Below are 71,653 nucleotides of genomic sequence, written 5' to 3' on the forward strand. Positions count from 1 at the left end.
TCGACCAACATCAATCCACATTTTTCCTTTCAGTTTAGTGAACTTCACTTATAGGTTTTCAAACCCTCATCTGAACATGGGTGTACCACCTGTAGAGGTTTAATATCTGTCCATAGCATGTTAATCCCACAAGTCACAGTAAAAAAAGTCAGGGAGAAAATCATCATGAAAAACTCATGAAAAACACAGAAAGCATTGTTTCATGTTACATTGTTTCATGTTAAACCTGGAATCCCTCCTCTTGACGCATGGACACTCCCATGAGTCAACTCATCAGAACTAGGCTCCTTTCTCAAAGAAAAAGGTCAGCTAGATCATTGCCAATGCAACATCAGGGCATCCCCTCCGGAGTAGCTCTGTAACCCTGGAATAAAAGATGTCAGTGTGTTTTGCATATTAAATTTGCTTAACACCTGGCTCCGCTAGGAGCCTGCATACACACAACAAGATCTGGAAGGTTAATCAAACTTCACACTTGCAAACAATTGTAGATCATAAAAGTAATGAAGTATTCAGCATCAAAGACAAGTATCCTGTGCAGGTTTTCTCAAATCATTCAACCACAATTATTGCCATAATTTGCCCCAGACATGGATCATCCCATGTGTTTCTTCAACATTACTGTAACCAGTGACTTTCCTTAAGCAATGTCACTCACACTGTTTATCACTATGAGCTCAACAGTAATCAGATAATGAGCCCAACACTAAAAATGTCACACAATCACTGCACTTCTACTCTAACATCACTTGTCTGTCTGTGCTGAATCCTTCACAAGCACTCTTAGAGAGAAACAAACATTAGCAAAACATATGAAGCATCCTGGAAATTCTTCCTGGATCAACAGATTCAGAGGTGCTGCAAAGATCATAAAGTTAACACTCTGCTGTAAAAGAGATAATACTGGTTTCAAACACAGTATGTTTGACACTGTATTCACATTTTCTCCAACATTTTCTCAACAACATAGTATAATTGCATAACCAACATATAACCTGTAATCACAGTCGCCTTCACACGTAAACCCAGTAATTCTGTGAGAAAAAAAATATAAAAAATAACCTGTGGTATGTCCTATAAATCACAGAATCAGATCACATGATTAACCCTCTGCTGTAGAAAAGAGAATGTAAATGTTGGCGCTGCGAGGTGTATACACACTTTCTCAAAGTGACGTCTGCATTTGGCAATACTAGGTCATAAATAACACTCTGCTGGTAAATTCACAGACACAGAAAGTGGCATTTAAAAGGTTAAATCAGCACGCAAAAACAAGCAAACAAAAACACACACATCCACCCTTTTTTCACTGTTTGGGTGGATTAGGTATTAGAAGTGACTAATCCTAAAATACTTCCCATCTTCTCAATTTCAAGTCAGTCACATTTAGTCCACATCATCAGTCCAGCCATAGTCCTCTGCATTTGCATTTATACCAATCACATGCATTCATAACGATCATTGCTGACAGTGGAAAACCGCGCACAAATATAAATATCCACTGACAGCAATATTTCGTCATTCAAAAAACAAAAACAATTCTTATTGCTTTTGAAATGGATTGAATCGCTACAATCCTTTTAAACACAGGACTTACCAACTAATATGGTCAGCGTCCTAGGTAGGTGAATTTTCTCAGAAGCCAGTTGTAATCTAGAGAAGCTCACCTTATATTTGCTCTCAATTAAAGTATTTTATAGCGCTTTTGCTCCCAATCTTGCAGGCCTGCTTTTAAATCATCAACACACAAAACATCACCCCCAGAGGGATGATACCTGGCAGGTTTTTTCCTAAGTGCACTGTTACAAAAAAACCCCAAAACAACAACAACCCCAAAACACATATTAGGCCCGGTTCCGGGCATGTCTAAGCGTAAATAAACAAAAAAACAGTCTTTCTCTTAGAAAAAGAAAAACAACCCAAACCTAACTGGCAGAATCAGCCTGGTACTAAAACAAAAACCCCAAAATCTACCGGAAAAATCACAGGAAAAGTTTTGCCTTCAAGTGAAATAACAGGCGGTAGGGGTTGGAACCTGCCATGCAGTGCTGCAGTCACTGCTTCTGGCTTTAATTAACAACTGATGCTTACATGGTCTGAAATCAGGCTTAAGAGTCACTACCTTTGTTAATTTCCCCACATCATATTTACTGGTTGCCCACAAGTGCTCCAGAATATCACACAATTCTGGAAAGTCTGGGGCCAACCAACATAGTTCCACCTGCTAAATACACAGACAACTGTCCATCCTTTTTTATTAGCAGCTGCACAGTTCACACAACACTAATGCTCACCATTAAAAGCCACTTTATATCAATATTTTATCACTGGAATGTGAATTTCTTCCCCAGGTCTGTGCTTTTTTTTTTTTTTTTTTAACTTATTTTTCATTTTCACAGACCTAATTTTATTTACCTTTTCTATCCCCCCCCCCACACACACACACATAAAATGTGTAACATGTTGCCATGTATTTCACAAAACAAGTTTGTTCTCATGTAATCAGAGTGTATATCTGAATTCAAGCTTCACCCATACATCAGAAACAGGAAACTCATTTCAACCCTCTGCTACATCTTATTCACTTGTTTTATAATCCGGTCATCCTTCCTGATCTAGTAACAATCAACTAATTTGCATATCAGCTATTAACCCACTAAGTTGACAGGACAACAGAAATGCATGTTCAAAATATTATCACAAAGAGAATTTCCTTCATACAGTAAATTACTTGTGCTGCACCAATTAAGCAGAAAGCATCTAATTTTACAATTTACTATATTAACAACTAAATTTATTGTCTGATCACTGGTTGGTCAAACCAGAATCTCTCTTTTTGTTTCTCTTTCACAAAAGTTAAAATGTTGTCCTGCAACCTAGAGAGTTAATTGTCAGCAGTGGATACACTCAACATTTGATAACAAGTGTCTGTTAAATTTACACAATTTTAACACTGATGACAGATAACAAGCTGATCTTCATTGCATGTGTATGTGTTAGTAGGCAGGTTTAATACATGTGTGTGCAGTGGAGCTGCAGATTCAGCAGGGCATGTCCTTAGAACTGCCTTTCCTTCACATTTCTCTGTTTATGTGTGTGTTTGTGTGCGTTTAGTTTTACCTTTGTTGCAATCCTCACGGACTCTTTATCAACCTCCACAAGACACCTGGCCACAGTTTTCCAATTTTCATGTGTTCTCACATTAACAACAACAGACTTCATTTTAACTCCATGCTCTCTTCTCCCCACTTCTCACAGCTTCTGTCTCTCTCCTGCATCTGCAGCAGTTCACAGTTGTGGCGTGTCAGGGGCCCAGTGGGCTGTTCTTCTTCAGCTTTGTCTTTTGTCTTTCACTCTTTTCAGTCTCTTCCTTTGCCATTTCAGCTCCCAGTATGGCAAATGTGAAACTCAGACAGTCTTCTCAAGTCCATTCACACACAGTGATGACGCTGGGGCGCATACTTCCATCCATCCATGGTATTTGTACATGCTGCTGAACCCTTTAAGGTTCAGGGCAGTGTTGCTGTGTGTTCACATTGTCGAGTCTTGAAGTCGGACGCCGTTGCTCTCGAACTGCATTTTGTCTTCAGGGAGAGATCGATCGCCCTCGAAGCTTGTTCTTCAGTGTAAGGTGTACATGGGTGAAGCTGTGTAATATTCAGCCAAAACACGGCTGGGTGTGGTTCCAATTATGTTAATCTATCATTTTGCTCCGGCCGCTGTGCTTGTGGAGGGCGTTGATCCAGTTCCGTAGCCACCTGTACAAAAACACTAAAACATCTATTTAATATCATTTTCATCACTGCTCATTAACACTTTCCCTCTCTTATTCTTCTATCCACATTTTAACACCTCTCTTTCCATCACTCTCGGATATACACACACACACACACACACACTTCTCTTTACTGTATTCCTCAGTTTCTACACACTTCATACTGCACATACTCTTTCTCATATTTCTGAAAGAGAAAAAAAAATCATGCAATCAAAACCTGGATTTGCCCGGACCACCCAGAGGAGGCCGTACTGCTGACCTCAGCTTTGTGGACAAGCGCATTCGCCGTCCAGCCTTTTCCTTGTGGTTCAAAAGTGTTAAACACCATAAACTAAGGACAGAGTCCTTCCCACAACAGTTCTGAAATCAGGCATCGTATTCCTGAAGTTTCCCTCCCAGTGGTCCATCCAAAACAAAAAACAAAAAACAACAACAAAAGCAACAACAACAAAAAAAAACTACAAACCAAAAAAACAAACTCTTATCCCTGTCAATATCTTTCTCTTACACAACACATACTTCACCCATTTGGAGTTTTCACCCAGACCACCTCCAGGGACACAACCTCCCCACGGCTCCTGTAGCCGCTTTGCTGAGCTCAGCACCCAATTGCAGCCGGGCGTCCCCTCTGCAGCCATTGCTTCGGTACAAAGTGCTAAAAACCATAAACCCAAGGACAGAAGAGTCCTTCCCAAGGACAGAAAGGTCCTTCCCACGACAATCCATAATTTAGGCGTCGCTTTTTTGAGGTTTTCCCTTTTTGTGGTCCGCTTGAAAACTCCCCCCAAATCAAAACAGCTCACCGTTGCAGATTCTTTTTCCATTTCTTTCCTCATAGTTCGTTAAATTCCTGCATGTGTGAGTCGCTGAAGGCCTCTAGCGGTTCCCCCCTTTTTTTTTTGAAAAGAACGGTGGGACTGGGGCAATTTTCCCCCAGGATGGCCAGTCACCGCGTACCTGCGATTCAGCGAAACCCACGTGAGGAATCCTGTTCGTGACGCCAAATTGTTATGGAAATTTTAACAATAACCTGCAACACACCCAGTGAGCTTGATTTGAAGTGGGTTTAATAAACACATTGCAATGTGGAGAGTATCCCAGTGAAACACCAGGACCATCTCTGCCTTGTGGCCACCGCCCTTACATCTTATATACAGACACACAGACAAAGAACATTGCACAAACTCTAACATGTTGGCCCCTCTCACGGGGCTATACCTCCTCCGCACAGAGAGAATTATGACCTTGTTTTCTGCTTAGCCTTCACCTAAGGTTTACATCCCTGATAAGCAGAAGAAGTCTCACTATCTGTTTAATGTCTCCCATTACAATGGCCTCACTGTGTTAACTTTCCACATGCATGTAAAGTAGTGGCAGGAGTGCTCTTACTATGGTAAATTGAGAAAGTGATATTACTACAACTAATGTGATATAATTAAATATGTGATTAATATATGGAAAAAGAAATCTGCCACCACAGTAGACATTAATTTACTTGCATAAATAAACACAGTAAACACACTACAATGTGTCCATGTTTGATTTTATTTATTCATTAAAAACACAATCACAAGCCTGGACAGAGCCCTTTTGTCCACTTGTGACAAGTAAAGCAAAGTGCTTCTCCTGTCATTTACTTAAGTTTTATTATAGGGAATCTAATAAATTATGTTTGCATAAAATGAAACAAAATCATTACATGTTTCTAAATATTAGGAGGACCGCGGTTCTTTAGAAAATGCAAATATATCATTATTTTGAGTTTAATGTAATGTTTCAATGATTTGGTGTTCTCCTATTGGGGAAATGAGCTATTCTGCATCTGAATCACACATTATATTTGTGGTCTTTTACTCTATAGAAAGATAAAAACACACAAGCAACTACTACAGTCATTGGTCCTGATTGTGGTTTAAAACAGATGATTTGAACTAGACTTTGATTTGTGCTTATAATGCATCGGAAATAGTGGCGATGTCCAGGGAATGCATTTATGTATGAATATTTCCACTATGGAAAATAAAGCTATTACATAGCTACATTTTATCTAGCTTACTTCATCCATATCTGGTCGTTTTCCCATTTTTAATCAATTCTGTCCTGAGTCACACTCAGTAAGGGTTGTATCACTAACCCCACGCCACACTGACCCACTTTTCAATAATTTCCTGCTAGTTTGCCTGCCATGTGTATTTTTTCTATTGTACCTGCTTTGCTTTGCAAATTTTATCCAAGCACCTGCCCAACTACTGCTTGCCTGTAGCGATTAAGTCACTTGTGATCTACCGGTCGTTTTTATGGTATACCATGGTTGGCTGTGTCTTATTTGTTCATAATACACTAAAATTGTTCAGTGCTCTTATTCTTTGATATTTTTATTAAAATTGTTGGCTGTTGTTGATTCAGTTTGTGCATATTCTTATTTTAAAATCACAACAAAAACATAATTTTACTTGCATTAATATTACCAACAACCCCACCAGTAAAAGTTCCTTGGCAACATGTTAGCAATGACTAATGTATAATGTAATGTGTCAACCTTTAAACTCAGATAAGGGTGGAACTCCAGATTTCAACATAACTATGCCACAAGCCCTCTTTTTCCCCATATTCAGCACTGTGGTTTTAGTGCGAACAGACAACCACTATGATTACTCAGTGTCACCAGATAAGACACAGATAAGATTTGTCTTTTATCTTATCTGACTAAAGAGCAGTCAGAAAAGATAAAAGACTTATCTGATTGTTTTTTAGTAAAAAAAAAAAAAAAGCTAAAAGAAAAGTCTTTATCTTTAAATTTCTTAGATTACAGGGAATTCATGGGCTAACAGAAGCCCAGTAGTGAGAGATGAGTCTATCTGCTTCTCTCCACCCAGTGAGAATTGCTCCATGGACGGTGGAGTAAAAGCAAGGATGGGTTGCCTCTCCGGCAAACAACACCTGCAGGGGCTGAAACACACAAGCAGTAAAAGTGAGAAACATTTTTCAAGGTTATATTTTGTCACTTTCTGTCTAACTATAAAGTAACAGTACTTCCCTGGGCAATATGACTCACTTGATTTACTAATAGTTCATATGCTGCACACCATGCCAAGATATGTCACGTTTTCTAGTAGCAATTCTTATCAAACTGTGTTATCACTAGCATTTCTTATAGATTGAATAATCAAATGTGAACAAATGATGCTTTTTTTTCAACAGGCTGCTAAGCGCTAAAGGATACCATTTAAAATGGGTTTTAATGGACAAAACACTCCTTTGAAAATGGTCAGGTACCAGGACTGGATTGAACATTTTAAAGAAATTCAAAAAGCCCAGAGAACTCTTACTCAAGACCACTTTAGAAAAATGACATGAAAGTCTGGCTCCGTAGAAGCAAAATATTAGCAAAAATTAAGAGGTGGCTCAAGGCGTTCTGTACCTGTGACAGAGTTTCCTGTGAAGGCAGAGGTTCCATCATGTTCTTCAGGTCCTTGGCTGTACAGCCTATGGCTGGGTGACAGTAGGAACCGTATGTCCAGGGATCAGTGAACCACCGGGAACACAGGATTCTCTTTGGTGTGATGGTACCGTTTCCTACACACAAATATGAAATAACCAAGGCTCAACCACTTCAGGAAATATAAAAAAAAAAACCCAGATATAAATACATTACTTTTACTACATATTAAAGCCTTCCCTCTATGTATGACAGCTTTTTGGGACTTGAATACTGTATATCAGTAACTATTTGCTAGCTCATTTCAGCAGGCAGTACCTTATACAGCCTGCCCCTCCAATCTATCCCCTGTGACAGCCAGTGGGGTGGCCTTGTGTTCTTGTTTTCTTGTTGCCTATTTCTTGCAGGTAGGTGGAGCTGGCCCAGTTATAGATGCAGCACACCTGAGAAGGCCAGTCCTAGTATATAAAGACACCTTGACTGAACCATGGCTGTCTCTCTTTGTCTGGCACTCATTATGTTCATTTTGTTCTTCAGTTATGGCTGTTGTATTATTTAACTTGTGGTTAAGTTTCTTTACCTTATTTCATTAAAAATATCTTACAGCCTTTAAAAGCCTGTGTGTGGTCTCCCACTTGCTTGTCACGTCTTTTGAGCCGGGTTGTGACACGACAAACATTCTGGTTTATTAAAAAGCAGCAGCTGGATCAATTATGGATCAATTACCTGAGAAGAATATTTCTTGCAGAAAAGCCTTAAGCTACTTTTAGATGCTCCCCTTTCCAAGGTGGTGTTGCCACATCAGGCAGCTCTGTATATTTGATTTGACAGATTATTATGGGTGCCCTTCTTGATGTAGTGTCCAGGTGATTTGTGTCTTCACTTGGGCACAAACCAGGTAGCTTCTACTTTAATGGTGCCCATTCAATACCTATTCAATACTCGGTCTAACATGTACATTTCTGCACTAGAAGGTTTCAATCAAGTAAAATAGCTGCATAGTTTTCTACAATCAATTGTCATCTGCACAGTGGCCTGTTTCAGGCATGTCAACATCAGAGGATAAACTCTGCAATCTGACCTGGTTTCATAAATCTATACTGAACTATTTTCCCAATATTAATATGTTATATATAAGTAAGAGTGTGATGACTATCAGCTTTTTAAAATATAAATACAATTTGTGCCAATATTATATTAGCAGTTTCAACCACAAACTCAGTCTTATTGCTGTAAGACATAAAGATATTTAGGTAATAGTCATACACGTTTGCTGCTCGATTTAATGCCATTATATCTGCATACATACTCTTTATTACCTGAACTTGTTTTATTCTGTGGAAAAGAGGAAATTGCTTTATTGCTACAATATATTAGATAGCATATTAATCAGCATTAATATTATCTCGTATAGCTTTAAGCTGGCTAGGTGACAGTTAATACACGGACACCATAGTAATCATTTAACACACTGACACCATATTAATCCTTAGTACAGGTGCAGCATAATCACTTTCAGTATTATTATGTCTTTATACACACATTGCAGTCCTGTGCTCATAAGGAGTTGAAGCTTTCCCAGGTAATTAAAGGTCTCAAGCTTCATTCAGCGTGACTGTCTGGGTGACACATTGGTTAAGAAGCCGGGAGCTTAAGAAAGATTGCACACATGCTTACAAAACACATATATATCACATATAACCTAGAACCAGATTTAAGCACAGGCCTTAAGATATTGAGCAAACATGTTGCACTGGAGCTTTCTTGACAACAGGTGGCGTGGAGGACCAGCCCTGGAGACTGCAGAGGCCCGACTCCATTGCCTTTTTGGAAGAAGATGCCAAGAAAAGGAACCTCTATGTTGCATTTATGCTTAAAATACATGAATGTTCTGTACATGCAAATTATGTGCTTATGGCGCTAGAAGGGGCGTCATAATACCCTGATGCTATAAAAGCAGTCTGAAGTATAATTTTGGTGAAGACCCTTGCTGACGTGTGCAGTGACTGTCTTCCCGCGCGTGTACTTCAATAAAAGATCGCTTTGACCCAAATCTTCTGGACTGTCTTGCCTTTCTATTCTCCACCAATTCCGAACCCTTAACAATTCCTATAACAATGAGATGTTTTATAGATTTCTAACAAAAAATTGAACTGTTGTGATGCTTGTGCATACAGAGAAGTTTTCTTAGGTATAACAACTATCTTTTTTTAATCATTAGTCTCTTTGATATTTATTTTTTATCTTTAATTATACTATAGAGGAAAGAGCTACAAGGTTTAGATCAGATATAAAACTTACCTGTGAATGTACGGACGAGCTTTGTGATTGATTCTCTCACTTCCTCCTCAGGAAGTGTCTCCATATACTCTGCCTCATGGCCACAAATCCAGCCGCAGAGAACATGGCTACCCCTGAGAGTTTGTGTTAATCAACAAGAGAAGTCAGAATGCTGGTTTGATTTGCAAAGGAAAGCTTATAGGAGGGAAAAATCATTAATGGTCCCTCAGATTAACATGTCACTTACTTTTCAGAAGGTTTATGCACAGTGAATGTCACCAACTTCCTTATCCAGGATTTACTCACATCTGACACTTGGTCTGACACAGTCTCCTGAAAACACAAAAGGGTTTATGTCCTCTCTGATCTCTGGCTCTAAAGCACAAGTTCACACAATGTCTCTATTGTTACTAGGCAGCATTTCTGAGAGAACTTATTTTATTGCATCATATATATAAAAACAAAGAAACAGGTTCATATCTTTAAATTTGTGCAAGAACGTTTAAAAATATCTGTCAACCTGTTATTAAGACACAGGTTCTGTACATACTTATGAAACCATTCTGGCCGCTGAACTACAAACCTCGTCTTCCCACACGAGGTAGATGATTTCACAATCAGCATCCCACCACGGCGATTCAAACTCCACAAATATTTTGTCACATGTTCCAAATCCTAGTGTCTCGATTGACTTCAGCTTGTGGGCCGGGAGAGGAGGGTGGAACAGAGTGGAGTGGTGCTTCTTCAGATATCCTGACAAAACGAAAACGTATTAAAAATTGCATAAACTGCAGCAGAGGGTTAAATTTAACTTGGTCTGTGCTCCATTGTTAAAATAACGCTACCAAACCCCCCCCGTTAAGATTAAGCTCTGACATTGGTCATAACAAGTAATTTACAATTACTCAATTCCATACAGAGAGACGAAAAACAGGATAAAGTATATGAAAAGAAGTTTACCTAAGGGCACAGTGACAATAACGTGATCAGCAGCAATCCTCTCCCCATTCTCACACTCAACCGTCACAGGACTTAAGCCACCCTCTGTGTTGCTCCAGTGGACACAGCGCACAGGGCAATTGTAGGTCACCAAATCAGAGGGGAGTTCAGACATCAAGTTCTCGATTAGGCGCTCAAATCCTCTGCAAGATAAGATAAACTAAGATGACCATGATGCAGCATCTGTAGTACATTTGTATTTTATATTAGATGTGATAATCATAGCTGTTGATAATGACAAAGTGATGATGAGTGTCCATGAAGTGTCCAAAATTTGATTCACTGCTTACTATTGAGGTTCATTAGATTAGGGCGCCAAAGAATAGAATAGTGTGACCTTTGCATATATATTATTTTATCTATATTCCAAACACTTAAAGTGAAACCTAATCACACAGTCTAACAATTTCAGATGCTGGATTTCTGATTTTCATGGCCTATACGTCATAATCATCAAAATTAAAATGAAAAAGGCTTGAAATCTAAAATTTTTTATACTATCTAAAGTCAGATTTACATCCTCTCAAAAACGTCTTGTTTGTGAACCCAGAGAAAAACAACAAAAATAGTATACAACCTTAAAGTTGTTTAAGCATGTGTTCCTGGTTATTTCATAGTCTTTCAAGACTTAGTCGTGGTTAGTGATTCTCTAAATGAATTAAGGTGCAGCGAATGGAAATCAGACCCATGACTTTTAATATGGCAGAGTGCAAAAAATGTCTCAAAGTTAGCTCAAGGACATGTCCATGAATCCTGTTTGGCTACTTCAAATATAATCTGTAGTGAATAAATAACAAATTATAGAGATTAACTGGGTGAAACTAGAGCAGTCAAGAGCATTTTATATTTATTTAGTACGTACTTACAGACATCAAGGCACCTGTGTTTCATTGTCTTAGTCTTTATTGTGGATAAATTAGCTTTGTTCTTGTAAAACCAGACAATAAATAAATAAATAGCTAATCGCTATAATGAAAACCACAGAAGGTTCTCATACAGGCTGATCAGAGGATTAAACAAAAGAAACAATCTAAAGGACTAAGGATCTAAATCACTGCCACTTTAATAACTCAGTATTAATCAATGCAGCTTTACTCATTGACAGCACTTGGTGGTGAGGGCATAAACTTAAATTGCTACAGGTGAGCAAACGACGAGTAAATGAATGGCATTTATGTTAACACCCTTCATGCATACAATGATGCACAAACCTTGGAAGCGTGCAGTCCACGCCACGTAGGCTCTTAAACATAGAAAACCCTGCCAGGTCTATGTCATCCATGCTATGAGTGGCACTTCCACAGCACTCAAACTTCAGCATAGTACTGAAGGCAGAGAGAAGCAGCTGCCTGGTGGTTTCATCCTTATCTTTCCACCTTCCTGCTGCTTGGTTCTGCGCCTGCACAAAATTTCAACAAACAGGTTTTTTTTTTGGTTTTTTTGTACAGGTTTTGATATCATCAGCAACAAGCATAATTCAAAACAATGCACCTTTGTTCGCATGAAATGTCCTACACTCTTCCAGGATGTGTTTTTGGGATTTTGAAATTTTGAAGTGTTATCCAAAATCTCAGAAAACAGCTCCTCAGCTGGTTCCATGCTTTCTGCACTCAGCCTCTGACCTTTGGGACAGAATTTAAAGTTGTAATAACAATCACAGCTTACCATGCACGCTATTATTATATACGATGATGTGATGTGCTGAAGTACACTTGTGCTACTATCTCTGGTGACCTGAACTGCTGAACCAGTTGGGGACCAAGGGAGGATCTTCATCCACGTCTACAGCCTGGTTCTCTGGATTGAGGGCTTCTGGAGGCAAGAGGCCATAGTCACGAGCCAGACAAAACAATGGGTTCTTCTCAGATGGGCCATGAATGTAAGCTGCACCAATCTCTGTAATGGTGTTACCTGTCAAAGAAAAACAAGTCTTTGTGTACATTTACTTGCACAATGACAGTAAACTGACCAAAGATTAAGTTGACAGCATAATTATCTTGATGATGGGAGGCCATTGTACTAGTAGATCAGGTTTCACAGAACTCTTTGTAATTCTGAGAAAAACTAAACACACCCCATGAGTCAACAGCTGGAAGAACCACCTGTAGCAGCAATAACTTGAAGTTATTCTTTTCTGCATGACTGCATGACTTTAGTAGTCTCTCACGTCTTTGTAGAGGAACTTTGGCCAACTCTTCTTTACAATGTTGCTTCAGTTTATTGAGGTTGGTGGGCATTCATTAAAGCACAGCTCTGTTAAGGTCCCACATTTAATCGTGTTGAGGTCTGGAAGTTGACTGAGACATTGCAGCACCTCGATTCTTTCTCTTTTCAGCTATTCTGCTTTAGATTTGCTGCTGTGCTTGGGATCACGGTCCTGTTGTCTGACCTACTTTGGGCCAAGCTTTAGCTTGTCAGAGAGACAGACTCACATTTGACTTTAGAATACGTTGGCATACAGAGATCGACTCAACCACTGCAAGGTGCCCAGGTCACACCTGGATCCTACAGCAGACTGCCAAAACCTTTTTTTCAAATTTTTTTTTAGTGAGGTTCATCCAGACTTTCATTGCACCTGGTTGCTAAGATGCACTTAGTTTTTCACGGTACTGCATAATGTCCTGTAAAAATTTTAATGTGAGGTGTCTGTATGCACTGGCATAATTTTTGTGTTGTTTCACCATTCGGAAAACATCAGAAAGTTGCACAACAGTCCAAACACTGAAAGTGAAAGAAGTACAACAGAAGATGCTGACAGCAGCAGGTGATTAAAAGAGACAAGAACATGTTGGATTGCTTATCCTCCTAGATTGTCTGCAAAAGATGCTCACACTTAGGAATTAATGTTGTTCTTACTAAGGATTTACAGTTTTTCTCAGTTGCTTTGGTGCATTTCTCACAACAGAATTGATCTCTGCACCACTACTAAGGCTCTTCTCAAAACAATTAGTGCAAACTGCAAAACATGGTGGATAACTTGCAAAAGTGAGTCACTTCATCAAAAAGAAAAGTCAGTTGTTCAAAAGCAAGTCAGTTGCTCAAAATAAGTAGTCAATGCTTCAAAAGCAAGTCCCTTAATCAAAACAGATAATATATTCATCAAAAGCAAGTACTTATATCAATCAAAGTGTCTGGGCTGTCACAATTACAAGTCAGTACACCAGCACCTTTGGTCACAAAATCAAATGGTTTGAACATGTTCTCATTGTGACGGATTTCTTTGTAGGTGCTTCCCAATGACATGTCAAGTCTGGACAGCATGCATGGCATGTTGAAAACCATAAATTGTAAAGGAAACTCAAGACACTTCATATGCACTCTTGATAATATTTAATTGAAACTGTGCACAGCATTGTGCAACTGGGGAAATACAGGAAATCAAACATTTTACAGCAAACATAAACTCACTTAGACAGTAAATCTTACTGCAGTAGTTATGAAACAAAAAAACCCCTGAAAAACAGACACTGCTGCATATCAATCATTGATATCTAGACGCTCCCGTCTGTCTGCCCACATATTTGCATCAACATCACAGCGAATGTCAGCTCTATCGATGCATCGGGGAAAGTATCTTCTGGAGTGTCGAATCCACCCTCTGCAGGACTCTGCTGTGATGTCATCACAAGCTTTTGTAGATTCAGTATGCACCTCATGCCAATCCTGTCTGTTGGTTTACATTATATATATACACTTGTAGAGTAGGGGATACTGTAACGCGATTCACCTATGACTGGGTAGAAGAGGCTTTTCACTGGTTGCAAGTAAGAGTAACACACACCAATTTTCATTAGTGTGAGATAAGGTTCACCTGAGAAAAGTAATTTATGGAGATTTTCATGGAAACTCCTTAAAAATAGGGTTTTCAAAATGGGTGTACAAATTGTTTGACAAGATGTTCAACAATTTTGAGTGCACTGACACAAGCAATGAAATGAAGACTATTAGTTGTATGGACAATGACTATTCAGCCGGTACAAGTATAAACAATTGTGACATTCATGATAGAAGCAAGGAGATAGTGATGAATAGCAAGTCAAAAGTGACCATTCTTTAGATATTTGTACTTACTCAACTGCTTCATGTCCAAAGGCATTTGCCTTTGGACGAAATGAACATGAAACCGCCACAAGGTTGTGCCAATACATGTTGTGGAGGTTGAACTAACTATTGTGCAAAGTTTAATTCTGTTGTGAGAAATGCACCAAAGCAACTGAGAAAAACTGTAATTTAGTTGGTTTCTGATATTCTGACAGTGTAAAGTAGAAACCGACTAAAACAGAAACTACATATAAACTTACCCAGAGCTGCCGTTTTTATTCGTCCCCCGCTTCTTCCAGTCGCCTCAAGTATCCGCACATGACGATATCCAGCTTTGACAAGCCGGTGAGCCGCTGCTATACCCGATACTCCACATCCTATTATAACTATCTCTGGGTCCTTACTCGTCGACATCCTTGGTTCGCATGAAATTGTAAGACTGTCGCTCTCACAGCTTTATCTCAAGTTCACCTCTGGGCGTGTATGAAATAAGCTACAGTGTGACTCGAGCATACAGTGGGGTGTGACTTATATATCGGTGTACATTATACAGTAGTGGTAACGCGTTGGCAGTCCGTGGACGACACGTCTACCTGCAGAGAGCGTCTGTTGTCGATGGAGGCAGTGCCGAAAATAGGTGGCAGGCTACAGGTGAGTGGGCTACTCAGCCAGCCGTGGACAACACTGAAGTTACAGAATACAAAGAGCTGAAGTCAAACAGAGTGTTAAAGGAAATGAAAAGCGTCCTCTACAGCCGCTGTCTGTGCCTCTCTTGCTGTGTTCATTATTATTTTTTTTAGCTCGTCTCTTGCTCCTGGTGGAAGTCATCTGTCCTTTCCTTCCCTGTTTCGGCCCACCTCTCAACCAATCACCGTTTGACCGACGCACAACGTCATCCACGTCATCCACCACTAGGAACGTGCAGTTGGGATTTTGGAGCACTACTTGTCCGTAGGAAAAGGCAATACACAAAAGGAAACAATTACCGGACCATAAACGCATCATCAGGAAGCATCATTGCACTTTGGCTGTGTCCGAATTCAGGGGAAGGATGCTCATAAGGACACTAACTACCTACGTCACAAGGTAGTGTCCTTAGACGGAAGGGTAGTCAGGAAGTGAGCCGGCTTGGACAGCCCCCTTTTTTTCTCCATAGAAACTTTATTGAACAAACAATGAGTATCCAACATAACAGATGGGCTGTGGACAGCCTCCTAGCCTTCAACTCCGCCCTTACTTGCGTGTTTTTCCCGATCGCTAGCGCCACAGCGCGAAAACTTTAAAATGGACCCAGAAATGTTGCTCCGTTGTTTGGACAATTTTATTTCTCGAGGAGGTAGAAAAACCTTATCGTCGCCGCCCGCACGTTTTGTACCTTAGGCTCATCAGAGACAATCATATCCAGGTAAAATAATTTCCTTTAATCTACACGCATTTAGGAATTACTTAGCTAATTACACGGATAATTGAAATATTGCCGGCGTTGTGCCAAAAAAGTGTTCGCCTGCCAAAACTGATTTCAATGTTTCCGAGTGTAATATGTGTAATATCTTTATGTATGTTGGTAAATAGACTTCAGTGAACATGGTTTACTAAGGGGTTTTATATATACAATAATTACCTGTTGTTCAAGTATCTTTATAACTCTGGTTATAATGTAGGTACAATTAATATATTTGTTGCGCTGTCTGCTGTCCTCTTGGCCAGATTACTCTTAAAAATAAATTTCTAATGTCAATAAGATTTTTTTTTTTAACTGGATGAATAAAGGATATATAAAGGTCACTGCCAAAAACTGATTGCAGCTTCTACCTTGTTACAGGAATGTTGCTGGTGGCTCAGAGTGACGTGATATCACTAATGAGGGACACATTTGACATGTTTCACGTATTATAGACCAACAAGTTATTCATAGCAGGTTAAATATGAGCAATCAGTTTAGGGCAAAACCGAAATCAGTTTTTGGCAGGCGATCATTTTTGCCACAACATCGGTCATTCTCACACATGTACTGTATCATATAAAATATATAAACTAAATATCTTTGAAACGTATAGAATCTAATCTTTTGTTTGTTTGTTTTTACATAGCACTTTATCAAACTGTTGTCTGCTACAGAGTTACAAGTATTATACTAATAATATAGCATCCACCATCTCCTGCTTGCATATCTCTGTAAACATCTTAGTGGTGTGGCAGCCATGAGTGAGCCCTGCAAACCCTGTGGATGGACGATGCAGTGGACAGTGGGAGGAAGCATCCTGAAGCTCTCTTTGCAGACCACCCTGTGTGATTCTCCACTCGCCGACCAGAAAAGACAAACCGCAGGTCTCAGTTGCAGCAGCCCATCCATCCATGTCTGATCTTGCTTGGGCAGCTTCAGCAACACTGCCAGAGATTTCCTGTAATCTATTACAGTTGTTAAAGAAACGGTCCAGGAACAGGTCACTCAGGTTAATCCTGTGTGAACAACTGAAAATATTGTTTTTCCATCTTTACATACTGTGTATTTGAAATATTCTTGTTTAATTGTTATTGTTATTTACTTTATTGCTATCAAATAAATATCCAAGTAATATTGTTCAAAGTTAGCGTCATGTTCATACGTGTTACAAATGCCTGTAAATCAAATTGAGTTCAGTGACAATTACTGTTTGTTTGACTCAATTTATTAATAACATAAAACCTTTAAACTAATGCAACACATATAACAATGTAACAAATTTATTCAAATAAATAAATTTCTCAATACATAACTCATTTGGGAACTAATCTTTCTAGAAGTGAAAACAGTCTGTCCGTCCTCTCCCTGCTCTCCTCTCCTCAGCCTCTCTTTGCTGCCTGGTCGTCTGATGAGGTCTAGCAGCTCATCATCCCTGTCTCTTTTCCTCTTTCTCCCTGTCGTAGGTGGCTGAGCTGCCCGTCATCGCTGTCGTTTGGTCACCCACAGCTGCGCTTGGCCCTGGAGTGTCCTCAGGGAGAGAGGAAGTGGGACAGGAGGCGTAATGGAAGGCATCTGTCCTATCACCTCATCCATGAGGGCAAACCAGGCCCAAGTAGCAGCAGTGGGCTTCCCACTGACCCCCTCTCCTGAGCCTGGATACTTGCAATCCTAAAGGCAGAGGAAATCAAAAATGACAGCAGGCAAATAAAAACACCACAACAACTCTTAGTAGTTGCACATTTATTAACTTGTGTTCTTGAGAATTATCTTCTTGATAACACACATACATACTTTGTATTCTTTAAAGTTATCTCATGTCTTCTGGCCTGCAAGGGGTGACTTTCCCCTGCAGGCCCATCTTCTCAGAATTGTCCTGATCACACACAACAAATAAGAAGAAAGGACACCATGGCAACTATGTTAATCCCTAAGCCCAAATGTTTTCACAGCAGAACACCAGAGGAACACCGTCTGGACATCACAGGTTCTGTACAGCAGCGGTCCGTGAGTCGTTTGGTACGGGCCACAGAGTTAAGGCTCGGTGTGAAATTTATGGTTTTCAGGGGTTTTGTCGTTAACTCGGTTTCCTGAGTCTTTCCCTTGTTGTAGTTGTGTGTCTTATTTTGAAAGAAATATTTACACGTTACCATAGCGACCAGAGAGCATTAAGCGGCAGAGAGGAGGATGTTACTGTCAATATTGGCGCATTTTCAGGAGGACACTGCTAATAAAGTTACACAGTTACACAGTACATTCACGTTTATTATTATATTTACAAAATACCACAGTTTTTGTCTTGGTCGGATCATTTTATGTGGTTGTATTTATCCGCGATACCTTAAAGGCTCCGTGTCTGACATAAACCGGTCTGTGGCGCAAAAAAGGTCGGGGACCGCAGCTGTACAGCATGGGGGTTAATAGGACCGCACTCATATGAATATGATGTGTAAATTGATTTATTCTTGTACATCCACGCCGTAGCGGCCCAATTCTTCACCCCAGTGAAGAGGTGATCGTTTTCTCCTCGTTTTAATAAATTAAGCCATTTGGTCTTTGTTCCCCACAACATATCACCAATTCGAAAAAATCAAAATTAGCTGGTTGTAAGAGGCAATACATGAATAATCGCGGGACCACCGATACAAGCTGGTTTATGGTTATTTTAAAGAAAAGAAACATGTCTATGCAGATGCCCAAAGCTTAACAAAACGACCGCTATAACAATTTAACTTTTGTACAACCAGATTTTCATATACTTACATTTGAAAGTGTTTTCCTCTCCTGCTTGACCACCATCGTTATCAGAAACAAATCTCCTCTATGACCCCAATGAATCCTGGGATATAGTAGGACATGAAGGATACATCAGACCATCCTTAGAATTCAGGGCAAAGTAGGACGCATTTGTCGCCACATTTTGAGTACTCTTTGAATTCGGACACCCTTCGTCGCATCGCCGTGACGTCATTGCCTCCAAATATGGCATCGAAGCATCCTTCCTCTGAATTCGGACACAGCTAAGCCTCAAATTCGCAGAAAAGTAGGACACATTTGTCGCCACATTTTGAGTGCTCTTTGAATTCGGACAGTCCTCGTCGTGTAGCTGTGACGTCATTGCATCCAAATATGGCATTTTAAGCATCCTTCCCCTGAATTCGGACACAGCCCTAGTCCTAACTTGTATATATAAGCAGTGACCACAGACACGTGACATGATTTCTCTGACATCAAACTGGAAAAATGACCATAAAAGGAGAAATATAAAAATGAGAAATACAGTTTTGAAATGATATACAGACACATCTGCCCCAACAGCAATTTGGTGATTTTTAAAACTTTTAAAGCTCTTTTGTTAAATGTTAATGTTCTTCTGAGATCGTCTCCCAACCAAGCTGCAACTAATGCAAAATGAAACCAGTGCTGAAGTGCCAAAAGTCCCAGTTTCTCCAGTGGCCTCTTGATAGATTTAGCTACCAGTTCCTAATTTGAAAAGTTGGAAGTGCCTTAAAACTCCATTCTTTTAACTGGTCAGCAGGCTGCTGTTGGGATGGACTCTAAGCAAAAATTCACAGGGGACCCCTCCAACCAGCGTTCATCTCTATTATTTTATAATCTCACACCCCTAATAGTACCAACAGTCCTATAAAATCCAGGTGTTTATTACTCCAGAAATGCCAGTGACCACATTGTTTTTTTCCTCTTCTTTTTTTTCTTTTGCACTCCTAGAAAAATAATTCATAATTTTCCTGGCATGATTCTGTCCCCTTTGAGTCGGATGGAACCTCCTTAGAGAGGTTAGGTCTCTCTAACTGTCACTGCCAACTTTGCACATTGTAAGATAAGATAAGATAAACTTTTATTAGTCCCACACGTGGGAAATTTTTTACTGCTGTACTTTTAAATTTTCAGTCCTCCTTGCCCCCCACTTGACCTGTGACCTCAGTAAACTTTTTTTTCAGATTATTTGTATGATACTAAATGGAATAAAAGCTCATTTTGTAAATTATGGTTCTGATTAGAGCTCACTAAGCCTGTTTACATTGCCTATCGACTTGTCAATCAAACTGTGAGCCAGTGAGTGTGTAGTTTACCCAGTTTCCCGGTTAATTTAATCGATAGACAAGATGAAAAGACGGTTTCATTGGTTTGGGTCTTGCAATTTTGTCATTTCTGCACCGGTGTAATTTTTTTCACACAGATGGTTCTGCTTAGGTTGTCCCTACAGAAATTGTTTTGTGCATCAGTATTTCAATGGCCACTAGAGGCTGCTATTACAGTATAAAAAATGCTTTAACAAATGGCCTGTGTTTGTTATTTACACACATGAAAAAAACAGCAATTACAATAAGTGTTTCTAAATGGCATTTAACTTATATGCAGAACATTGTATTTAATATTGATTTTCTCCCTTTAATTTTAAGATGATATTAAAATATGATAAAAAGTTTTGTTTTGGGGTTCAGAGATGGGATTGTAAGTAAATTTACAACAACAGGAACACCACTTGATAAAACAGTCATAATGTCAAGGTCCACACAGTAGCTCTTTGGTGAATGCAAATCTTTACAATTGTTTTTATTTTTGGTTTACTGCTAATCAGTTGCCAGTCTCTCTAACCTATCAGCTAGGGTGCAAAGGCCAGGTTTTCACAGCTTCCTATGTAGCAGTTTTATCTGGATCACGGATATGTGGTTCAAGACCTGTTTTGTGAATCAGTCATTGTTTATAGATGCAAATGATATATCTTTAAAAGCTTAACCATCTTCAGACAATAGCTGATGTTTTTGAAATTACTTTTCAGAAATGTAATCCTTTAAAAAAAAAAAAAAAAAAAAAAGTAAAATTAACATGCATGCAACAAGTTCAGTTGCAATGATCAATAAAACTTGCTTTTATTGACCACAATCAGAAACCAGAAATGTTCAGCTATATAAATCCAATGTCTGCTTATAGTTTCTACTAACTTCCATGCATAAATATTTAGTTAGTTTAATATATAGGGTCTCTAAGAGCTAATAATGGACACTCGTCATTAATCACTAAGTAGACTAAATTGCAGCAAGTCTCAAGAAGGAGCAGAAGACACTTGGGCCTTCGCTCAGACCTGTCCCTAGATTTATGTGTATTGTAAGCATGCATGCAATTAACCTTCTATGTTCTCATCTTCCCTCAACATGTATCACCTGGACACTCTCACCAGTGAAGCTTAAAACCCTCTTGGATGGAACATCAACTCTAAACAAGCACAGATATGCAATGTGTATAAAATGAACTCTACCTGTGAATAGAATGAATGTGATGACAAACATATTCAATGCAATATGAACCCTGTAAGAAATATTACTAATCAAATAATGCTGTAAAACATGTTATTAATGCAATTATAATAATGCAGGTTATATGGCAGCAATAAACGAATTTCTGAATCTCCACACAATGCAACAGGATATCTTATCCATTTGCAGGAAAGGCAGACTCTGGTGCTTATCAGGAATTTTGTATGAGCATATGTTTTTCATACTGAAAATTAAACCAGTATTCAAAGGCTCAAAAGAAATTACTGCAGCAAACATGACTATACTTGGAGTTTTTCCATTTCTGCAGGGTTTGAGAAGTTCATAAGATACAGCTTTCCTTAGCTGGACACAGTTAACCTTTAGCAATATTCCCTTAAGTAGTGAATAAATGTGACCAATCTTCCTCTTGGCCAATATTTCAAACTAAGTAAGTAAGAGCTCAAGTAAGAACATGAGCTCTGTGAATATATGAGAGATTAATGGTTGGGAGTAGGGAGCATTATTGAATTACTGCTATGATCTGATAAAACAATAATAGTGAGTGATTGTAGGTCAGTGTTTAAAGTCAAGGTTGATCCACAAAATATTACAAAAGTCTTGCCGTTTGTGAATCTGTGGGAAAAAGGAACAGCCATACTCTCTCAGGATACCTCTATTGTGTAATGCAAAAAGGTTCAGGGTTCACACACACGTACACAGACACACCTCATGGGAAGTAGCTGGCAAAGAGGGCTGCTTAGAAGAACAATGCTAATGTGTGCTCAGTCTGTGGAAACACAGGAAATAATAAATATGGCTTTGTGTGTGTGTGTGTGTGTGTGTGTGTGTGTGTGTGTGTGTGTGTGTGTGTGTGTGTGTGTGTGTGTGTGTAAGCCCAAGCTGAGTTTCATGGTTATTAGACATCAAGCAGTATTTTTGAAGGACAACACTAAAGCTGATTTATTAGAGAAAAAGGTCCAAGTCAGAGAAAACATTACCAAAACGCTTCAGTATAAATATTCATATGTGCAGTAAAGATTTTCATACAAAATGTGAATATATTAATAGAAGATATCAAAACAGTGATGCACTTGGTTGTAAAAATATTGACAGAATAGATGATACAAAGTTGAGACTCACTTTTTCTCCTTTACCTCTACATTCACTAAAGTATCTGGAACTATTCCCATACTAAAACAACAATCATTAGTGTTGCACCCACCCATTCCCCTTACACATCAGTACACGCCTATAGAAACAATCATGCTCTGTCGTCGGTGTGAGCTCTGTCTTCAAGCTGATGTAGTATCATAGATTTCAGGGCACTGTACCTGCAGAGGTGGGGGAAAAAAAACACTTGAATAAAGGCTTTGTGTTGCATGTCTACACTTACACCCAAATACATATTTATTTATTACTGATGGGTGGTATTATTTTAATGAAAAGACTGAACAAAGAACGTGTTATGAATGACTTATTTGGCAGGTTGTCAGTGGAGCTTAGCTACTTAGAACACAAATCTTAAAAAAGAATACAGGTTGAGACAATTTGCTGCAAGTTAACTGTAACCATGAAAGGAACAGTTGTGATTCCATCACTGACTTGTAATAATTCCTGGAAACTTTATCCCAACCTTAAACCTGATCTTAACATTGCAATGAAATATTTTTCTTATGATGATGTGCTTTTTGTCTCCAGAAGAGAAGCAAGTCCCTACCACAGAACTGTGTAAACAGAGTCTTAAAAGTACATACAATGTCAGGGTTAGTAGGCTGAAATCTCAGTCATATGAGGTGAAAGATTACATAAGCTTGCAAACAATAAGCCGTGACACTGTCCTTAACTGAAGAGTGACTGCCTTGTTTTGATTCAGTAATACTGACAGGAAACATGCATATTGGCTCCACATAACGAAATAAATCAGTCGAGATTTACAGCAGTTATGAAAGGAGAGACTCTTGACTTACTTTTTGGTCAGTTTGATTATTTCACGTTCCTCTTCCTCTTTCAGTTTTTCTACAAAGCTGTCTAAAACGGGAATCTCAAACTTTATGTACTGGGCAACCTGGAAAAAGACAAATTCAGACATATCATTTTGAGTGAGAACTATCCACAAACAAATGTTACACAAAACAGAAAGCTTTTTTCCTTTCCTCTGGTTTAGCACTAAAAATGGGACACTGTAGCGACTACTGTTATTTATTGTATTCTTGTATTCTTCAGTGGAACTGGTATGTAGTTTGCTTTTATGGAATGGTCTGCGTTGTGTGTGAGAGTGAATATTGTGACTGGAATCTGTTGCGATTGTGGCCCATATACACAGCCATATGGAAGATCATCTGTAACTTCTGTTGTACACTTTGTGTTTACACCTGGAGGAGTAAATGGGATATCTGCAGCCAATTTTTTTTGTTTTTTCTTAACTACTTGAGATGTATAGATATAGTATACATAATATAGATACATAGATATTTGTTTACCTGTTATTTTTGACTCTAATCGACTCTAATTTATACTCTTTAAAAAAAAAATTAATAAATATGACATTTACTGTTTATTATTAAATTGTTTTTGTGTCTGGTGGGAGCTGGGATAATTGATATTTATCATGTTGTTTTTCATTTCCCCAGACATGGCATAACATAAATTGGGGGCTAGTCCAGGATTTGCCCACAGTCTCTTTTATGCAGAAAGTGATAATCAAACTGCTAAACCAAACGCACACTCTTAACACATAACACAAACAAAATAAAATATACTTTAAACTACAAATACTTAAATCAACACAAATATTTATTCCAAGAAAAAAAACCTCAACTTTATTTGAAATAATCAATTGAACATGTAATGAACTGTTTTTCAGTTGTCCTAACACAGATAGTCAAAAGTCACTTCTGTGGTTTACCCAGAGAAAATTGGAAATAAATATTACTTTGACATTTTGTTTAAAACTAATCTTTTAAAAACTATAAGATGACACAACAATAATAAAAGGATATGTCAAACTGAATTAAAACTATGACAATGAACCGAAATCAGACAAGGGAGATTTGGCTTTTAGTTATTATTTTAAATAAGGTAAAACTTTTGTTTACTTGTGCAAAAATAGTGTTGCGTTTCTTAATTTAGAGTGATTCAAATGATAGACTATTTAGGGAATGTACCCAGCAGCAACCTTATTTATATTACACAGTGTTGTCACATTACAGATTTAGTCATGTTAGCCATTGTTACATCAGTCCCTAAACAGGAAATCTTTTCTCAGCTTGCTAATTATAACCCAACTGTCTATCATTGCGCCATTGTTTTGATGTGTGTCTACAGAAAAAAAAGAGAAAAAAATAAAAAAGAAGTCACGCGCACAAGATAAAAGAAGAGTAGTGGCACAAAGCCCATACTCACATCATATGTGACTTCCTCTCCCAGGTCCGCCTCTGTGATAAAGATCTTGGAAATTTTCTCACAGGGTCCATAAAGCACACGTGTCACCAGTGGGTATTCACCATCCCTCAGTCGTGTCCTTTCTGCAAGGTCATAAGCAAAGCAAAACACTGTTTATTTACTTATACACACACATACTATTTGTAGTACCCCCCACACACACACACACACACACCACAAAAAACAAAACACATATTGAAGGGTCTCACTTACCACCAGACTCATGCACCATGTAAAGAACAAACTCCTCAGCTTTATTCTCCACCTTAAAAGACAGAAGTATTAAGGCGCGCATAGAAAGCTTTTAGTTCAAAAACAATGTTGCTGTTATGCCAGCAGGTTAGCAGGATTGGTTTCCTTGAGTATGTTGCCTATGAAACTGTAGCCATCTCCAGGCTAGCACTGCGCGTTTGTCAGTGGCAAGATGCAGTTTACCACTGATTTATGGAAATGATCACCCATGATAATAACTGCTTACTTCATTCACATTTTCAAGTATACAAAATTTTAAAAAAATGAATATATTAATAAGGTAAATTCTTGATTTTAATCAACTTGAGGTGAGACCAGTATCTTTATTGCTCACCCTAAACTTGTGTAGCAGCAGGTTCAGGACTTGTCCAGTTGTCATGGTGCTGTTTACTCTTACGTTAGTGACCGAACCATAGGCTGGAGTAAAAACAGATGTCTGGAGGCAAAAACACAATAATGGAAAAATTCACAACAGATAATGCCTATGTAGAAGACAGAGTACTAGTAGAGGTGCTTTGCTTCATCGACACTTCAGTATGGATTCCTAAGCTTGAGCGCCCTGGACATTTTCCACAGGAAGTCTAAAACAGAAAGGAAATCTCTCAGTCTGTACCTGGACTCTGTTCAAAAACAACATGCACTTATTGTATCTGAGAGACTGATGCAGGAACACAGTGTAACCCCTTTTTTTCCTCCCTGTGGCACATTAATGAAATGAGATCACAGCTGGCTATTGTAAAACTCAGCAAAAGCACAGGCACACCCACACAGGAAAGCACTGCCCCTCTGCACCTGGAGATGTGTCAACAACCAGATACATTAACGGGTGTACTGTTATGCGTGTTCTGTTTATTGTACCTTATGGTTGTAGAAGTGGCCGTTGATTGAGAACCTGTGTGTGCGCAAGCGCTGCAGGTCTCTGGCAGTGTGAGTCTTTGACCTCCTCTGAACACGCATGAAGGAAGCATCACTCCTGGTCCTGAGTAGCTGAGGTGAGTCGTCCTCATCCTGACCACCCACGTCACCACCTCATTGAGGGAGACATGTAAAGAAAAAACACAACTGTTTTAACACATATATCAGATAGTTCTGTTCAATCATTACTTTATATGTTTCATTGTTTTCATACCAACCATCCACTTTATTAGGTACACTGGTTCAACTGCAAATACCTAATCACCAAATAAGGTAGGAGCAGCTCCTGATTAGGCATATAGGAATAGTCTAGAGAGCCTTATTAAGTTCAAACCAACCACAACACTTAAGTGACTTTGAACGTGACATCGTTGTTGGTCCCAGAGGAGACGGTCTGCGTATTTCAGAAACTGCTGATCTACTGGGATTTTCCCATTTAACAATCTCTAGGGTTTACAGAGAACAGTCCATAAAAGAGAAATATCCAGTAAGCAGCAGTTCTCTGGGTGAAAATGCCTTGTTGATGTCAGAGGTCAGAGGAGATTTGGCAGACTGCTTTGAACTGAAAGGAAGGCAATAGTAACTCAAATAACCACTTGTTACAACCAAGGCATGCAGGACATGTTGAATCTCGAAGCAGATGGGCTACAGCAGAGGACAAAAACAGGTGCCATTCCGGTGAGCTAAGAACGGGAAACTGAGGCTACAGTTCACACAAGCTGACCAAAATTCGACAACAGAAGACTGGAAAAATGTTGCCTGGTCTGATGAGTCTCAGTTTTTGCTGCAAGATTCAGATAATATAGCAAGAATTTGGTGTAAATGACATTAAAGTATGAACCAATCCTGCCCTGTATTAACCTTTCAGGCTGCTGGTGGTGGATTGTTAGTGTGGATATTTCTTTGGTGTGCTTTGGGCCCCTTAGTGGCAACTGAGCATGCGACATTTAAACCTCAGTCTTGTTGATAATCATGTCTGTCTTTTTATGACAACAGTGTACCCATCTTGTGATAGTACGTTATCCTGGTGGAAGCAACTATGTCACGAAGCCTAAATCATGTCAGACTGGTGTCTTGAACATATCAGTGAGTTCACTGCACTCTCTGCAATCACCAGATCTCAATCCAATAGAGCACTTTTGGGATGTGGTAGGCAGGAGAGTTGTGGATGTACAGCCAACAAACCTGCAACAACTGTGTGATGCTATCATGTCAGTATGGACCAAAATCTGGACCAAAGAATGGACCAAAGAATTGTCTCTAGCGCCCTTCTGGATAAAGAATTAAAGCCGTTCTGAAGGCAAAAGGGGGTCTAATCCAGTAATGGTTATAATGGGTTAGACCTCCTTTTGGGATAATAAAGTGGACAGTGAGTGTATATTCAATAGCCTGTACTTCATACTGACATTAAATGTAACATTAAAATATGTCTGAGCAATCATTTTGGGGTTAGGGGAAAACATATTTTATACATTTATATCCAGTAAAAACTATTCATCTGCTGGCACATTCTTTTTACATAAGCAGCAGCAACCTAGTTTTCACCCTGTGGTATTTTTTTTTTTTTTTCAATTACGAGACAATTATTAGCATCACTAAGTAAAATGATTTCTTGATTTATTATCAGCACCCTTGTTCAGTTAATTTTTTTAAAAGCAATTTCTATAGTTTTCCAATAATCAATCATAAATCAAACAGCTATTAATATGGTGTTAAAGTCAGACAAATCTTGCTCCTCATAGCTAGCTCTGACGAATGAGTGTTACACTACAAGTTGACAAGAGTTTTCCAAATTAGTTTTTGAGACTCATCAGTACACTGCAACTCTACAATCACAATCTAACTAAACTAATAACAGTAAAAGTAGATCATATTAGTATTAGTTGTGAATATTCATTTTTTCTTCCATATATTTTTTTAATTTTGTCATTTAATGGTGACCACATCACCACTGTATGACAAAAAGTTAAATCACTGATTCGGATTGGCAAAGGTGAGGACATGTAAAAACAATTTCACAAATTTGCTGCGTTGTTTACCTTTGGTCATAAGTTGCCCCCGTGAGAAAACAGATGCTATCAAAACCACTTAGTGATGGCTTTGATAGAGGCCTTTCTAACAAGCCTAACGCTGGTTATTTACAGAGCTGGTGATCTGATTTCAGTGGCATCTCATGATCATATGTGCCCAACATGTGAGCCTACCTTTCCACTGTGCTTAATGAAGCACTTGTGGGGCCATAATCTCCTTCAGTAGGTGTGTAATCTGAACTAATCCAGCAAGTGTGTGTGTGTGTGTGTGTGTGTGTGTGTGTGTGTGTGTGTGTGTGTGTGTGTGTGTGTGTGTGTGTGTGTGTGTGTGTGTGTGTGTGAGAGAGAGAGAGAGAGAGAGAGAGAGAGAGAGAGAGAGAGAGAGAGAGAGAGAATAGCCGCACGTGTTTCAAACTCACCTGCTGGTCCAGTTTCTCGGTCAAGTGAGTTATTATTAGACTCTGCTGACACCTGCTTCGCCACGGTAAATCTGATGTTTTTGTAGAAGACAAACGAGGAAAAAAAGTTTTTAAACCTCGAACACCAAGCCTATCATATTTGATACATGAGTTTTTACGTTATATCTACATTATCAGTGTGATTTTAGCAGTGTGCAATTAAATTGCACAATATATTTTTAAGCCATACATTGGACAAAAATGTAGCAATTTTTAAACTGTAGTATGATACAAATATGATAGAAATTACAAGTCAAATATACAAATTGATAGTTACTTTACTTTACTACTTTACTAAAATGTTAGATGTTTCCATAAAGATTCCAGTTTTAAAAATGAGAATTTTCTCACAGTTTTCACACACTTTCTTTCTTTTTGCCTAAAACATGAAAAACCATGAGGTAAGCCTAAACCATGAAATGGTTTAAACCATGAAATGGTTTAGGCTTAGGCAAGGTTAATGTATCTTTACGTTTTATGTGAAGTTAATGTCTTTAGTTTGTTCTGAACTGGTGAGATGTGATTGAAAGCCTTAAGCAATGGATTTACATTTTTGCAGACAGCTAGATGAGCAGATTAGTATCTATCAGATAAATATGATGCAACAGCAAAAAGAGGATTACCTTGGCTTAGCTCAAAGCTAGAATAATAATTTTAATTATTCTGAGTATTGATGAAACTGCCAATCATTCTCTTCTGAAACATATTATTGGCTTTTGGCTTCAAAGTGCTCAGAGATGGACTGAAATTAGAAGCTGGCGTCTAAATTGGGCCGTTATACCTGCTGAAACGAAATCTTTCATTGTCATCGTACATCTGAAGTCTTATTGGTCGGCATAGACCCCAGTAGATGTTCAGCAGCCCTTCAAGAACAAGCTCTCCATCCTCCTGCATACACACACAAACACACGTATGACAATGATTATCAGCAGTCATTGTCAGAGGGGATATCCTGCTGGCCTGCAGCCACCATGGTTCAATATCAGGTGTACGTGCTGGGACATTCGCTCACAGCTGCAGGGTGAGCTCTGTCATCTCTCAGAAATGGTGGAAAAAAGGGCGTGTCACATGATCCTTTTTACAAGAATGAATCACGTCTGGGAGGGCCGAAATGGAACAAAGTCTTAATAACTGCTGTGGGTCACGTACACGCAGGCGGGGGGGAGTTTGTTGTTTTTGTTGAGAAAAAAAAAAGTGCAACTCTAAAATTAGAATAAATTGGAAACTATGCCGTACGTGCTTTGGATGCAGAAAACAAAACTGTTTGCTTTTACAGCTAAATGCAAAACACAAAAGGCAGAACTAAAGCAGAAATCGAGGGCCTTCGGCATGTTAGCGTGAAAAATAAATCCAGAGGTTCAACAACAAGTCAAGGTTTATGTGTTTTTAGTATTAAAGCTAGATCAGTAATAAATCAGATACCACGCATCTGTGACTGTGATAACAGCCATCTACCACACTTTTAGGACGTCCGCTTCCCTTGCCTGAAACAACTTGTTATATCATCACTATAACTAATTCATTCCCCTGAAATACAATAAATATCCTTTAACAGATTTTGCTGAGGGGAAAAGCTGATGAATCAAATCATTATAGCAATTTCAACAGCAAAGTAACACAGATAAGAAATGGAAGAAATGATTTCTAATTCTCAGAAGTCCAACTGCTCAGCTGACATGCTACCAGCTAAAACCAACAAGTATCGATTTTTAAAACATAGTTTTTAAGTAATAAAAAGTAAAAAGTAAAATCACTGGAAAGGGCTGAATACACCTGGAATTCATAATTTATAAAAAATTTTAAATGTACGCAAGTGTTGACATTTCAATTTACGTACTTTCCAATAAGATTGAATCATTTCCACTAAAATGTAATAAATTGTAATGGATTATAGGCTTTATTTAATACAAGAAAAGCATTATTAGGCCAATTCTTCTAATTAGGGAGGTGTTACATACAAACATTTGGTTTCACTGAGCTCAAACAGATCAATTATTAATTAAACAAGAACAAAACAATTCATAGTAGAGGGCAGATATTTTATGTACTTTTTGAGCAGCTTGCATGTGATGCATCCTCGTGTATGCTCTGCTTTCATACATTTCACTTGTGTGCATGAGACTGATTGTTGAAGTAACCACATGATGTGTAGGAGTTTTTATGTAAACAATTTTTACATTGAAAATGTTTGAAGGCGTCTGAGCCGTTACAGACATAATCCTCGTGTTTTTTTAACTTTTAATGGGTTGATTTGCATTGAAAATTGTGTGTTTGTGTATTTTTTTCTGTTGGTTTTATAACAAGGGATCAGGAGGAGGCATTATGGTTGGAATTGACTGAAAGTAATTATGCTTGTTTTCATTTTCACAATGATAACAATCATAAATGTTAAAGAATGGAGAGAAGAGGCAGAAAGTGGATTTCTGGAGGTGCTCACGGGGCTTCATTGTTTTGGAAATCTAAACATTCAGTGCAGCTGCACCACTGAACCTCGCTGACCCACCACTCCTGAGTTTCCTGAACAGGCATGAACACACCCTCAAGTGCACGCACACAAATTCACACAGATGCGAGTTAGGTCAGCTGAGCTATTTTTGGATCTAGCGGTTAATCACTCTGCTGCAGCGTGCCTCTATAAAGGCTGGATACACACTCCAGTCCACTCAGACTCAACTGCAAAGACTGGACATCACTTCTATTTCTCTCTGCATGTCAAACCTACAACACAAGCATCAAAGGTGAGAATGATTCTTCTTTTACTTCTTCATTATTAGCTGGACTACAAATGAATTATCCCCACAAGTTGTTTTTAGAGAAATCCTAGCAGTGTATTCAACATTAACTAAAGAGTTATAAGATTAAGTTAATGATTTGGAAGTAATTGTTTCCAGGAAACAATACAGAATAAGGAAAAGAGGAAACATCTTTCAGTTTAGCTCCTGTTTAACAAAAAAAAAAAAAAAAAAAAAAAGGTAATGAGAGCAATTAGAGATGTTTAGAGATTATGTCAGATGTTTTAGCAGCATAGTTATATGTTCTCAAATATTAGAGCTACAATCTGTATTTATTTTTATTTTTTCTTGAAAAGAAAAAAACCCCCCAGAGTCTAATTATTTTATTGTTCCTCTCCGCTGCAGCATGAAACGCAGACAGTTGTTGCTGTCTCTGCCTCACTTGCCAACCATTACCGAGACACTTGAGGACTTGCCGGTCAATCCTTCATCCTCCCAGTCTGCCCAGAGCTCCCAGTCTCTAGAGGACTACATGACCAGCATCCAGGCTCTTGCCCGACCTGTTGAGGCCCCAAGCTACGGCCCTGTCAGACTCCAAAGGTCCCCCAGGCTGCGGCAGTTCTCAAAGGCACAGATGAAGCTCTCCGTTTCTGCCTCAGCACCTCGCGGGTCTCCGCGCACACTAAGGACTTCCAGACCTTCCAGTCTGAATCTAAACAGCAGCACAGAGGATTTTTCTCTCAGGATGAGCAGAGAACGTGACTGCAAGGGAAAGGACCCAGTAGACTGGCTGTTTGGACAGATAAGGACTTGAAGAGAGGTTTGGTTGTTGTTGTGGGAAACCCTGGAGGTACTTTGGAGTATCCAAACAAGGAACCACAGGAGGAAGTGAACTGCTGGTATTTGCTCAGTGATAAAATCTCTATGTGACTCATGAGCAAAACGAAGACTTATTTATTTTCCTGCACTTCTACACGTTTACATAATGGAATATTTTGTTAAGATGTAAAGGCTATAGTTTGTAATAAAATACTAAAATAATCAACAGAATCTGAATTAGCATGTTTTTGTCTCCGAGATTAATCCACAAAGAAGAAGATGATAAAAAAAACCCCTCTTTTTTGTGTGTTAAGTCACACTCTCTAAAAACCAAACCAAACTCTTTAAACATCTGAGATCTTTTGATAGACATTTTTTTGGTTTTCTATCATATTAAACCCTACTTACAAAAAAGGTAGATGATCCTAGTCTACTGACAATAACGACAGGTGTTATTGCAACCATAGTGTGAGAGGTTGTGTCCACATATTTTAGTCAAACCCTGTTACAGTTTTACTCTATACTTCATCCACACTATATAACAGAGGTAAACATTTTACAACAACACTTGAATGTGTAAATTATATATATAGCTGTTTTAATAATCAAACCCCTGAACTCAGTCTTATGGCAGACCAACTCGCCTGGTAAAATAAACAGACACTCATGCGATCATCTGATCAACAATTGCACACCCACTGATGACATCTGGAAAGTAATGGAGTGAAAAAAGGGAAGGAGTGACATTTTTCACACTCTATGGGCAAATATACACTACTAATCTTTACATAATAAAAGAAATCAAATAGTACATTAGATCTGTTTTTTTTTTAAAGTATTGCTAGTTATGATATATAAAAATATCAAAGTCAGCATTCTGCAGGACCATATATTTAATGCTGATACTTTCACTTATACCAACTGAATATTTCTATTTTATTTATTGTTTACTTGTGTGAAATATTGTGCAGTATCATACCAAAGCTACAGCTGTAGTTAAAATGAAATCCTTTGACCTACTATAAGAAAAATTATAGTAACAACATTTAGAGTGGAATTCTTACATATTAAAGCATCACTGGTGATGAATAAAGAATATAACATGTAATTATATGTAAAGATAAGTAACTATTTTATAGAAGTTCCAAAAAGTTGATTTGGTTCATCTGGACGTAGAGTTTTCAGTTGGAAAAACGTTTCGTCCAGATGAACAGAATCCACTTTTTGGGATTTCCTTACCCGGATGCTTGAACATGGATTAACATATTCTCTAGTCTTAGTCTCTTAGTCTCATCGTGCTAGTGACATCCAGCGGTGAGAAATGTGGGTGCATTTCAAAACTTGGATTCGGCCACTAGAGTGCGCTATATACTCACTGATGGACACCGGAGGTTAATTGAGCATACCAACCAACGCACATAGTAAAACACAGGAGTGGCTGCAGTGAGCCCAGTGTTTACTTAGATCAGGCTGAAACCTTTGCACCATACCACAGTGTGGTAGCCTATATAGTCTGAAAAGTACAACCGTACAGTAACCACCGTTTACGTTTAAGACAAACCCAGATGCTGAAGTGCTCTTTAGCATGTTTTGGAACTTAGCTCTGCAATCTGAGCAGTGAAAGGAAAAATTCAACACCTACGGCAGTCTACACCTGCAATATTACAGCTATTGCAGTGATACTCTTTAAAAGTGTACAGGTTAGAATTTGTTTTCTTCTCACAGGTCCCGGGGTTGTTTATTCTGGATGGTACTAAGCTTCCAACTCAAAGCACCTGACATCTCCTCCTCCTCCAGTATGACTAATACACATCACCTGACTACACCTTTACAATTTGATCATGAGTGATTCTTAAAAACAACGCATATCTCTGCAGCCTCCAACCGCCACTTCACATACGTCTTTCCAAAGACAACCTGAATGATTCTGCAAGTCTGGCTTTGTCTAATTACAGACACATATTTTTCTAGTAATTCACAGGAGGAATTTTCTACTTTTATCTTATAATCAAGGAGTGCCAGCGCTGTGCAATATTTGTGAGCCGTATCTACAAAATATCTACTGTTCAGTGGATGAAGATCAGCATGACCCTGTGGTCAGATTGTTCTTGATAACAGTTGACAAAACAAAGAAGCTACTTTCAGCTGCTCCCTTATTCACAGGGGGTCATCACAGCGGGTAGCTTGGCGTATTTCATTTTGCAGGGTTTTCTTTTTTCTTTCTGACACAACTCCAAGAGGATTTGTGTTTCCTCCCAGAATCGAATAAGGGGTCTTTCACTCCCAATGTGAAACTATGTGGAATTCACTTTCATTTTCCAACAAAACCTCCACCAAGACAGCTCACTCTCTGGGCAGTATTTACTTTTAAGGGAACAGTATTGTATTTTGTATATATTAAAAGGTTTTTGATCACAAGTTTTTTTTGTTTGCCAAAAAAATGATTCTTATTTGGGATTATTGTACATGCATTGAAATTGTTATGTGGTACTGGTTAAACAGCTTTACCTGTTACTGTGATATTTCTTTGGTATATCAATATAGGCTGTTAATGTAAACAATGACAATAAGCATTATTATCACTTGAAGGAGAGGTCAGAGGTCAAATGTGGCATGATATTTTTTTTATTTCTATACAGTACTTTGTATATGTTGACAATACATACCACATTTATACAGTTTCTAAGTTCTAATGCTTTTTGGTAGCACTTCCACCAATAAATCATTAGGCTGACCTTGAAGACCTTGATGGATGTGAGCCCAACTTCAATGGGCTGTTAACACAAACCCACTCGTCACCCCTACAAAGTTTTATCAGAATTCATTCAAAGGTTTTCGAGCTATCACGTTTATAAACAGAATCGCACACACACATGCAAACACTACCAAAAATCTCACTGGTAGAGGCAACTATGTTTTTAATCTAAAAAGTGCTTGATGATTTCTTTCTCTTATGACTTATTTCTGTGTTGCCTGTAGTACGACCTTTATTAAAAGACTGAATTCTTGGCACTGTTCAGTCTTTCCGTACACACCTTGTAAGGCGGAGTGATTAAGAATAGTTGAAGAAAGCCTGAAACTCAGACAAGCAGTAAAACAACAAAAGGTAACGCTTTGAATGTGTGTTACACTGTACTTACTCTATGATAACAGAGACAGACTTGACAACAACCATGCAGAAGCACATTAAAGCTTCTCCTAGCAGAACTGTTTTAAGGAATGGGAGTTTTCACAGTATAGTCTAAACAGTGGGACAAACAGTGGGAGCGTGAGAATTGAGCAGATAGTGGTATGAAGAATTCACAGCAAGTGGCTGGGCTTTGTGTCCTGCCCCCTGCACACTTGACCCAAGCAGCTCCTTATCCCTAAACTAAATGGAGTACATCCAGCTGTGAAAACAGGAACTTTTTCTTGTTCTACATGCCCACTATGTTTGTCATTGTCCAGCATTTGAGTGCAAACAGCTTTAGCTAATCGGATTGAGTAGCTTGTTTGCAAGCAAAGTTAGCATTTAGGATTCACTGATGCACCCTAACCCTGTCAACTGTTCTCATGCAGCTAAACATAGACATAATTCATTTTTATTTATCCTTGCATCAACATTATTGCTAAGCAATGTTTCTCTACTAAAAGTGCATTACCAGTTAAAATGAGAATGAGCATTTCATTTCACCACTACAATAAAGCAGATATTTAATTATCAAGAAAGCAAATACATTGTTCTTGATAAAAACAAGTAAGAGTTGGTGGTGTGTGACCTGTAATGTTAGCTTATCCGTGTGAGTCACTGTCACTGTGAATGCGTCATCGTCTTGTTATGCCTGTGACACAGATTCTCTCTGGGTCTGCTGCTGCTGTTGTTGTTAACTGGAATATTGAGTAATAACCAAAGTCAAAATAACATATGTCTGTAGCCACTGTGACATCATCCATGGGTTTGGGGCTCCACTCTTTGATGTGTTGAATTTTCGGATGCTGCCATGTTGGTTTCTTGGAACTAGAAGTGACCACATGCTGACAAGAGGGTGGAGTTCTAAGTTATCAGCTAACACTAATAAACCTGGGTAGAAAGCTGCAATTTGTAAACTGTATGGGTGCAATGCACAAACACATTTACCTATAGTTAATGCATGGTAAAAAGCTCCTTTATCACAAGTAAAAGACTAATAAAATACTGGAATTTCCCTCACTGAAACTGAAGCACAAACTTCTGTAGTCTGTACAACACAACAGGCCATATTATTAGTTAAACAAGTCAATTAAAAATCTCCAAATAGGCACCAACAGCACACTCACACTGAAGAGGCCCAGTTTAATCACTTAAAGTAGTGGAGGTGAGGCACTGCTGACGTTATGAACGGGCCTCGGGGGTCCACACCCACCCAATAAAGTCACTGTGCCCCCTCAGCTGAATTCTACTGCTATACTTTAACTATAAGTTACACTAATTCATACAATATGGTAATGAAAAACTTAAAACACCCATATCACTGTGAAGTTATTGCAGTGATTTGGTTCACAGTAGTTTAGTGCTTCTGGAGCAATCATAACCAGCATGACTGAGGAGGATACTGATAATGTGGGCTTATGTGTGTCAGACTTTGGGAAGTACTGCTCATGTATTGTTGAAGCTAAAAAGAGGTCATTTGTCTGCTTGTACAACTTGTTTCAAAGCATGACCCCACTGGAAAATTGCAAAACAAATGAAAATGTGTTGAGGAACTTGTGTGCTGCTGGTTTAAAAGGTCTTGCTTTGCTTTGCTTCTGTAAATAGAGCCTTCAGCTTTCAGGTCCCTCTTCTGGGGAACCAGCTCCCAATTTGGATTTGAGAGACGGACACCTTTGCTACTTTTAAGATTCAGCTTGAAATTGTACTTTTTGATAAAGCTTATAGTTAGGCCTGGATCACGGGACCCTGAATCTTTTCTTTGTTATGCTGCAATAGGTCGATGCTGCTGGGGATTTCCCATGATGCACTGAGTGTTTCTTTTTCAGTGTATAAACACCACTCTAATAATTACTAATGATAAAATTCAATCTCTGGCTCTCGTCCACAGCATGTCTTTGTCCTGCTTTCCTCTCCTCGGCCCCAGTGGGTCATGGCAGATGGCCACTTCCTGAGCCTGATTTTGCTGGGGGGTTTCTTCCTGTAAAGAAAAGGAGTTTTTCCTTTCCACTGCCACCCAAGTGCTTGCTCACAGGGAGTCATCTGATTGTTGGGGTTTTCACCGCCTTTACCTTACAATATAAAGCACCTAGAGGCAACTGTTGTTGTGATTTGGCACTATACAAATAAACCTGAATTGAACTGAAATATGTTTCTTTTTTTTCTGGGGGGAGAACAGCAAAGTAATGTGAGCTGAAGGCCCCCCAGTCAAAGTTACCCGTTTATACGTTCTGCTGACTGTGATGGTGACGCCTAGCAGACATCTGTTAATTAAACTCAGAATGGCTCTATATCCACTATCCCCAGGACTTCAGTATACAGATAGGTGTATAAGAGTCATTGATTCACCCACTCAAAGTGATAATAATATAGAAATCACACACATAGCCCACCTGTGGTGGACTTCAGTGGGGTCTTTTTTCCCCAATAAATCCATATTCAGTTTACTTAAACATAAATTTTAATTTCATTTTTCATGTTCAGCAGAGCTGGAGAAAAAAATTCAGCTCTGACATACTGTTACAAACTTACAGTGTTTCTTTCCACCACTGTAACGTGTACAAAGTCATTCTTTATGGAAATTAGAAGGAAAAATGTTTTATTTAATCTCTTCTTATCACACATTAAGGCTTTTCCTTTTTACAAGTTTCAACCACTTTGTATTTTAATATTATAGTTAATGTTGTAAGAGCACTGGTCCCTCTGTATCCATGCTGGGTCTGTGGCTGTGGGGGATTTTCCCAAAATCCTTCAAGTGACAATGTAGTGAGTCTCACTGCAGGGGCACAACAAGAGGGACAGATCTTGACCACCTTGCCCTGCCCTCTCTCTCTCTCTCTCACACACACACACACACACACACACACACACACACACACACACACACACACACACACACACACACACACACACACACACACACACACACACACACACACACACACACACACACACACACACACACACACACACACACACACACACACACACACACACACACACACACACACACACACACACACACACTCAAGAAAGGACACATTGCTTCCTCCTTTAAAAAACCACTGGTAAACGCAAAGGGAAACTCCCAACCAGAAAACCTAAAGAATGAATATCTAACAAATAACTAAAACTCTTGCAAACAGCTTTACACCCACAACAGCAACATTTTGCAGAAAAAAAAATGTGGTGCTAAGCAGACTTTGATGAAGAAATTTTGAAACTCTTGTCTCTCCTTATATTTTTATTTTGAGGGAAACAGGGGCTTTTTGTGGTTTGCCGACTGCTTGTCCCATAGGAAAAGAACACAGCACTCTCAGGTCTGTGTTTAGAGCCGTCTCTACATTGGAAACCAGTTTGGTCTTGGGACTTTTTTTCCCTCATCATTTGGCTGAAAACCAGAGCGCAGCAACTGGTTCCAGTTTTGTTATGTGCGTGAGCCATTTTATGTAGCGTGTCCTGCATTCCAGCAAGGCAATTTTCAAAACTGCTCTGGTCAACCCCACCCCCCAACCCCAGCACTGTCTCTTGCTAGGTGGTCCATGCGCCACTCGCTTTTCCTACCTCACGAGTCCTCAGCTGGAAGTTTTTCCCTTCATGGTAACAGTTGTACGTCTTCAGCAGTAACAAGATATCAGACCTGAGTATGAACACACAAAAGGATAAATCAGTTCTAAAAGTGAGCGCACTGATGAAATTTAATGAATGTGAATTTCTACTGTAATGTAAAAACTGTCCAGTGATGGAGCAAGGAGCACTTACTTTGATATGAGTTTCTCTTCACTGAGCTTCACGTAGGTCTGATGCGCACTCATTCTGACTAGAGTGCAGCTGTGGCAGAAAAACATCAGACACAAACATTAAAATATGCATGTGATGCTAATGTACTAATAATTTTGACTGTGGGAAAGTCTGTGTGGATTTAAGCAGTGAACGGAAACGCAGAAATACATTTAAAGCATATATGAATAGTGCAACTTAGTGTTATTTGTTATTATACTTTTTTTTCCAAAGTTGGAGAACTTTGGGATGTTTTTTCCTCTTGTAATAAAAAGGATTTGAAATATTTGCTCCGGTGTTAAGGGCAAGGACAGTGGTTTAGGAGAAATCACATGATATTGGCATGGAGCCATCATGTTGTATCATGTTGCAATGGAGCATAGAGCAGCGCAAATGGCAGAAAACAACATCTTAATCTAATTAAAGGGTTAATGGCCGCTTCAGTGATCATCTTATATATGATTATATGTAAAACAAGCTGACAAGAAAAAAAAGACAGCAATCCCTGTATCATTTATGTATCACTTGTGTCTTCTTCTTTTTTGTTTAAAATCTAGTGGACAGCAAAGGGAAACCTATTAATCAGTGGATGCTTTTTTTTCCCCTGGGAAAAGCAGGAGAGATGTCCCTGATCCTCGTCCAGATTCCTGTATCCTGATACTGTGGAGGGAAGGTGGCACGGGGAAATTCCTCACTGGGAAAACACACCACGTGGGGGAGGAGCATGAGTATAAAGGAGCCAACATGTGGCTCTGGGCTCAGTGTCAACGTCCTTCAGCATGAAGCTTTATCCTCAGTCCGTCTGTGCGTTCGCTATCCTGAGCCTTTGCTGTGTACTGATCACAGGTAAGAGTCTTTTCACTTATCCATGCTTACAACTACAACTCACTCTTTTTCAGGGTTTGCAGTAAGTTAACCTGGGCTTTTGGTTGGACTGAACTGACTTTTGATCTTATTACAATTTCTGTGCAGTGAAAGAGTCAAACAGCACGTTTGTCCCGGGGAGATGTGCTTGTCCAAAAACACAACAGGGTGTCAGAGGTCAACTGAAGGCGCTCATAGTGTTACCACAAAGCTCCACTTGTCACAGCGTCACAGTCATGTGAGTACCAGATACTGCAGACACACTTTCACCTTTTCAGACATGTGTGCACAGAGGTGATTGTAAACTAAAAGTGTTGTTTCGTGTGTTTTTCAGAGTCACCCTGCAAAGAAACAATAAATCACTGTGCCTGAATCCAGAAGCGCCGATGGCCAAACAGCTGATTCGCTGCTGGAATAGGTGAGATTTATCTGTTTGTCACTGGTCAGTAAACTAATAAACACAGAGGGGATACACCCGTCTTCAAAGTTCCTGTAAATTGCAAGCAACAGTGTCTTATAAGTCGCCCAGCCGGTTTTTGTAACAAAGCACGTGGTTGTACTGCTACTTAATCTTTCCTACTGCTTTACTGCTTGAGAATCAGTATGAAATTTCAGTGGCAGGTGAATTTATTGCACAACTAATGAATAAAAATTTCTATTGGAACAAGAAAAAGGGTCTGATATTAAGTACTGATACTTATTGCTGGAGTTTCTATGCTCATCTTTTTCTTAACTGTGCTCCTTTATGTTTTTTTTCCCCTCCAGAGTTAAGCAGTTGGGTCGTGATGTAAAATTGTGTCTACAAAGGAGTAAAATGAGAGGGGGTCAACGCCAGCAGACTCGACAGAGGAGAAAAGGCCAAAACAGGAAAGTCTCATCCTGAGACTCTCAGTAGCTAGTCAGAGTAAGGAAGGGAAAAAAATGACACCAAGTATGTACAAAGGAGAAGTGTGTACAGGGAAGAAACTACTGTAAGGCCACTTGTGTCTTTTCTCCCTCTCTATGTCATTGCAGACATTAAGCTTCTTTAAATTGTCTAAGCTCTACATCAAAGTCTCCTTATTATTTCATTCTAAATGAGTAATGTATTGAAACAAAGCCCTGGAGGCTCATAAATGAAAAAAAAAAAAAGTCATTGGTTCTGTATATGCAGCTGGGAAGGCCAACTCAAGATTGTGTAGTTTATATTTATATGACTGCTTGATGTTTTATACTTTTTTTTTTTTAAATAAACATATCTGAACAATTCTGTGACTGTGTTATTTTGGCTTAAGCCTTTGATATTCTTAATAATTAAAGGAAGCAAAGGGATTATTTCCTTGGCAGGATATGTGAGGTCACCGAGCAGACAGCCTCAGCTTAAGCTAATAAACTAAAGGATTCAAATCAGCTTCAGGAATAAAGCAAGTTGTTTTCACTTGAACTTTGTATCCTAAATTTATAACAGGAACTGACCACATGTTGTTTTGATAATTTGGATGCGTGACATCCTTTTCCATGGCTCTTACCTACGATCAGCAGAGAGAATCCCTAATGTAAAAGCAAAGGAGAAACTGATCACCATTATGGTGCATATCAGGGGTTATTGTGTATGCTGAATTTTATGACTATTGGTGGTGTTGCACAATAGATGCCGAAACATCTAGGTGATCAGGGTGTGGATTTTGTAGTGTTTTATGATAGCTAGTTAAGCTCAAGATCTGTTTGAGATTTCGTGTAAATCATGTGACACCCTAGTGGAGTCAAAGCAGAATATACAGACACAAACAGAGGAAGAAACTTAAGCAATAAACACTTTTTCTTGCACTGCATGAACTGAATAAGTGAGGCATGCATTGACCTGTACCATTTCCCCCTCCTAGTGTTTAAAAAAAAAAAAAAAGAAAAACCAGTAGAAGTATGTGAGCTAATATGGAAAGTGAAAGTCCTCAATAATAGCACCTTTGTCAAAGGACAAGAGTTATATTAGGGACTTTTCTTATCTGTTGTGGGAAAGTGGCAGTTCCTTTGGAGCCAGGTATTTATTAGGTAAGACCGGATCCTTGTAGATGATGCAACAGGATAACATTATTGGTACGGACCTATAGAAGTACTCAGTATGTTTATAGTTTAATTATCTTTACCATATTGCATGCACTAAAATAGAAATCATATTGAAAGTGACAACTAAAGGGTTTTTATGAGAGGCAAGTAAAGGCCAAGGTGTAAAGGTGCCCCCCCGAAAAAAGTAGCCAACAATACAAGTCTATATTTCAAAAAATATAATGTAATATCTACATTTCACCAACAGCTAATGAAGAGGAAAGAAGTGCAATACTAGGGAAAGGGAAAACAAAAAATATAGTGATTGAAACCCCCCCCCCGAAAATGAATTGTTGTTCTAAACTTCAATGCTAACTACTTAAAAAAGAAAAATCTTGATAGTAATCTTGGCCCTTTATACAAACCGCTTAACACATTTAAGACTTGTGGTTTTTTCCCCCTCACCTGATAACATACTACTTTTATCTGATCATAAAATTATATTATAAGTAAAGAGAAAAAACATCTCTTATCTTCACCAAGAACATGTTTATGCAACACACAGATTAGTCACCCATGACGTAGCTGATGCTATGGTGCCATCTAGTGGCTATTGCAAGATAGAACTTAGGAAATCTTAAAGCAGTGTGGTTCCCGCTTTATGTGCCTCTATTACACACTCAATTTATTATGTACACCTGCCCAACAGTTCGTTATGCAAATAATCATATTACAGCAACTAAATACATTTAAGCATATAGATATGGTCAAGGTGACCTAGTGAAGCTCAAAGCTTTGAATGTTGCATGGTTGTTGACGCTAGACAGGCGGTCTGAACATTTCAGAAACTGCTGATCTATTGGGGTTTACAGAGAATTATCTGAAAAGGAGAGAAGTGGCATTTCTCTGGGGGGAAATGTCTTACTGATTCCAGAGATCAGAAGAGAATGGGCAGATTGCTTTTAGTTGATAGGAAGTAACTCAAATAAAGACTTGACACAAAGAAGGTATATTGGTACCTTGAAAAAGGTGGGATCCAGTAGCAGATACCAGAGTGGGTGCAGCCAAGGATAGAAAACTAAGGCTACAATTCACACAGGCTGATCAAAACTGGAAAATAGAAGATTAGAAAAATGTCACCTGGTCTGATGACCCTCTATTTCTGCTGCAAAATTCAGATGGTTTGCGCAAACGAGATTTAAGCATGGATCCGACCTGCCTTGTATCAGCGGTTCAGTCTGGTGGTAGTGGCTGCTTCCAGCAGGATAACACACCCTGTCACAAAACTCAGATTTTTTCAAACTGGCTTCTTGAACACGTCAGTGACTTCACTGTACTCAAATGGCCTCCACAGATCTTAATCTAATAGGGCACCTTTGGAATGTGGTGGAACGGGAGATTTTCATCATGGATGTGGTGCTGCAGCAACTTTGTGATGTTATCCTGTTAACATGGACCAAACCCTCTGAGGAATGTTTCCAGCATATTTTTGAATCTATGGCACGAAGAATTAATGAAGTTCTGAAGGCAAAAGGATGTCCAACACAGCACTAGCAAGGTGATAAAGTCTTTCACACAAACACCAGCAGGAGACAAAGGCAGCTTTGTGTGCAGCATTAGTGCAGATTTTACTTTATAAAATAAATGGCTGAGCTGTTTTTTGGTCTCAGTACTTCCTGAGATTTTGTCACATGACAAAAAAGGGAAGTTAATCAGTTAAAGTAATGCTGTGTGACTTATTTAGAATAAGTACTGTTCCACTTTGATACAGTTCATTTCATCTGGAACTGGCCCATTCATGATGACTTTAATATGAGTCATTAAATCTTTTATTCTCAGAATCAAGGAAGGCAGATCTTTCTGAAACCCCCCCCTCAGTCATACAGGAAAGGATTTTTTTTTCCAGTTCTTTAAGCAAAAACAGAACTTTGTCCGATAGAAAAAAAAAACAGAAGAAAAAATGCTTGCATGAGCAGTGTTAGCCACCACAGAAATCAGGAAACAGACTGCCCCATACTGTCTGACTGGGAAGTGATCTCTGGGAGGTGATTCAACCAATTCAGCCGAATAATAGAAATAAAAAAAAAACTAAACGAAATAGAGAGAAGTTAAAGATATAACCTTAACTAAATCCTAATTGTTGGGGTTTACAGAATCGACAATTAAGTCCACATTTATTTCATGCATTACTGAGGCAACAACACCTGTCCTACCTCCCCCTTTAATGACCTCTGCCCATCGCCAGCTTCAGCTAAGCAATGTGCTGACAAAGTATGTGCATACAGAGATGGTCAGTCTACCTCTCATGCATATTTATACACAATAATGGGTGTATAAATTTTCCATAACTTAAAGGTTTCCAGTCTGTCACCATTATTATGAATTATTCAACAATCGCAAATGGCTACACGGTAGATGGGCCAAACGCTGTGCGATGAAAATGGGCTTCATTTTATTTGGCTGGACTCGGATTTCGGTGAATTTACATTGTCTGCGTCTTCTCAACTCTTCTCTCTTACTCATGCAGCATCTTTGTGTGCAAGCTCCCTCGGTGGACAAAGAGCTTTCATTGCAGGTCTACTAATTGGTTTGATCATCGCGAGATTCGTATCCAATTATCACACCTACTCTGGCAGCTGCGCCCGAAGACAATTCAGTCCCACGCGTAAAATGACCCGGAGAGCTCCAAATAAAGCACACAAGGCGAATTTCCGAAACATATCTCAACAAAAAAGTCTAAATTTCAAATGCTAATGAGGCAGATAACACTGATCGGCAAACCACGGCTGAGTTAGGGCTTTAACAATAACGAACGTGGCTTCTAACAGCAAATAGTAAATCACATGAAGGCTAACGGAAAGTTTCTTATACCAGTCATTACTCCCAAAGGCAAAAGACAAAACGGAATTTAACCTGCATCCAACTTCTGAGCATCTCTTCTTATCAGACTATTTTTATTTGTTCCCGGCTTTTTTTTGCAGGAGTAAAGTTATTGTGCCTCCTTTAAACATAACTAAACATAAACTGGGTCATTTTGAGCCTTACCATAACAGAGTGCGTCCCCGTTTTCTTCCGTATCACCAGCGTTATATGCCTCTTTTCGTTATCAGTTTTCATGCCTCCTTGGCAGTGCGGTATTCTGAGCCGAGAGATAAAGCTGACATCCTGAATATCCAATAGCAGCCCACGTTGATACACCGCAGCCAATCACACTCGAGCATAGGCGGGCTGAATCAGGGCTGCATACCTCTCCCTTCTTGATCAAGGTGGCTCTGGGGCTTTGCTTTAATCCTATCAGCCAGAAAAGTGTTTTAAATTGTGGTCTTCGCCACACTAAGGATGTTAAGACTCAGCTCTAAGACTATAAAGGTTTCATTTCGACCTTTGATTGAAAGATATATGGGTTAAGTGAGATTTGTACAAAAAAAATACATGTTATCCATGCAGCATATTTTGGTTTCTATTGAACTGTTGAACCCAACTGACACTCTAAATGATAAATAATGTATTCGTAGTGTATTCTTGTTACTGGATGTTTGTTTTCCATATGGGTAACAAAATGTAGTTTTGGTTTATTTGCTATCGAGGGTGAATTTCAACTTCAATATCCACTTCTGAGATATATCCTTTAAATTCTTTCTGCTGTTACATATTTAATGACAGGAAAAATCAAATTAGTTTACCAACACCACCAACAACGACCCACTCTGCTGTATTTTTCCAGCTAGGGGAAGAAGTTCCTGTGACCTGTTAAGATTTTTTTCTCCCATCCTGTTTTTGAGCCTGGATCTGCCATCTAGGAAACTATTGCAGGGTGGAAACACAAACTGTAGGAAGTGCCTCTCTCTCTGCGTCTGAATAGGATTTATGATTTAGCATGCACAGAGGAAGTAAGTTGTTCCAGCAGCTGAACGACTTCCCTCATTCTGACGGATGTGGACATGACAAAGCTGCCGGAGCGCTTATAGAAGAGGGCGAGAAATAGTGCGGTTCTTTTCCTCCCGTCTGTTTATAGGTCAGTCAGCTGCTAATTGAACAAAGATCATTGTGAAGATAATAATAAAGCTCAGGTTATGGGCCAGTGAGCAGCCTCAGCAAAATCCAGACAAAGACTCTCTGTTCTTTCCACAACACAGGAGAAGGTCTCGTCCCTCTGGAGAGGATACACATGTCATGACATAAAAACATATTGAAGCTATTTATGACACCAGGTGATACCATGCTGGTTGTGTAACTTTGTAAGAAATATGTGGAATAACCCTGTTGTTTAACCTTCAGGTTGTTCATGCTATCTGGCCCCAGTTCTCGCTGAGGTGCCTTCTGATGAATAGGGCTCTCTGCTTATATTGATTCTCTCCTTAGCTGTGATGCCACAGAGAGGTTTCCTCTAAGGGCTACATACAGTTATGTATTTATTGTTCAGTGAACAAAAGACTGAGGAATACCCTGTGTGTGTGGAGTGTGTGTGTTTTGACAGAACAAGACAATATTGATTTATGACCTGAACAAAAGAGGAATGCCCATGTAGAGTCTCACATCCTTTGTAGCTCAATAAATTAAAAAGGAAAACAATAGAAACATCAATACAGGCTTTTTTCTATTCACTTTTGAATCATAATTATAGTAAAAATAAGTGCAATTCAAACTGTCTGATTCACTCTTAGTGTTCTCCATATGACCCTTTATTGATAAATAATTTACTGTGTTTGTCTAGACGTGTTTTGGGTGAAGCCTGTAGCCGTGCTTTCGGTGAACGATCTGATGTTTCTTTCATCACCATATTAACATGAACACTCCTCCCAGAGCTCTGTCTCCATGGTCACCGCTCGCACACGACAAACACACAATGAGGGCCGACGCATGCACCTGCACGAGCTCCACTGCCTGCTATACTCTCAGTCACATTTGCACATGTTTTCTCTGAATGAGTGAAACAGTTGATCTAATTTATGACCCTATGAATAATGTATGTGGCAGTAACTGGATGGGATTGCCGGGCATTAATGTCTGCTCTTCATTCAGTGCTGGCTTTGAAAAAAAAAAACAAAAAAAACAGGCTTTAATCCACCCACATGCACATGTTGGTACAAATGACTTCATTTATTTGAATGCACGAATTTAAAACTCAAACTTTTAATTTTGTACAAGATGGCAAAAATATACAAATCAGTCAAATATTTCATAAAAAGTCAATTTTTTTATAGCTTAATCACATAAAATAAACCTTATTGTGGAAGACATTGGTGCTTTCTACAAAAAGTTGGTGCAAGACCGGCTGGTTGTACGGAGTATGTGTGAATGCATTATTCTTTATACATCATTTCCATTGTGTGTTATCAGTAAGCATAGCGACATTCAGTCAGTAATCATAGGTGCAGTGTCTGAAGTGGTGTCTGGCTCACAGTACCCATCCATCTCTTCCATCTCCCTCTCCACAGGCTCCTCCCCACTTCTAAAGCATATTAGTCTCTTCTCTTTCCACCTCCTCCTCCTCTCCCCATCTGTGTCTTTAGGTGCTGTTGTCTGCTCTGGCTCCAGCATAGCCTGGTTGTCTCTGCTTGTCAGCGCCAGCCCCTGTCCTCTCCTGCCTGTCACCATATGGAAGAATGAGCCGTCTGAGCCCGTGCTTTCTGTCACACAGACAGCAGTTGGGCCTTGGTTGCTGAAGCTCTCCTGCGGGCTTTTGGGAGGTTTGATCTTTGTTTTCTTGCTCAGTATGAAGTTGAAAAAGGCTGTCACCAGAAGCATTGTTCCTGAAGTTAGAATAATAATGTCACCATTAATTTTCTACGCTACATCTATGTTTTTTATGCTTTTCCATGATAAGAGCATCTGCTGCTGAAATGCAACAGCAACAAGAAACAGTAATGTGAAGTATTGAACTTGCTGGACTTGTTTTACCTGGGATGATTGCATGCCACACCAGCACAGGGTGCAGGAAACAGACCACTGACATGATGGAGTAGTATAGGAACTTATGAAAGCCTCCAATGTGAGCCATCTTCCCCCACAGTACAAACAACTTCCAGTCTGGAGGGCAGCTGTAGAGATATCAGGCAAGAAGGCGAGAAAAAAATGTCAGGATTACTTTACGTTATTACAGTTTAGACTGCAGTTTAGACTGCAAAGTTCAAAGTTTAAAAACCTCAAAGAATTGTGAGTTATCTTTGCTACAGTAGCCATGAGGGTTATGTACTCACGGCAGACACATGGACAGGAGAGAATCCAGGAAATAGGCTAGTTCAAGAATCATGATCCCAATAAATGAGACACTGGGGGTAGAAATTGGACAATGATGATATACTCAGTAATTTCTACACTAAAAAAAGCAGCTGCAAGTGCTCAAGATATTACCCTTCATATGGTAAAGAAAACTTTTGAGACAACTGCCATTTTCTTGTATTTAGTTTACAATTATCTAATCCAGCAATAGAGAAAAATGCTCCCAGACTAACCAGTATTACACACTAATCTCTTTTAAGTGTAATTGGTGCATTTCATGTTACTGTGTGTGAGTACAGCATCCATCTGCACTAGCTTTATGTGTAGTGATTGAATAAACAGTCATTCGTTTCTAGTGTCCTTGGAGAGATATTTTCCGGTGTCTCTGTGGGAATTTGTCTCTGTACTACAGAGATAATAATAAGAATCAGAAGATGTCCTCTGTTCTGCCCTCTGCACCCTGCTTCAACTTTCTGAGCCCTTCCCAACAGCTCCTCTCAAGTGTGTTTATTTATCAGAGACTATAAAAGCATGTGCAGTATTTTTCTAAACCATCCTCCTAAAGCCCTTGGGTCTTTAGCTTTGCCAGCTTTCAAAACCAGGCTGTATATTTGTAACTCAAGAATGCCAATAGAGTCAGGAGTGCTTGTAAATCCCATCAGTAAGTCAAGAAGTAGACTCAAAAAGTAAGCGCTTACATTAGATAGATGCCAAGGCTGTTGAATTCTCCCTGATGTAGTGTTTCCACTCCCACAGCACACAACACTGAAAAAGACATGGGACAATAATTCAGCTTAATTCATGGATTTGTTGGTGAACAGATTCTGTCCACCAGATGTCAGAGTAAGTTCATGAATTTTCCTGTGCTGGATGCTGGAATGCAGCCGAAGGTAACCTTCTGTAAATTCTCTCAGTACTTTCACTGGGATTAAATACTCTTGTGTGGTGTTTTCAGTGCAATTTAAAGCCCGACTGAATGTTTTCCTCAAGAAAAGGACAATTGTCTGTAGCAGAAGGGATGCAACTAAAAGTCCAATTTTCATACCACAGGAATGGTGGTACTGACCTAGTGATGTACATTAAAAGATATTTAAAGATGCTTAATTTAAGCAATTATTGCAATTGTTCCTGTCATGGTCATGAAACTTTGGTAATAACTTACTCATGCTTGCAATTGCCATACCAATGTCAGTAGGTAATTTTACTTGAGTGGACATATCACACAGTCATGCAGCTACTGCCACAAAAGGGCATCAATCCATGAGATCTGTGCTTTAGCATCAAGATAGTAAATCTCTTCAGCAGATAATGCTAACTGTGACTTAACTGCTCTTCTATATGGTTAATGTCAAACTAATGCCAGCAGTTGGTTAGTTTAGCAAAAATGCTGGTAAACAGCTGGCTTGACTCTGTCCAGATGTAACACAATCCACCTACCAGCACCATTCAGTGTTCCTTTAACAGGAAGTTCTCCCAAGCTGTGTGCTGACAACAATAAAATACCTTTCATGCTACATGAAAGGACACTACTGTGCTGGTGCGACACAGGATAAGAAATGACATGACAGCAACATTTTTAAAACTTTAAACAAAAGTGCATTTTATTAACCAGTCATTCTCTTGTGAGATAAGCCCGGTTAAATGGTGATTGCTGCCAAACACATGGAAGCACTTTCTCTGGCCTGCTTACCAGAAATCCAGAGATTCATGTGATACAATCTGCAGCAGAGGGAAACTCGGGGAATGTGGCTAAATGGTTTCTAGGAGTTTGGAGAGTATGCGAGGATTTAAAGCTGCATATAGAGCAGCTGGATATTAACAGAGCTGCTCCCTGCATGTACTGTGAGCATATGGAACACACACAGACACCAACAGGCCAACCCAGACATGTGAACTCACAGCAGACTGTCAGCCAGAGGCACACACACATAGACATTTACCAAAAATAGACTGATACACATACGCACACATAAAAATAATGCACAGAAAGCTCATGTAGGCGCGAATGCACAACAGCTTGTGATCACAAAATCCCAATAACCCAGCTGTTTGTGTCATGTGTGGCACATGCTTCTCAATAAATATTCAGTGTCTGCAGATGTTTGAATTTAAGTGTGGGGGGGTCCCATATTTTTTTGAAGGAAACAACAAGCAGACAGCTTTTATGATGATTTACTGAGGCAAAGAGAGATTTGTACAATCTGTCCCTGTGTGCCTGAGGAAAACAGAAAAGGAGGGACAATAACGGAAATCAAGTATATGCTCTATATATCAGCCAAGAGAGGGTTTAGTGCTCTTGGAGATCAAGACTATGACACAGTCTGACCTTTTAACATTGTTTTTAAAGACATGCTGGGTGCCTCTTCCCTCAAGAAGATGTTTTAAGATTTTTGGAAAGATCTATAGGTGCACCCAAAGAATCTGGCTCATACTAACACGAGAAGAGACACACATGACACTAAATGAAATCTTTTGCTTTTCTCTGCTTCTTTTCATATTTATGTCTTACCTGTGGATGTAGAAATGCCAAGGAGCCTGCAGGTGCACTCGACTACAATCCACCATATTCTCTCTAAGCTCCCCATGACCTCAAAAGTTTCACCTTTGTAAAATATATATATTTTTTCCCAGCACCTGATCGTTATAAAAGTAGCATTCTAGATGTGTAGTTGAATCCTGGCTAGATGAAGAGATGGTAGAAAAGCTAAAACAGAGCAATGCAGCACTTCCATGATGTGGAGCCTGTTACGCTGACCTCATAAAGGTTTGTGACTGAATGCCCCTGTTGCTGCAGTAACTGCTAATCACACACACACACACACACACACACACACACACACACACACACACACACACACACACACACACACACACACACACACACACACACGTCAAGGAGAAACTATTAAGCTCAAGGTAACTTGCTGACCATTTTACATTTGTCATTAAAGCTGGTTAAAAATTATCTTGAAAGAATTAATGGAAAACTGCCTTAATGACATATAAAGAAGCAATTTGTGTGTGTTTGTGTGCAGCCTTGAAACGCAGAGAAGATCAGTGACCTTGCTTTTCACCCAAATAATTTCTTGTCCTCTCTTTACAACGTGTTTTCTTCCATCTGATTTCACCTTATTGTGAGGTTGTTGGTGATTCAGTGCAAGACTTCAAACAAACACCATCTTTTGTTCAAAGCCACACTTCAACATGCAGCCATCATTTTGGCACCCACTGATCCGAACTTTGTCTCAGCAGAGTGAGCACTGACGAAATATACAGCGGCTTGCGTCAGTAAAGAAAAGGCCATTTTTTATGGGTTTGCACATATTATAAACAAACTGCACTTAGCATGCAGTGCAGTGCATGCCCGATTGGCTCGCTGCACTTTGTGAAGAGTGGCTACAATGGTATAAAAACAAACAGATACCTTTTGACATACATTCAAATGTAGCTCACATAATCAGGTGACGCAGGTTTCAATAAGGTGTAAGCTTGTTCAGACACAGCAGAGGCCTACTGGAACAAGCAAGTCAGATTTGCAGAGTTCACACAGGCATACCCACACTGACTCCTGTCAGGGCCAAAGTAAGCTACATAAATCTTCTTAATCTACAACAAAGACACTTTTGTGTTTTTGTACCAGTTCAACTTGTTTCCGGATATTTGTGGCATTTATGGTATTGAGTGCTAGTGACTGTGGATGAACTGTGTGGCAAAAACAACAGATACTAAATGTGTAACAACAAATCCAACCGTACATTTGGTGCCAATTTTTGAAGGGAAGGCAACATTGTTCAGATTGTTCATGTCTTGTGTGACTGAAATGTCTGTGATAGTTTTTACAAACACTGGATATGATCCAGTGATTTTTTCATGTGTGCCAAGAACAAAAATTTCATTGACATTTGTTTATAGGTCATTGTAACTTTTTGATATACTCATTTAGGACACACAGTCATGTCCCCGGTCTGAAGGAAGTACAGCAAGATCCTCGGGCAAGTTTCCCTTTGCCACAAACTTGGATTGTGACCAAACAGTGCAGACGCATAATGATGCATTTTTGTGTGGTACTATAATATAAGGATGCTAACAGGCTAAACTAAGATGGAAAACATAGGAAATAGCAAATATCATAGGTTACCTACGCAACATTAGCATGTCCACATTGTTGCTATGAACACATCAGCAAGTAAATGATGTTCAAAGCACTGCATAGAGTCTCTATGGCTAAAGACAGACAGTTTTTTTGTATGTTCACATTGTATGCAGATTGGTTTTAGAAATTCTGCATGAAAGGATCCAAAATGCATTTGATTATTTGAAGTTTTCACTGACCATAACCCTCAGATATGTCATCACCATGATGTCACCCACTGGTTTGTCTGTTTCTGCTTTGAAACCATGGGCGAAATGATTTGACTGTCACCATCTTACTTTTTCTAAACTGGAAATGAAGAGTGGGAAACTGTGGACACTACAAACTCACACAGTAGCAGCTTTCTAGCTTTTTCATTTATTTTGCTCTAAATGAGACCATATTTCACAATATTGTGCGATTGTGCGCTGTTAAATAAGACTTGTAAAGAATGACTGAGACTTTAAGCTGACTGGGAAAGTGTTTATTGAGGCAATAAATCACAAGAATGAGTGGGTCATTTTCTTATTGGCTTCTTCTCTTTGCGATTTCATTTCGAAACCAGAGGAGATGCCCCCTGCTGGTCATCAGACCAAAAGCAGGTGAAAGCATTTCAGCAGTGACTTTGCTTTTTAGAACAGCCATACTTTACGTAACTCTAAATCGTCTGTGGTCTGGATGCTTCTCCTTTGGGGTCTCTAATACTTTTGGATCACAGTAACCAATTTTGTCCATAGTCTGTGCTATTGTACGACTGTAGCCAAACACTATGACCTCTCAAATCGGATTTCAAAGTGTCTTTTGTGTCACTCGCATCGGCACGAACAATGACATTAAACAAACACAACAGTTTAACCACACATTTAATGCAATTGTGTTGATGAAAGAAAAAGGAGGGTAGAGAAAATCTTGGTTAAACAACATGCATGTTTAGACTGCAGTGCATTTTTGCACATGAACTACACACACTTGAGCGAGGAGGAATGTGTGCTGTTAAGTGCCATCATGGCCACAGTGGGCAGTGTGTGTATGTTTATTTGACTCTTATGATGACATATAAACAGCCTTATAACTACATAATTTATGGTAATCAGTCACTGTGTAGTGTTTGGGGATCCCTGCAGACATTTACTGTACATCATGAGTTATATTGCAATCATCAGGATATGCCAGAGGGTGGAACAGTTTAAAGAATTGAGTGATCGCCATATGAGATTGTAAATCTAGTGTTACAGTATAAATACAGTCTCATGATTTCATTTGGCCAGTGCAGCTATATGGACACATGTCCGATTTTAACATGGCTCAGTTTGACCAACTGAACTTCTGTTCAGACTTGCACGTTCTCACGTTCTCCTCTTTATGCATCCTCACCATTCTCATCATCTCTGCTTCACACCATTCTCTTCAGCCTATGGCCGTGAGACTTGAGATTAATTGTACCTTTTTTCAACCACATTCCCCCATCTAGCTACTCTCAGTCTGGAATGGATGTCTGGTGCCTTTCTGAACCAGTGAAAACAGCTCTAATCCTAATTAAACCAGCAACTTTATTGGCCTGTTCTAATGCTTTGCTCAGACAATATCTCCATTATCCTTTTATCTATGACACACTATTTAATCCAAAGGTTAAGCTGTGAGGATTGACTGAATTAATTCCCCTGTGATACTGTGTGAATTTCTACACATAGCTGTATCGAATCTTAGTATTAAACCACACAGAAGGATTAATCTCTGCTTTCATGGATCCTAATGATTACATTTACAAATGCACAGAGTCCCCTAGTGGTTGAGAGGTACTGGTACACTGCAGCCCTGAATGACCTGTATGGTCATTGTCCAGCAGATCCATGAACTGAGGGCGACATTTACATACTGACACTGAGCAGGAAAAAGTCATTTTTAAGCTCTTCTTAAAAATGATCTTTCTAATTATACCAAAAGGTCAATAGCATTATCCAGAAAGATGAAGTACAGACATGAGAAACATCAGGAAAAATATGTGGTTGTGAAACAATTAAAAAAAAAATATGGAAAAGTTTCGGGAACCCTAAAAGGGTGTTTGCATTTTGATTTGGTCAGATGAACCACTTTTTAAAGAAGGCACTGTAGCGCTTGTGTGCTGTACAGTGCTGCCCACAAAAAAGCTAAATTCTACATCCTGATGGATGAAATTAATTTTTGCGTGCACACGACGAGCTTGAGTCCAATATTGACTGTCATCTTAACTCTTTTTTGGTCTTTCTCCTAGAGAATTTAATTGAAAACAACTGACAGCAAAAGCATTTCTTACCCAAGTCACATCATGCTAGTGGCCTGTACTGTGAGATATGGGCTGAGGCTTCAGTGTTACGAAGGCTCACTTATTAGTGGGATATATTACAGTTGTAATTCGTGCTACAGCCCTAACCGGCTCTGGGATAGGTTGAGTTTTAACATTGGTTATTAGCGTGTGTAAAAACACAGCCTATAGACCAACCAGTTATCTGGAAAATAGTGTCCCCTTGTCTAGAAGATCATGAAACTCTCTCATGAGCCACATGTGGAACTCAGTGCCGCTCTGTATAGGTGTATCATGAGGGAGTCTCTAGTTTTTGGAGAAAGTCTAGCTTTCCCTGATGAGTATCATTGAGATAAAGATTCTCAGCGACGTGAGCTTTATTCATTTATTTCCCCTGCTGGCAAAAACATTTAATCATTTTATCAGCATTTTTCTAGCAGCAGTAAAGCTCCAATGTCTTACTGACCTGACACATGTTTGCAGGTAAGCCTGATTACTGGTTAAAATATTTTTCTTATTTGTGCTTCGTTTGCACAGCATTTAGTCTTACACAACACAGGATAATGGTACATGTAATCTAAGAATTAAGGTAATGTATGTTTGTAATGTTTGTAATTCAGATCTACCTTCGTGAGTCACTGATTGATAAGCCCATTAACTTACACATTTAACATTTCTTTTGCCAACTTTTCTTCTTAGCCTTGGCTGCAGCAGCAGTATTGCTTTCAGCCCCTCATATATTTTCAGATTCCTCATATTTCTTTCATAGATGCTCTCTTTTGAGAAATATTGTATGTGACTCTAAACTTGTCCATGTTTGGTCCTCTGGTGCCATCCTGTCCCTTTCATGTTATCACGCTCAGATAGATTCACAAAACCTGCTCTGACTTATGGAGTTCATAACCACGTTTGTGTGACTGATTAGGGTTGGTGCTGATATTAGGCTTAGCAAAGCCACAAAACTGAAAAAAACATCGTTGGTATGTTGAACTTGCTTTGTAGTACAAATTCTCACATACCACTGAATTTGTGTATTTACTGCAGTGAGAGGTCATCGTTGGCTTCTCAGTCTGAGCACAGCTGGATGAATGCGCTGTTATGTAAATACTTAACCCTAATCTTTCTCCTTCAAAGCTAATGTAAAGCTAATGTGTTAAGGTTTTAATTTAAACAGATCTGCTTCCCTTCTTCTGAAGTACAACCCCAATTCTGAAAAAGCTTCAATGATATGCAAATCTCATAAACCTGTATTTTATTCGCAATCAAAGACAGAACACACATCAGATGTTTGACTCGAGAAAGCGTACCATTGGAGGACAAATATGAGCTCATTTTGAAATTGATAGCAGCAACACATCCCAAAACAAAAGGTGGGACAGGGCCATGAGGACCACTGTGTGTTTGTAGCAACAGTTTGTAAACATCTGGGAACTGAGGAGTCCAGTTGCTGGACTTTAGAGACGAATGTTGTCACATGCTTGTTTGATATGAGATTCTAGCAGCTCAACAGTTCTCTGTCTTCTTTCTCATATTTTTTGTTTCATGATGTTTTAAATGTTTTCATTTGGTGTAAGGTCAGGAGTGCAGGCATGCCAGTTCAGCACCCAGACTCTTTTTCTATGAAGCCATGCTATTTCTTGCTGTAATAGATGCCGTATGTGGGTTTAGTATCATCATGTTTATACCTTTCCAGATGTGCAAGCTGCCTATTCCATAGGCACTAATGTAGTCTTATACCATCAGTGATTCAGACTGACTGAACTGAGCACTGATAACCAGCTGGGTGGTGCCTCTCCTCTTTAGATAGTGTCTTTAGATGGCTTTTTTGGAAATGGGTTTGTATGAGCATATGACTTTTAGAGATTAGCAGCTCTTGTTCTGGTGATTTGTGTTTATTGATGACTATCTGTCCTCACTTTACAACATATCACAGTGAGCCAAAACAGTGCTTTCTCATTTGCCCATTATCCTGCTCATAACCTGTCTCTTTCTTTGTGTAAAGCCATTTAGTCTGCCTGTTTTTCATCCCACAGAAAGGCCTAATTAACTGAAACAAGGTAACTTTTTTTCCTGACAGGTGACATCAGATGTCAAGATAGGTGAAGAATTTCCTTTCAGCCAATGATAGAATGGCAAAGCCCCCCCCCCAAGCCATCATCTTGAGCTGTTACAGGGAGTCAGTATCCTAACACATCTTGTAGTAGAGGTTGGAATGCAGTACACACACATACACATATATGCACAGCATTAGATTAACACACTGATAATAACCAGAGATGAGAACTGTTAGCAATCCAGACTTTGGCTTTGGTACTGAGGAGCTCTGATATTGCTTCTTTAATTTTTGTTTTTTGAATCAGCATTTCTGTCCCATGAGCAGTTATTCTGCGGTTTCAGCATAAAGTCTTTAAAGATGAAGTATTTGCCCCGTAACCAAAAGGTTGCAGCAAAAACACAGGCCCACTGGTCCCTTCAAACTGATGGCAGCCTCTCGCATGCCCCGGTCATCTCCTGCTGGCTTTGCTAGACATGTCTTCTTCAGCAATCCAAATCCAAGAGAAAGCAATAGATCTAAAATGATTTAAATATATGAATAAAAGTTTCTTTGAAACCCACAATATTCTCCCTTCAAAACATACATTATAGCCATATAGTATCCTCTCCACCACGATAAAATCTGAGATGGTGCAGTGTTTCATTGAAAACAGAAAAAAAGAATCTCATGACATAGTCTGCTGTTTCTTTGTTGACATCCAAAACTTAGTCATAAAAATCTGCTCTTTATTTATTCCTTGTTTCAAATCAGGAGTAGAAGAAAAGCTTTCACGGCAATCTGGCCTGGCTGTAAAAATTATCCGAGGAGGTCCTTGGAGACGGAAACCTAAAAAAATCACAACCCGGTTATCAAAGGAGAACGAAGCAATGTGGAGAAGAGACGCTCAAGTCAGCGACCTTAAAGACACTCGTGAGAGTAATAGACTGTACAGTCTGACAGTGAATATGGGAGTATTTTTCATCCTGCTTTATATCATAGTGCAACACGAGAGCTAACCTGCATTTTTGTGTTCACATCAAAGAAAACAGTGAAGGTTGGCTTGAAATCCAAGTTGAAAATCATCTTACTGTATGGTCCGGTTGGGAGGTGTAAACTATGGTCATGCTTCACGAAAGCTTGTGTCACTAAATAAGATAAATATGCAGGTAATGGTTACACAGAGACTCCTCGAAAAGTGTATTGAATATCAAATGCATAACTGAATGTACATCATGCTGTGTACACCGTCATCATTTGTAGCCAGACCAGTGTTGGAGATATAACTGAACTAATGTTTCAGCATTATTAATGCCCCAATGACAGCTTAGCTTTTTAACTGTTTGTGTAACATATATGCAGAATACAGCTGCCTGATCCATCGTGGCAAAGAAGGCAGCCAAGTCTACAAGACAGCTCTGGAAAATGTGATGGAGGGAACCGATTTCAGACTTTTTACTTTCATGCCATTCACAGGTTTGACCTCCCTCATTGTCATTCATACTACACCAAAGTAATCCTGTTTTGTCACTATCTAGTGTAAATTTCTATTTTTTTCAATCCAAATGACTCCAACGAGAGAAAAAAATGACTTTTTTTTTTATTAATAAACTGTTATTATTAATGTGAATTACTGTCCTGTGATTGTAATTACTAGTATAATTTTCGGTAATTTTACACATTTATTTATTCATTCTGACAGATTTCTCTCATTTCCTACAGCAGCATAGCAGCATTTCTTTAAAGATAGATTTTTCTTTATAAAAAAACTGTTGAAAACTGCACTTGTTTTTTTTTTAATATATATTAAATGGGGTTAAATGTCTTGTTAAACATCTTTACAGTGACAGAATAGGGAGTTTCACTTGTTTGGCCCACTTGAGACCAAAGGGGACTGTATGTGGTACATGACATAAAATGAGTTTGACATCCCGGGAAAACAGGCATGAATGTTATTGAAGAACTTCCTTTCCCCTTCCAAAATATGTGCGTTTAGGTTTAAATATAAATATATGTTTATATGCACATATGTGAAGGATTAAGGGAATGGATGGGGGTGAGGGTTCTTAAAGATACTGTATGATATATCTAATTAATATACCAGCTTCAATGCTATGCCAAGTTTCATTAAGAATTTTAGTTTTGATTATTTGTTTCCTGTATTTTTGATATTTGTACTTCCTCTCTTTGTATTTTTCCCCATGTTTTAACTCTCCAACTACCTATCTACTCCAACAACGAGCAAATTTTAGTTTCACAATTACTTTCATTAAAATTGCTCATTGCACATTGTGTGGTTTCCTGGGTTTCGGTCTGTTTAAGAAGTTTATAAGCCGTAACACTCACTCAGATGGACATTTACTGTTAGAAATGTATTCACACTAAAACATCTGCATGTGGTTCCTGTCAGGTTGTAGCCTTTCCAAGGTATAACATCAAAATAAAACAAAACCAAAAATAAAATTAAACATTAAAAAAGGTCTTTTAGGCAAACAGTTATACAATGGACACATACAGTGAGTACAAATCCATCCAATTAGCATCCACCACACAGATGACTACTTCATACTGAAGCACACTATTTATGCAAGTTTGTCTATCCCTTGTGTGTGGGTCAAGACCACTAACTGACTTTAACAGACACAGATGGGAATTAGTTTCATATTTCTGCATTTAAGGGCAACTGGAATCCAACCAAGAGAAAGTTCAGCTTCTGTTTGACTTATCGTCAAGGATTTGGATGGATGCCTGTGCGCCAAAGTTTGAGATTTCAGAAGATAAAATGACTTTGGAAGAAACTGAATGGTGTGTTCTTGTCCTGAAGGCAGTAAAAAGAGACAACCTGTGCTCCATGTGCAATCCTGTGGTTTGCTTTTACAGTTGTGAGCTCAATCTAAAGACAGCTAATAAATTGGAAGATTAAGTTCAAGATCCAGGTTAAGAGAGCAGAGTCATGTTTATTATATAATTATATACTACACACTATAACCACCATGTTATTAGTCATGCCTACTGCCCTCATACTGAATATCAAAAGAAAAGTCATCACCTTGCCAGTCTTACATATGGCTGTGTTTCATAAGTACGTGGGATGGTCAGGGTGAGGGCCATCCTTCAGCTTTAAGTGCTTCCATGCTGCTGCATTTTGCTAACCGCAGCTGGTTGCCCAATGGTACCAATGAGAGGAGGCCCCAATCAAGGACAGCCCAAGAATATTGCGCCAGCTGCTCCAAAGTTTGCATGCTTATGCTTTTACACATATGTGTGCACGCTAGAGAAACATGACGTTTTGTGAGGTAGCAAGTCTGGAGTCAAGCATCATAATGAGAAAGATTTCTTAACTTTATCAGTATATCAAAAAAAACTATAGTCAAACACAATGTGGCCAGTGGGGTGCAGTTCAACTGAATTCTCTCAGCGTGCTGTGGATGTTGGCCAGACTTTTAATTCCCAAAACATGAACTGAAATGATTGCATAGGAAAAGTAACTCTCTTTGGTGTTATGAGAATAGGCATATTCGATGACAGAAATGTAGAACTCGTTTATTCTGGCGTCCACAAAAATTGTTGGCCAAATGAAAGGGGAGCAAAGGTTTATGACTATGACTTTGACTTTATGGGAATGATGGCTACAGCTCGTCCTGAGTGTGTGTATATTTGTTAAGCAGCTGTCATGTACATAAATCACAGCAGACTCATGTGTGAGGACACACAGGAAGAATGCACTGCAGCTAGTCTGATTCCATAACGGGATGCACTAACGAGCTCCGAGTGAGAACAGATGGACTTTGAATTAAATAACAGAAAACAAGGCGAACTTAATATTTAGTTTTTAAATCAATAAACAGCAAAAAACTCTTAGAAGCTAAAATTGATGTTGAAAACAGAATTTAATGATGATAGAGGAGTTACCAGTGCCTGTATGCTCCAGTGCCAACATGCAAAACACTGACACCGACGCCATTCGTGTACAACCTTTCACGGCTCTGAGCTGAACCTGTGACCCGGTCCGACCACACAGAAGCACTTCGTCAGCAGGGTCAAGGCTGCATTTCAACCCTCACTGTGAGGTGAGACATGCGTGTAAATGCAAGGAAACCACCTTGCGACCCTGACATCGTCAGGGGGTCATCTTTGCTCAGGCCAGTTGCTATAGCAACATTACTTAATAGAAAGGGCCAGTGTCTTAAACATATTGGTAAAATGTTGGATGCTTGTGGGGGTCTGAGTGGAAGGTTAGGGTAGAAGCTGAAATGATCAGTGTGAGTGGTGAAAGGTTCAGTGTGAGGTCAGAGGGATTTCATGATGAGTGCCTGCAAGGTGTGAAAATGTAAAGCTCTCATTTCCAGGGTTACTGGAAGTGGTGAGCATGAGGTGAGAGATCCCCGGGGTCCCTTTCAGGCAGGGCTCATTTGTCCAAATGGAAAAAACTCAGCAAAGCAATAAGTCATGCATGATGTCTGTGTTTATACTTAACCACACACAGCAACTGAACACAAGAGCCTGGCATCCCCTAAATGTAAATAAATATGAGGAAACATGTTTCTGTTGTAATAACTTCAGTAGTAATGGCTGTGATTTTTTCTGTAATTGGTTATCCCAGAGTGGAAGGTGTAAATTCCAAGGGGTGGATGGCATTACATTAATTCTTTTCTGCTTGGATGCCTACCAGGGGTAACCCTTGTTTCTCTTTTCTGAACTGCAGGATTTCTGTCATATTTCAGGCCTGCGTCCAAAACAAAATAACCAGCTGCACATCAGAAGTTAGTGAGAGTTAGTGAAACCCAGAACCCATTCTAATGGTCACTGAAGCATGGCTTTAAGGGTACTGGGGAGGTTGTCAAACGGCATCTTTATCGGAGAAATATTTTAAGTAAGAGTAGTTTCAGTTAAAAGGAAAATACAATTTAAGTTACTCTGGCTTTCACGCAGAGCTTATCTGTAAAGCTGACAAAACAGTTTAACCACCTCTGAATTTCACCTGCCTTAAAGAAATCTCCTTGTTTTCAAAAGTGAGTTTTCCAAATGACATAAACATCTGATGTCTTTTAGTATTTCCTCTGCTCTTCATCGGGTTACGGTTGGCAGATGATGTGTGATTCAGCAAAGCCAGCTTGACGCCCTGAGGTTTAAAATGTAAGAGCAATAAACAAAAACTTAAAAGCCAACAGGTACAGAGGATTAGCAAATTTGACAACCTAAACAACACTTACACACAACCTCTGCAGAGAAATGATCCCCTGGCTTTGTTTTGCTTTGGGGAGGGATTTTGCTGGTATGTTTTGGTTACACTTGTCCCCTCAGAAAAAAGGTTTACTGCACATCAAAGTGTTCTAAACAATCCCCCTTTTCTGTGATTAAATATTTCTATCATAATAGAAATATCCTTTACCACCATGACAATCACCCCTTTCATTCAAGGGTAACCCAAAGGTTTAGGAAAAGGATGCAAATTAAACGATGTGGCTTTTGCAGCCTGTATGAAAGAGTGATGTTGGGCCGATGTGCCAGACAGTGCAATTGATTCCAGTATCTGTAAAACATAAGAGATAAGATTTGTTTTTTATGGTATTCCATCCCTTAAGTCGAGCTCAAAAGGCATGTAGTGTAAGCACAGAGGCATGCTGGAACTGCTTTGGCAGGCACTTAGTGGTTTTCCTTTAATTTGTCAACTTTAACACATGTACTCTTAAATCCTCCTGATGTGCCATATTACAGCTGCATCTAGAAGATCACTGATTAAATCGTATTGACCTTTTTCAGCATTTGTTACAGGTGTGCAAAACTTTCTCTCAGTAAAAGAATTGAAGTTGACATTTCAGAAAACATTGACAATTAGCCACAGTTAACCAGACAAATAAGCTAAGTACTTATGGACAGTGTTGGGAAGGTTACTTTTAAAATGTATTCCACTACAGAATACTGAATACATGCCCCAAAATGTATTCTGTAACATATTCCGTTACGTTACTCAATGAGAGTAACGTATTCTGAATACTTTGGAATACTTAATATATTATCATGCTGTTTACAACTACATGAATGTCCTATTGCTGTGATTTATTACTGTTACTGAAGGTCCGCGGCTCGAAACGTAGTAAAGGGACCTCTGGCTAATACGTCGGGTTCGTGTCGGGCTGGTAGCGAAAACTAGCTTTACTTTGTTGTCTGGGTCAACTTTGCTTGCGGAGACAGAGAGAGGCGTTGAAAGGCTTCTCCAACGGAACTTATTTTTTTCCGGAGGAAAACACGAACACAGTGTACAGTTGAGTCTTAATAGCTTACTTACAAATGGGCTCCTCAGGCACTCGTCTTGGCTGCAGTGGTTATTATTATATTTACATGCTTCCAGCTCCCGTTTTTGCTCCGTGACAGCTCGGACTTTTCCTTTCTCTCCCTCCCTCGCTCACAGACACATAACGGGTATGGTAGTCCATTCTCCCTGCAGCACGGACTACACTGCCCATCAGGCTACATGCTTTAGAGCTATGCCTGTAGCATTCTGCCTTTTAGCTTAGCACAACAACAACAACAAAAAAGCGCTCTCTCACTCAGGAAACACGCAGAGAGAGAGCGCGTCACCCTGTAACCATGGCAACCGTAGCGCTGCCGCCTGGAACAACAGAACGTAGCTGTCAAACAAACCCAAACAGTCCTGACCCGCGACAATATGAAACAGGGAAGTACCGCCGTGTATTCCATTTATTTCAACAAAGTAACTGTATTCTGAATACCACCTTTTTAAACGGTAACTGTAACGGAATACAGTTACTCATATTTTGTATTCTGAATACGTAACGGCGGTACATGTATTCCGTTACTCCCCAACACTGCTTATGGATTGTGTTATTTAGTTACATATTACTATTTGTATAATGATACACTAACCTGACAGTTCTCAAGGTTAATGGGAAGATTCACTGTTTATTTACAGTGAATAAATATATTTACAGACACAATGCAAAAAGGGAATAGTGCTCCAAGGGGTCCGGGGAGGAAGGGAATCCACTCATCCTATATTTACAGGTAAAACTCTCTTTCTCTCTCTCAAACTCGGGGTTTTGGTTCACCACACACCACGGAGGGAAATCCAGGGATCTATGCAGAGGAAATACACAGTCAGAATGAGCTCATCTGGAACAGGTGGTTGATTGTCCCAGTTGCATTCGGCTATAGGTGGGAACCACCTGCCTATGAACACAGACATAAATAAACGAGCACAGACAGAGAAGAGAGGAAAGAGAGAAAACTAAAGGAGACAGGTGAAGAAAGCAAACCTGGAGCAGACAGCCAGGGAGGACTGAAGGACCATGACAACAATGTTCTCATAGCAACTTTTATATGTAATAATTGTTAGCTTTATAAATGAACTTATTTAAAACAGTTAAAGCTTTTTTTCTAGAATAAACATGAGATTTATAGGATACTTTTATAATAAAAATAGAATAATGATGATTCCCATGACCTAAATGAAAATGGAAGGTTTAATTCGATATCACATACCACAGTTTGGGAAAAAATTTGCAGCTGCCAAGTTATCTCGGAGCTGCACCTTGTCCAAATTTCACGGTCGCTTTGGTTGATGAAGGTCGGATAACGATATATGCTTGCAGTCCTCACCTCTAACACTTTGGCCTCTGGCAGCTGAAAAAGAAAAAGATGAATGATTGATCCAAACATGATGTGGGATTACAGCTGAAGGTTTGTCATCAGCAGTTTAGAGCTTTGGCATCTTGACTGAACGCTGCCATAAAAGAGGTTTACTTTCTTCCTTACTTTAAGTTAGAATAAAATATAATACACCATAGCTGACGCAGTAAAAATGGCAAAGCAAACATTACACATTTAAAAAATCACTTAAGCACAAGAGGAAAAGAAAGCAAACAGAGCAAAATAAATGACGGGTTTCACTCATTTTCTTTAGTAACATACATGCAGATATTATTTTTTAACAGTTACAGCATGGATGCTTGCAGACAGCCCCTCCTTTCCTTACACACACTCCAACATGTGCCAGACGTGCGCTTACTAACGCACAGGTCATGGATTGTCTTATAAAAACACATGTGTTAACTGATTCGTCACATGCAGAATAAAAACACAGCGAGAAATGATTGCAAAGTGTTTTTGTGCAGTCAATTTTTCTTGGCTTTTTTTAGTCAGGACAAAAAGCAGTTTATCAGCATCGTAACACAAACAGAGCGAGCTTGATTAGAAATGATTGGCCAAGCACACAGTTTCACATCATAAACTGCGGCATACTTTATTAATGAGCCTGTGAGCGTTCCCATTTTATGTTGAGTATAATAATTGCAATTAGTGTTTGACAAAATGTTTATTTTCTTTTGAATATACGTCACAGTACAAATTGCAGCTGTTGTTTCTAGAAAGCAACTTTTCACTGATAAGTGGGAAACAGGCAATCAGATAGAGGGACCTTTTTTTTAAAATGGTGTCCTAGTTTATTCATGTGATGAGCAACTGTTTCCACACTTTTTGCCTTTTTAAGTTGGAACTCTTGATGTAGATCATCGCCCACGCTTGGCCGAGGCCACATGCAAAGAGAAACAAACAATTCTGTTTTAGGTGAAAAACAGAAGATTTGTTCCACAAATTGACCCTGTGTTTGGGATGCTTCCCTTAGGAATCCATGACCACAGCCTAAACGAAAGCCAGACAGATAAATTCACAGCAAGCATTTGTTCCTGAGACCCACACAGACACACACGCATACACACACATCTATCTAGGTGACACAAGTGTTTGGTTTAAACTACCACTAGAAGAACATAGTTACTTATGTACAGAAACCAAAGTTTTGGTCTCCTTCAGAGCCCATTTAACCAGCATGAGCTAGGTTCATGTGTCTGATTCCAGCCTCAATCGTTATCTGTGTGAAGGCTACATTTTGATGGCATTTGTCTTAAAGAGCTCTGTTTACAGTATAAGCCATAACCACTTGAGTGGAGTGCATGTAATTGAGAGAACAAGGTGGGACAGGAAACCAGTCTAATCCAACAGGATCACTCCATTAAGCCACAGACAGATTCAATTAAAGGGAAAAATAACTACCTCTTCCACAATAACATAACACATGCAGACAAAAACAGTCCTGCCTCAGATGCTTAACCACTCACAGCTTGACATGTGGGCAAATATTTGAGCGTGAAAGAACAAACTGAAGTTCGAGCATTGTTATTTTTTTCATCCTAAAAAAATGTGTGGTCGAGTCCAGCGTGGAGATTGTGATTTCATGGAGGAAAGATCACCTCAATAAGAAACAAATGCTTCCCTCTGGTTTTGTTAGGCGTCCAAACTATCTCCCTCAACGTGAACTGAAGTAGAACGTTAATAGGTTTTAAATTAACATTGTTTAGTTGTCTTCTATGTCTTTCTAAGCAGCCTGGTCCAGCTGCGCAAATATGAGCTATTTACCCTCAGGGAGTATAACTAACATGTCATACTAGAGCCCTGTGGCAGACGCCAGACAGACATGCCAATCGAGATAGAGTTTAAACCTTAGAAATGAAATGCATGGATGGGACACTTAATATTTCAGAACAGCAGAAATTGCCAAGTAGAGTCTCGACCGCAAACATGGAACCAGAATAAAGGAAGTTTCCTAATTTCTTACAGAAGGAGCCGTCATGCCTTTATCAAAATGATTTTTATGCCTTTTCTGATGAAAGAGGGATTTGGTAATCATGTTAAGATTATGAATGGAACTATGACTCCATTCTCTATTGTATGTTGACGATGGACAATAACAGTATTTTTGACGGTAGTATCAAACGATATAAAGTAACAGCTCCACATCAAGAGCCAAATGAAAATTTATCTGTAAAAATATAAAGCTACAGCCAGAAGTTAGCTTTTTGTAATAAGTGAAAACAGTCAACTAGGAATATGCTGATTCATGGCCCCCAGAAAAATGTTTTAAATTTTTCATCTGATTTAAACAGACAACATTGTGACCTGCAGTGTGAAAAGGGATCCAGTAAAAGAGAGTCTGGAGAGGCGGCGGTATGTTTTGGAAAAAAACGAGTGAAAGTCAGCAGAAGCCTGTGTGTAAATGAGAGGTGCAAGGAGTAGATACCTGACATAAATACCTGGGATCAACCATCCAAAACGACGGGCATTGCACAAGCGAGGTGAAGAAAAGAGTGCAGACAGGGTGGAGTGGGGGGAGATGAGTGGCAGAAGGATAGCAGCAAGTGAATGAAAGGAAAGGTTTACAAGGTGGTAGTGAGCCCTGCTATGATGTATGCTTTGGCGGTTGTGACACTAACAAAAAGGAGATGTGGCTGAGGAACAGCTCAGGTTGCTCAGGTTGGAGCCAAAATCAGAGAGGAAAGGCTGGGGCGGTTTGGATATACACAGAGGAGGGATCGTGTATATATTGAACAAAGGGTGTTGAATCTGTAGCTGTCAGGCAGGAGGAAAAGAGAAAGACCACATGGATAATTCATGGATGTACTGAAGGAGGACATGCAGAGGATTGATGTGACAGAAGAGGATGCAAGCGATAGGGTGAGACGGAGACAGATGATCTGCTTTGGCAATTTCTAAATGGAGAAGCCAAAAGAAGAAAAGGAAGAAGATGATTAAACAAACATAAAATTTAGGCAGCTACCGAGGTGTAGAAAGGTGAACTATGTTACTTTTGGACAGAGTCAGAGCTGCTCTTTTCTGCTGCTTCCAGTCTTTTAGTCAAGCCAACTTGCTGCTGGCTGCAGAATCATAGTTGGCGGATAGCAGGTGGTATCAGTCTCATTTGACTCTTAGCAATAATGAGCACAAGGAGATTACCCAAACACAAATGTTCACATTATAATTTCAGGTTTAATTAACACACTCAATCATTACAGTGTTGCAAACACCAGAGATCCCTTTTAACAACCAGTCTCTTCTTGCTAAGAAACACAGCAGATAATTAACCATTCACCCATGTAGCTCTGTATTATTTCATTTGGTCACATATAGAGTCACAGGCCTGCCCCAAAGTTCAAAAGCTTCTTTTATCTCTGTTTAACCCTTTTACAACTACTGTATGTGTTAGAATGTGACAGAAAAAAAGTTGGTGCTACCCCCTCTTCCTCTAGCCTTAATTTCCTCTCATGTTATCAGATTTTTATAAGGTTTGAGATAGCTTCTTACTAACCAGAAGCCCCCTGCGGGTCCCCAGGTCTGGCCAGGCCAACAGACAGCAGGTAGTCAATAAAGGCTCACTTTGTGGTGGTCTATTGCAGGCCTGGGAGGAAGACATCTCTTATCAAAATCACAGCACGACACAGACCTGCTAACTAGCCTCTGATAAGAGTGATTTAGCATCAGGAGAGGAAAAGCAGCAGGTTGAAAGGATCACAGTGAAATATAGAAAGGAAGTCATGCATCAAGGAGACAGTTTAACACAGAGGGTTGTATTTAGGTACTAAATTCTAACCTGCAATTTTTTTAAATTGCCACGTGTTAATGATGCAAGTTTGGCTCGTCCATTGAAACAAACCAAATGCTGCTCCCATTCCTAATTATTATTTAAATGTTGAGGCCTGCTGTGATTGCTAGGGAGGTCTGGAAAGCAGACATTTTAATGCATGTATGTTCACAGCAGGGTGCCTTGTAGTAAACCCTTCACATGTTTGCTGGCCCACGCTTTTAAAGCACAGTTAAGATTTGCAGAAAACCCCCAGAATTAGAGCCATATAGCTCCAAGTCTCAGCTTTTGTACCTGAGTGTGTTTGTAAGTCATGTAAACCATGTTGCTCTCTGTCATTGCCACATAATAAAGGCAAAAGTGGCTCATGCCTATATGATCATTACTGAGTGTTATGACCAAAAAAACAAAGAGCACAAGCTCTCTAAAGTGGTGTGAGACGGAGGCTAAGCAGAGGTTTTTTCTCTTCTGATTGGTCTCTGTATTTTTATTCTCCGTGTCCTCTTTAATTGGATTCGAGGGAAAGCCACAACTGCTGAATAGCTGCCACACCAGCACACAGAAAGAAAGACATACAGTTTCAGTCAAAGTCGGCTCGCATTTCAACGGCCAGCCAACATCTGAACAGTGGATTATCACTGCTTTTAGACCGCTATGCACCTCCTGAATGGCCTTGATTCCCTGGTAATGGCACCCATACATTTGTAAAGTAAGGAAGTAAAAGACCAAGTTGAAAAAGAAGAAAGGGGAGAACCTTATTTCACATTCACCTCCCGAAAACCTTTTCACTGCACATACAGCGCTCAGACACAAAGCTGCTTTTGTCTGAAGAGTCTGGGGTTAACAGAGACTTGTTAGGGTACAGAAACAAAGCCACTGGGAACCTCTGTGCCTTTTCACACACAAATATAAATCAGTTTATATTAAATAAATAAAAACTCATAATGACAAAACATTTTTTTTGTTTCCGTCGAAAGCTTTTCTCATTGTTTTTTAAACAAACAGAGTGGATGTTGTGACATAAACAGATACTCTACAATAGATACTTAAAATCTGTGTGGGAACGGCTCTGTTCTCTTTTTTTTCCATCAGTTTGTGCAGCTAACAATAGCTTTGGCAGTGCTACATGATTGAACCGTTCTGTGTTTATGCAGTTGTCATACAGCAAAACCGGGAAAACACGCTAATAGAAATAACTTCACAAAGAGGGCAGAAAAAAACGAAAGTCTATCTCAGTTGCAAGCTAATTCTAATTCCAGACTCGCTTAATTGTTGTGAATTCGATTAGAATTAAAAAAAAAAGCCTCTCCTGGTTCCACTTCATACGCTCACATAGTCCTCAAATGCGTGGACCTTTTCACAGATGGACCATCGCTCGGTTCTGTGCAGTCAAAAGGCTTTTACAGGAGTGTGAAGTCATTGTCGCTGGAGAACAATTTGGAGAAGATGGATGAGGAAAAGAGAGGAAAAGGGGAGAAGAGAAGAGGTATATTTGTGAACAAGCTGCTAAGCCATGTAAACCACACAATATTGGTCTTTTTTCCCTCACCGTGAAAAAATAGCCCAGAGAGGAACAACAGAGACGTTAGAGCTTTTTGGGACGTCCCGCTGCGGGTTTGGCAAGTCACAAGCTTAAATTGGACTATATTTTTCATCTGTCATTTGTTCCTTTGTATGGTGCTGGCATCTTATTTCACTGACACTCTATAGCCTTTTCTGTTTTCATTCAGGAGTGGTGAGGGATCTTCAGAGTGTGTAATCCTGTTGCTGTTCCTGCTGCAGAAACAAATTAACTCCCAATGAAAGTTTGATGGCTTCTGTTATACGCAGTGTTTAGCAACACCTGCCTGAGCACCGATTCTTTAATGCATGTGTGTAACAGGCGAGCACTTTATGACTTTTAAAAGCATGAAAAAACAACAGTCAGGCTTGCAGAGGTGCTCAGACCACATGTTGAGAAACCTGAAAAGAGCACTTGTAACAGCTGATGGGCCTACTTAAAAGACCACCCATAATCAGATTACATGTATGTGATGCTTTGGCAGCTATGTCAGACAGCCCTCCTTATCCAATTGTGTTTTTATGGTTGTTGTTTTGTTTTTTTTAAACTTTTTTAGAAGATATGAAATATGTTATCTGATAAAACACTTACATTAGATAAATCATAGTGATGATTTTTTATTATTAAGAAGAAAAAACTGAATATGCTACCACACTTTCACACAAATGACGCTGAGTAATCCTGACCTAAATTTTTGACCTACTCTCAAAAGTCCATTAGGAAATGTATTTAAAAAAAAGGTGATCATACTCTAAATATATATGTATAAATCCTATTAAAGACGTCCCTTTGACGTCTTCTGCTTGCAGGATTTTGGATCTCCTTCCACTTCATGATAATAGCATGTTGGACTACAATAAACAAAAATTAATCACTTTCATTTTGCTTCCATTTACTGGAATATCTTGCGGAAAAAATAAAATAATGACATAATCTATTTGGTTCCAAAACATCTGGAGCTTTTCATGCTCATAAAATGAAAGTGGGAGATTTTGAGATTGAAATGATGTAGCTTCATAAATATGCAGAATTTGTAGTTTATAGACAAGATTTTTGGAATCTAAATATTTGTGGTTTCCACTTGTAGTCTTCTTGCAGTCCCATGGCACTACAAGCTTTCACAGTAGGGATTCTCACGACAATTGCATGGCAGGTATAAGAGAGAGAAACATAAGCCGGGATATTTGCTGTTCCCATTAAAATTCCTGTTTAAACATACAGAAATTTGTATTTACTTCATGGTGCACTAATACAACATAAAAAGCCATACTTTGCATCAAGAAATAACATTATTTATTAGACTGTAAACAAACACAATACCCTAATTAGACACCTTGCACCTTAATAATGGTCTAATTCAAAGCCATGTATAATTCCTTCATACCCCAAATAACCACACTTAACCAGTATTATACCAAATTACTTTGGATTTAGCCCTAAATCCAATGTAATTTGGTAAAACACTGAGCTCAGATAACAAGAAGCCTTCATATTTTTCATTTTCTTAGACATTTGTTGCTTATTAGATAGAAAACTTAAGTCAAAGCACATAAGAAAATATTGTGCATACCCTCTGCAAAGTGGATTTTGTTCAGAGTGCTGTGGAGTGTGTAGGCGATACTTCCTTGATGCTTGTACTCCCATACAGGTTAAGACCTGTCACAATTCAACCCCAGTGGGGTAATGTTAGCCTAATAATGGGCCAGGAAAGCAGCCAGGACGCTGATTTTTCATCATTAGAAGCTCGTTAGACTTTCTTAAAGCGTAATTTTCAAAACATTACATCAGAACTGTACTGTAAAATGCAGGCCTAATAAACGCAGGTCTATTGTATAATTTTGTCTAAGCATTGTGTTATACTCCAAGCACTCACAGGCAGCCGTGGCCAAGAGTTCAGCTGCAAAGAGAAATGATAACAGATAAAATACAGCATTAACGTGTGCATCTATAGTTGCTGAAAAGGTTGAAATTCCTAAAAATGATATGGCTCAACTTCTGTACAGCACTTACAGATGACAACAGGCAGCTTTGCCTCACCGATTAAGATAGGAACACATTTCATAGCAGGCAGGGCCTTTTGCCCCCCCTCAAGAGAGAAGATCGCTTTAGTCTAACACAAACATATTTTACACAAGTAACGGGTGTGAATCCCAGTGAGGAAATACCAATCAGATCAGAAGCTGTTTTTGAATTATGGTAATCTTAGTTTTGTGGAGAGATGTCCCGAGGATGGATTTAGACTCAGTCTGCATTGC

The 71,653-nt window shown here is 39.2% G+C and overlaps 5 protein-coding genes across 6 annotated transcripts; 2 read left to right on the forward strand and 3 right to left on the reverse strand.

Moving 5' to 3' along the window:
• Nucleotides 1-6,528: 6,528 nt before the first annotated feature.
• LOC116322735 (peroxisomal N(1)-acetyl-spermine/spermidine oxidase-like) lies at nt 6,529-15,647 on the reverse strand. Its single transcript, XM_039622185.1, has 10 exons — nt 14,798-15,647; nt 12,231-12,407; nt 11,988-12,118; nt 11,708-11,895; nt 10,458-10,639; nt 10,081-10,250; nt 9,745-9,830; nt 9,519-9,631; nt 7,200-7,354; nt 6,529-6,727 (listed from the first exon to the last, which is right to left on the reverse strand). The coding sequence occupies exons 1-10, from the start codon at nt 14,949-14,951 to the stop codon at nt 6,596-6,598; spliced, it is 1,488 nt and encodes a 495-aa protein (XP_039478119.1). The 5' UTR covers nt 14,952-15,647; the 3' UTR covers nt 6,529-6,595.
• Nucleotides 15,648-22,197: 6,550 nt separating this feature from the next.
• Nucleotides 22,198-44,922, reverse strand: rassf4a (Ras association domain family member 4a). 2 transcript variants are annotated; one of them, XM_031739011.2, is made up of 12 exons: nt 44,782-44,885; nt 42,756-42,846; nt 38,833-38,901; nt 38,635-38,710; nt 29,135-29,241; nt 28,315-28,385; nt 25,809-25,978; nt 25,285-25,386; nt 24,912-24,963; nt 24,660-24,781; nt 23,225-23,322; nt 22,198-22,588 (listed from the first exon to the last, which is right to left on the reverse strand). In XM_031739011.2, the coding sequence occupies exons 3-12, from the start codon at nt 38,883-38,885 to the stop codon at nt 22,519-22,521; spliced, it is 921 nt and encodes a 306-aa protein (XP_031594871.1). In that variant the 5' UTR covers nt 38,886-38,901; nt 42,756-42,846; nt 44,782-44,885; the 3' UTR covers nt 22,198-22,518. The 2 variants fall into 2 exon arrangements, with proteins under 2 accessions (XP_031594871.1, XP_031594870.1); XM_031739010.2 differs by lacking the exon at nt 42,756-42,846 and having other exon boundaries at nt 44,782-44,922.
• Nucleotides 30,965-32,135, forward strand: LOC116319627 (protein DEPP-like). Its single transcript, XM_031739012.2, has 2 exons — nt 30,965-31,091; nt 31,491-32,135. The coding sequence occupies exons 1-2, from the start codon at nt 31,063-31,065 to the stop codon at nt 31,897-31,899; spliced, it is 438 nt and encodes a 145-aa protein (XP_031594872.1). The 5' UTR covers nt 30,965-31,062; the 3' UTR covers nt 31,900-32,135.
• On the forward strand, nt 39,555-40,961 carry LOC116319628 (C-X-C motif chemokine 10-like). Its single transcript, XM_031739013.2, has 4 exons — nt 39,555-39,696; nt 39,823-39,952; nt 40,049-40,132; nt 40,480-40,961. Exons 1-4 carry the CDS (start codon nt 39,630-39,632, stop codon nt 40,595-40,597), a joined length of 399 nt encoding a protein of 132 aa, XP_031594873.1. The 5' UTR covers nt 39,555-39,629; the 3' UTR covers nt 40,598-40,961.
• Nucleotides 44,923-46,817: 1,895 nt separating the features above from the next.
• On the reverse strand, nt 46,818-50,713 carry tmem72 (transmembrane protein 72). The gene is made up of 5 exons (XM_031738969.2): nt 50,468-50,713; nt 48,657-48,723; nt 47,937-48,008; nt 47,638-47,777; nt 46,818-47,489 (listed from the first exon to the last, which is right to left on the reverse strand). The coding sequence occupies exons 1-5, from the start codon at nt 50,541-50,543 to the stop codon at nt 47,092-47,094; spliced, it is 753 nt and encodes a 250-aa protein (XP_031594829.2). The 5' UTR covers nt 50,544-50,713; the 3' UTR covers nt 46,818-47,091.
• Nucleotides 50,714-71,653: the final 20,940 nt, after the last annotated feature.

Source organism: Oreochromis aureus, linkage group 13 (genome assembly GCF_013358895.1).
Source record: "Oreochromis aureus strain Israel breed Guangdong linkage group 13, ZZ_aureus, whole genome shotgun sequence".
In the NCBI taxonomy this organism is placed as follows: Eukaryota; Metazoa; Chordata; class Actinopteri; order Cichliformes; family Cichlidae; genus Oreochromis; species Oreochromis aureus.

Excerpts from the sequence above, each read along its gene's own strand:
- LOC116319628 (XM_031739013.2), top strand. The coding sequence starts at position 39,630 with ATGAAGCTTTATCCTCAGTCCGTCTGTGCGTTCGCTATCCTGAGCCTT. Across the intron at positions 39,697-39,822 it reads TTGCTGTGTACTGATCACAG|TGAAAGAGTCAAACAGCACG; the intron begins GTAAGAGTCTTT and ends ATTTCTGTGCAG. Across the intron at positions 40,133-40,479 it reads CTGATTCGCTGCTGGAATAG|AGTTAAGCAGTTGGGTCGTG; the intron begins GTGAGATTTATC and ends TTTCCCCTCCAG.
- tmem72 (XM_031738969.2), bottom strand. The coding sequence starts at position 50,543 with ATGGGGAGCTTAGAGAGAATATGGTGGATTGTAGTCGAGTGCACCTGC. Across the intron at positions 47,778-47,936 it reads CTCCTGTCCATGTGTCTGCC|CTGCCCTCCAGACTGGAAGT; the intron begins GTGAGTACATAA and ends ATATCTCTACAG. Across the intron at positions 47,490-47,637 it reads GTGGCATGCAATCATCCCAG|GAACAATGCTTCTGGTGACA; the intron begins GTAAAACAAGTC and ends TTCTAACTTCAG.
- LOC116322735 (XM_039622185.1), bottom strand. The coding sequence starts at position 14,951 with ATGTCGACGAGTAAGGACCCAGAGATAGTTATAATAGGATGTGGAGTA. Across the intron at positions 12,119-12,230 it reads CAACTGGTTCAGCAGTTCAG|GTCAGAGGCTGAGTGCAGAA; the intron begins GTCACCAGAGAT and ends TCTGTCCCAAAG. Across the intron at positions 11,896-11,987 it reads GACATTTCATGCGAACAAAG|GCGCAGAACCAAGCAGCAGG; the intron begins GTGCATTGTTTT and ends AATTTTGTGCAG.
- rassf4a (XM_031739010.2), bottom strand. The coding sequence starts at position 38,885 with ATGAGTGCGCATCAGACCTACGTGAAGCTCAGTGAAGAGAAACTCATA. Across the intron at positions 29,242-38,634 it reads TCCAGCTGAGGACTCGTGAG|GAGGATGGAGAGCTTGTTCT; the intron begins GTAGGAAAAGCG and ends GTGTGTATGCAG. Across the intron at positions 22,589-23,224 it reads ATAATCAAACTGACCAAAAA|GTACAGTGCCCTGAAATCTA; the intron begins GTAAGTCAAGAG and ends CCACCTCTGCAG.
- LOC116319627 (XM_031739012.2), top strand. The coding sequence starts at position 31,063 with ATGTCAAACCTACAACACAAGCATCAAAG. Across the intron at positions 31,092-31,490 it reads CTACAACACAAGCATCAAAG|CATGAAACGCAGACAGTTGT; the intron begins GTGAGAATGATT and ends TCTCCGCTGCAG.